The 72,089-nt window shown below is 35.5% G+C and overlaps 2 protein-coding genes across 3 annotated transcripts; both read left to right on the top strand.

Moving 5' to 3' along the window:
• The first annotated feature begins 26,973 nt into the window (after positions 1-26,973).
• LOC129282500 (uncharacterized) lies at positions 26,974-42,345 on the top strand. 2 transcript variants are annotated; one of them, XM_064115264.1, is made up of 6 exons: positions 26,974-27,551; positions 31,947-32,008; positions 32,936-33,222; positions 34,524-34,599; positions 35,457-35,740; positions 40,314-42,345. In XM_064115264.1, the coding sequence occupies exons 2-6, from the start codon at positions 31,977-31,979 to the stop codon at positions 42,089-42,091; spliced, it is 2,457 nt and encodes an 818-aa protein (XP_063971334.1). In that variant the 5' UTR covers positions 26,974-27,551; positions 31,947-31,976; the 3' UTR covers positions 42,092-42,345. The 2 variants fall into 2 exon arrangements, with proteins under 2 accessions (XP_063971334.1, XP_063971335.1); XM_064115265.1 differs by having other exon boundaries at positions 27,191-27,551; positions 34,524-34,584; positions 40,314-42,140.
• An 11,159-nt stretch (positions 42,346-53,504) lies between these two features.
• On the top strand, positions 53,505-71,538 carry LOC135158024 (uncharacterized). The gene is made up of 6 exons (XM_064115263.1): positions 53,505-53,718; positions 57,622-57,789; positions 58,515-58,679; positions 59,627-59,794; positions 60,707-60,856; positions 65,942-71,538. Exons 1-6 carry the CDS (start codon positions 53,560-53,562, stop codon positions 66,047-66,049), a joined length of 918 nt encoding a protein of 305 aa, XP_063971333.1. The 5' UTR covers positions 53,505-53,559; the 3' UTR covers positions 66,050-71,538.
• The last annotated feature ends 551 nt before the right edge of the window (positions 71,539-72,089 follow it).

Below are 72,089 nucleotides of genomic sequence, written 5' to 3'. Positions count from 1 at the left end.
ATAAAGGAGAAAGTCACTCATTTAATTCTATTATGTTTATCATAAAGAAGAAAGTCACTCTTTCAATTCTATTATGTTTATCATAAAGGAGAAAGTCACTCCTTCAATTCTATTATGTTTATCATAAAGGAGAAAGTCACTCCTTCAATTCTATTATGTTTATCATAAAAGAGAAAGTCACTCCTTTAATTCTTTAATGTTTAACATAAAGGAGAAAGTTGCTCTTTGAAATAGTAAGAGGGAATGATTTGCTTTTAGTGTTCTTATCTAGTTTTAACAAATCTTGCCCATTCTTTCAAAATTAAAAGTGAAGCCTTTCTTTATGTTATTTTCATGAAATTGTATATGTTGTGATGATCATACATGTATATTTTCATGTTGAAACTGAATGAGGAATATTTGGTTTATGATTAATCACGGTTTTCAATTCACTTTTTTGTTTGATGATTTTAGAGACATGAAATCAATTTAATATGAACTTTGAAACCAAGTTGTAATCTTTCAGAATGAAAGGAAATTCTTTTCACACAAATATATGACCTTCCAATATATTATTTGATTATCTTCATAATAATATGCACATTCAATGACAACATACAATAGATTACTTGTTTTCTGATGCGTACATACACTGAGTTACTCATCCATTCTTAATTCAATGTTTATATCTAACTTGTAATAATGATAAAGCAAAATGAAAAGATACCATTTGATTATGATAAACATAAAAATTCTTCACCTATTAGAAGTGATCCAAATCAAATTGCTATTTTTTTAATTTTAGAAGAACAGAGGGGCGGGGCAATTTCAAAATCGTACAAAATTGATTATACAATATAGATACACAAGCTCACAATAGATTACATTGAGTATGATTACTCCTTGGATGAAAATAATCTTCATCATTTTTCATCTGTAGCCATGGTATCAGAATGATTTATCTTTTAAACAGAGACCAATAATCAGCTTCAAGTATTTTGTCACATTTCATCTTATTCTTTGCATTGTAAGAAAAAGCATTGTGGAATTATTATAAGCTACAAGTACATGTCCACAGTGTATGTGAAGTCTTCCAATTTTAATAATGTATAGAGTCATAAATAATACATGTTTATAAACAATGTAAATTAGTAGTGTAAAGTTTAGAAGACAGTATTGTCTATAATAAACCAATGGCAGCTGAATTTTGGTTAACTTCAGGAATTTTCTTGGGTGCATTATTAACTGTTTATATCTAACTATTTTCTATTCCTACATGTCATTTGCTTTAAAAGTTAAATGCCTTTTAGTGTTCATTTATTATCACATCTCCCATGAATTACTCATCCTTCAGATGTAAGACGTTTGATAATTTATTGTATCCATCCATCCTGTATAGGCCAGTATGGTTTAGGAGGATTTTAATGGTAATTTGAAATGTTGTGTATCAAATGACTAGGTATTGACTTTTATCAAATTTGTGAATCAGAAAATCCCCAATATGTTACGTCTTGAATATGAATCAAAATTTAAACTGTTTTGTCTTAGGATAATTGAGTAAAAGGATGGCTCCTGTCAGAATATTGTGAAGTGGTACACCTGTATTTTGGACACAGTGGTATTACTAATTATGTGTTGTTAATACATGTAGTAGAATTTGTGTATCAAATTAGTAGTTATTGACTTTTGTCAAATTGGTGTTTCAAAAATGCCAAAATCCCATTTTAATTGAGAAGTTGATTAATGAGTAGAAAGGATTACTTCTGTCTGATTATTGTGAAGTGGTACGTAATGGCGCTCTATGAAGGTATTTGGGCAAGGAAACAAGCTAAAAATGTAAAAGATATCTCCAAATCGATCTTCCTAGCTAAAGTCTGTGCGTTTTTCACGATTGAAGTCTACGTTTTATTCATATAACTATTTCCAAATCTGCGCAAATCATTTTTCACCAATTTTTCAAAAGTGAGTGGTGCTCACTCAAGCGGAACAATTGTTTGACAGTTACGGAGGCGCGATAGCTCAGTCAGTAGAGCGGGGGTTTCGGATTCCGGTGACCCGGGTTCGATTCCCAAGTGATGCGCTAGTGCCCTTTTGTAAGGCATTTATCCTCATTACCAGGTCCCTCGGAGAGGACCTTAAGCCGTCGGTCCCCTGGTTGCTTGCTCACAGGCATTCGTGCTTTCTTAGCAGTCCGGTAAAAACCTCGGTATGTATGTATGTATGTATATCATCATTGGCTTAAAGAGATCTGTATCAATGTTAAAATGTGGAAAAATCTTCAAGATATTACAAATGTATAATTTTACAGGATTTTTTCCGAGTGTAAACTTTTTTATATGAACTGTATACATGTATGTCATTTGCTTTAAAGCCAAGGCCTTCATGTTAATTTCTTATGACATTTCTCATGAATTACATATTCTCCCGATGTAAGATGTGTGATAATTTATTTTGCATCCACCTGTAGAGGCCATTGTGATGTCACTGGTTTTGAATTGTCATTTCTGCCTGAAATAGTTCTTGACTATTGTCAAATGTGTGTATCACACAATCCACTTCATTATGTATAAGAATTGATGGATAACTTGCTTAGATAGAAGTTGATTACTGAGTTGAAAGGCTGACTTCTGTAAAATTTATTGTGAAGTTGTACACCTGTACTTTTGACACAATGGAGTTACTTATAATGCATTCTAAATGCAAATAGAAGAGTTTATCGTTTTAATTGCATGAATCATTAAAACATTAAAACATGTAATATGTCATTCATATTGCTAAAGATATAAATTAATATTATACACAGTATCATGGTACAGTAAAACCTGTATATAGACATCAAACAATAGAGAGAAGCAGTCTTTGTAATAGGATAGTCTTTACGAGCATGTTTCAATGATATACAAGGATACACACTTATTATCAGGGATGGTGCCTCAAAGGGTAGATCCACCATATTTTTTCAAGCACTAGTAAACCAAGATAGAGAAAAGGATGGAGTAAAGAGAATAAAAGAAATAAGTGTATCACCAGCAGAGGTTTCAGCTATATAGCTCAATAATAAACCCTAAAATACAAATGATTAAAATATGCCATCTTTCAGTTTTTATGTCCATATTGTTACTTTTGGTGTAAATTTTTTACACGTATTGATTTGATATTTATTATGGATTCAATTTATAGAAGCAATCGTGCTCAATTTGACCCCTCCACAAGTATAATTCCTATTTAATGTAAATTATTTTGTATATTTATATATTTTTAAATTGTAGTAATGAAGTTGAATTTGAATTTCAATCATCTTCTTCTAGAGTCAATAAGATGTTGTAGACAGGTGGTCTCTAAAGCAGCTTTGACTGTAAATACAAATGTTCCAATAATAATGACTTGTGAATACTGAATGCAATTGATGTGGAACTTTTATACACATAGGAATGAATTTTAGAATAAATATTACTCTATTTTTTCATGTATATTGTGTCTGCTCTGAGTTTGTCATGGGATAAGTTTGTGTGGGCACGTCATGGTTTAGTGGTTCTGACTCGCCTTTCAAACAGAGGGTTGTGGGTTCGAATCCTATAGCCATGGCATTTTTTCCTTCAGCAAGAAATTTATCCACACTGCGCTGCACTCGACCCAGATGAGGAAAATGGGTATCGGCAAGAAGTAATTCCTCAAAAAACTGTGCACACCAGAATCGGTAGACTTGCTTAGCCGGGGTAATATAGGAGTGCCATGAGTACCTAGCAAGGTGTATACGTGCACTATACAAATCCTATATTTTTATTATAACATTATTGAATACATCTGATTTACAGTCTTGGCTACCTTGTTTTGACAAAATTGCAAGATGAATCATAGTGTGGTAAGAAATAAAAAGAGATGAAGATGTGGAATGAAGGAGAGGTGTGAGGGTGGGGTATGTAATAAGATAGAGATGAAGATGTGGAATGGAGGGAGAGGTATGAGGGTGGGGTATGTAATAAGATAGAGATGAAGATGTGGAATGAAGGGAGAGGTGTGAGGGTGGGGTATGTAATAAGATAGAGATGAAGATGTGGAATGGAGGGAGAGGTGTGAGGGTGGGGTATGTAATAAGATAGAGATGAAGATGTGGAATGGAGGGAGAGGTATGAGGGTGGGGTATGTAATAAGATAGAGATGAAGATGTGAAATGAAGGAGAGGGATGAGGGTGGGGTATGTAATAAGATAGAGATGAAGATGTGAAATGAAGGGAGAGGTGTGAGGGTGGGGTATGTAATAAGATAGAGATGAAGATGTGAAATGAAGGGAGAGGTGTGAGGGTGGGGTATGTAATAAGATAGAGATGAAGATGTGAAATGAAGGGAGAGGTGTGAGGGTGGGGTATGTAATAAGATAGAGATGAAGATGTGAAATGAAGGAGAGGTGTGAGGGTGGGGTATGTAATAAGATAGAGATGAAGATATGGAATGAAGGAGAGGTATGAGGGTGGGGTATGTAATAAGATAGATATGGAGATGTGGAATGAAGGAGAGGTGTGAGGGTGGGGTATGTAATAAGATAGAGATGAAGATGTGGAATGAAGGAGAGGTATGAGGGTGGGGTATGTAATAAGATAGAGATGAAGATGTGGAATGGAGGAGAGGTATGAGGGTGGGGTATGTAGTAAGATAGAGATGAAGATGTGGAATGAAGGGAGAGGTATGAGGGTGGGGTATGTAATAAGATAGAGATGAAGATATGGAATGAAGGAGAGGTGTGAGGGTGGGGTATGTAATAAGATAGAGATGAAGATGTTGAATGAAGGGAGAGGTATGAGGGTGGGGTATGTAAAAAGATAGAGATGAAGATGTGGAATGGAGGAAGAGGTAAGAGGGTTGGGTATGTAGTAAGATAGAGATGAAGATGTGGAATGAAGGGAGAGGTATGAGGGTGGGGTATGTAATAAGATAGAGATGAAGATGTGGAACAGAGGAGAGGTATGAGGGTGGGGTATGTAATAAGATAGAGATGAAGATGTGGAATGGAGGAGAGGTATGAGGGTGGGGTATGTAATAAGATAGAGATGAAGATGTGGAATGGAGGGAGAGGTATGAGGGTAGGGTATGTAATAAGATAGAGATGAAGATATGGAATGAAGGAGAGGTGTGAGGGTGGGGTATGTAATAAGATAGAGATGAAGATGTGGAATGAAGGAGAGGTATGAGGGTGGGGTATGTAATAAGATAGAGATGAAGATGTTGAATGAAGGGAGAGGTATGAGGGTGGGGTATGTAAAAAGATAGAGATGAAGATGTGGAATGGAGGAAGAGGTAAGAGGGTTGGGTATGTAGTAAGATAGAGATGAAGATGTGGAATGAAGGGAGAGGTATGAGGGTGGGGTATGTAATAAGATAGAGATGAAGATGTGGAACAGAGGAGAGGTATGAGGGTGGGGTATGTAATAAGATAGAGATGAAGATGTGGAATGGAGGAGAGGTATGAGGGTGGGGTATGTAATAAGATAGAGATGAAGATGTGGAATGAAGGAGAGGTATGAGGGTGGGGTATGTAATAAGATAGAGATGAAGATGTGGAATGGAGGAGAGGTGTGAGGGTGGGGTATGTAATAAGATAGAGATGAAGATGTGGAATGGAGGGAGAGGTGTGAGGGTGGGGTATGTAATAAGATAGAGATGAAGATGTGGAATGTAGGAGAGGTATGAGGGTGGGGTATGTAATAAGATAGAGATGAAGATGTGGAATGAAGGAGAGGTATGAGGGTGGGGTATGTAATAAGATAGAGATGAAGATGTGGAATGAAGGAGAGGTGTGAGGGTAGGGTATGTAATAAGATAGAGATGAAGATGTGGAATGAAGGAGAGGTGTGAGGGTGGGGTATGTAATAAGATAGAGATGAAGATGTGGAATGAAGGAGAGGTATGAGGGTGGGGTATGTAATAAGATAGAGATGAAGATGTGGAATGGAGGAGAGGGATGAGGGTGGGGTATGTAATAAGATAGAGATGAAGATGTGGAATGAAGGAGAGGTATGAGGGTGGGGTATGTAATAAGATAGAGATGAAGATGTGGAATGGAGGAGAGGTGTGAGGGTGGGGTATGTAATAAGATAGAGATGAAGATGTGGAATGAAGGAGAGGTATGAGGGTGGGGTATGTAATAAGATAGAGATGAAGATGTGGAATGGAGGAGAGGTATGAGAGTGGGGTATGTAATAAGATAGAGATGAAGATGTGGAATGAAGGAGAGGTGTGAGGGTAGGGTATGTAATAAGATAGAGATGAAGATGTGGAATGGAGGAGAGGTATGAGGGTGGGGTATGTAATAAGATAGAGATGAAGATGTGGAATGAAGGAGAGGTGTGAGGGTAGGGTATGTAATAAGATAGAGATGAAGATGTGGAATGGAGGAGAGGGATGAGGGTGGGGTATGTAATAAGATAGAGATGAAGATGTGGAATGAAGGAGAGGTATGAGGGTGGGGTATGTAATAAGATAGAGATGAAGATGTGGAATGGAGGAGAGGTATGAGAGTGGGGTATGTAATAAGATAGAGATGAAGATGTGGAATGAAGGAGAGGTGTGAGGGTGGGGTATGTAATAAGATAGAGATGAAGATGTGGAATGAAGGAGAGGTATGAGGGTGGGGTATGTAATAAGATAGAGATGAAGATGTGGAATGGAGGGAGAGGTGTGAGGGTGGGGTATGTAATAAGATAGAGATGAAGATGTGGAATGTAGGAGAGGTATGAGGGTGGGGTATGTAATAAGATAGAGATGAAGATGTGGAATGAAGGAGAGGTGTGAGGGTAGGGTATGTAATAAGATAGAGATGAAGATGTGGAATGGAGGAGAGGGATGAGGGTGGGGTATGTAATAAGATAGAGATGAAGATGTGGAATGAAGGAGAGGTATGAGGGTGGGGTATGTAATAAGATAGAGATGAAGATGTGGAATGGAGGAGAGGTATGAGAGTGGGGTATGTAATAAGATAGAGATGAAGATGTTGAATGGAGGAAGAGGTAAGAGGGTTGGGTATGTAATAAGATAGAGATGAAGATGTGGAATGGAGGAAGAGGTAAGAGGGTTGGGTATGTAATAAGATAGAGATGAAGATGTGGAATGGAGGAAGAGGTAAGAGGGTTGGGTATGTAATAAGATAGAGATGAAGATGTGGAATGGAGGGAGAGGTGTGAGGGTTGGGTATGTATATATAAGATAGAGATTTTTTTTCAATGATGTGGAATGGTTAGGGTAAGGGTCAGGGTAGGATTAGCGCCGGGTTAGTGTTAGGGTTAGGTTAGAGTTAGGGGGTAGTAGTCCAGGATAGCTAGAAGAGGCATAACCTTGTTTTTTATATATACAATATTTTTTTATGGTTTCCTGTCAATTCGAGGGTGCTGATTACGAATCTGGATGATGCCACTCGTGTAACCTTGAGCATTTTCCGCAAATTTGCAATATCCAATATTCAAATTACCCATGAAAGTCATAAAATTGTCCGTACATTGGCTATGAAATGCATGAAATTGTGTGACAGGAGTGAAATACTCTCTGAAAAAGTAATTTTTGACAAAATATTTATTTTCCTGATATTCAAAATGGCCGCAATAGGCCCTTGTATATACTCTAATATGTACAATATGAATAGGGAAAACTAATTTTCACAAAAATGAGCACTAAACTGCAAAAAATCGCGATGTATGAATGAAGAAATATTTGCAAATCATCATTACTAACGAGATATATCGTTTATTATGTCATATATGGGAACATTTCTGTATTTTGATATCTAAAATAGCCGCCACTGGCCCAAACAGTATTGCGTACAATAGCAATGGGGGCCAAAAAAAATCCCAAGAGTGATCACTGAAATGCATATTATTAAGATTAAACGAGTGGACTACTGACTAAGAATAAATTGTTAACGAAATATATTAGTAATATGCCATGTGTGTGATGAATGTTGTATTTTGATATTCAAAATGGCTGCCAAAGGCCCTATAAGTATTATGCACAATGAGAAAGAGGAGGAAAGAAATCACAAGAGTGAGCACTAAAATGCATATATATATATGTGATAAATTAATGGGATACTGTCTAAAAACCTATTTTCTAACGAAATATATCATGCAGGTTTCAAGTTTGTGTTAAATACTGTATTTTGACTTTCAAAATGGCCGCCATAGACATTAACAGTATTGTGTACAATGCAAAGTGGGAAACCAATATTGACAGAAGTGAGCACCATAAATGCACGTAACAGTGATCTATGAGTAAAATATTGTCTGAAAGCATAATTTCTATTAAGATATATCATTTATTCTGCCAGTTAGGTGATAAACACTGTTATTGAAAAGTCAAAATGGCCGCTACAGGCCCTTACGGTATTAATTATGCACAATGTGAATGGGAACAAATCATTTCAACAGAATTTGGCTTTGCTTGGCCAAATGGTGATGTATGAGTGAAATATTGTTTGAAAACATGATCTATAACAAAATATATCATATCTTATGTAATTCAGATGATAAATACTGTATTTCAACATTAAAAAATGCTGCCATATGCCCTTTTTGTGAACATTATTTGTCTCCTCTCAAATTGTATATTATACGATAAGGGCCTATGGTGGCCATTTTCAATTAAAAAATACAGCATTTATCAGCTTAATTACACAACATTATGATAAATCTAGTTAGAATCCAAGGTTTAGACAATATTTCACCCTTACATCACAATTCACAATTATATGCAATATTTAGAGTCAAGCAAAGCCAAATTCTGTCGAAATTACATGTCCCATGTTACAATGTACACAATACTTTTAGGACCTATGGCAGCCATTTTGAATTTCAAAGTACAGCATTTATTACCTCCACGACCAATATGTGATGCATTTAGTTAGAAATCATGTTTAAGACAATATTTTTACTCGTATATCACAGTTATATGCATTTTATGATTCTCACTCTTGTGAAAATTAGTTTCTCTATTCTCATGTTACATAATTTAGTTAGGGCTTGTAGAGGTTATATTGAATGTCAAAATACAGTATTTATCACCTATATGGCAGAAGAAATGCTACAATTCATATTTAAAAAAAATGTTTTCATATAACATTTTACTCATACAACAGGATTATATGGATGTCATAGTCGAGCAAATCCAAATTCTTACAAAATTATATGTCCCCATTCACATTGTAGATAATATTGTTAGGACCTATAGGGACCATTTTGAATTTCATAATACAGCATTTATCTCATGTCTGACAAAAGAAATGATATGTCTTGCTATAAAACATGGTGTCAGACAATATTTTACTCGTATATCACAATGACATGCATTTTATTTTTCTTACTCGTGTGAAAATTAGTTTCTCCATTCGCATTGTACATGATAAAATATAGGGCATATGGCGGCCATTTTGAATTTCAAAATGCAGCATTTATTACATAAATGGCCTATTAACAATGATGTTTTTTAGTCAGTATTCCACTCGTTTATCTTAATAATATGCATTTTAGTGCTCACTCTTGTCATTTTTTGCCCCCGGCCATTGCTATTGTACATAATACTCTTTGGGCCAGTGGCGGCTATTTAGATATCAAAATACAGCAATGTTCCCATATATGACATAATAAATTATATATCTCGTTAGTAATGATGATTTGCATATACTACTTCTTTCATACATCGCGATTTTAGCGGTTTAGTGCTCATTTTTGTGAAAATTAGTTTTCCCTATTCATATTGTACATAACAGAGTATACAATGGCATATGGCGGCCATTTTGAATATCAGGAAAATAAATATTGCGTCAAAAATTGTTTTTTTAGAGAGTATTTCACTCCTGCCGCACGATTTCATGCATTTCATATATAGCCAATGTGCGGACAATTTTATGATTTTCATGGGTAATTTGGGGTAATTTGCATATTTTGGCGGCCATATTGGATTTTGCCAATTTGCGGAAAATGCTCAATGTTACACGAGTGGCATTATCCAGATTCTGAATCAGCACCCTCGAATTGACAAGAAACCATCAAAAAATATTGTATATATATAAAAAATAAAAAAAAACAAGGTTTTGGTCAAGTTTCTATGGGGCCTATCCTGGACTAAAAGCGAAGCAGTGGAATCAAATGAAACTGAATGTCAAAGAAACAGAAACATCCTGTTACTTTAATACTAGTGTATATTTATTTAATACCAGTGTAAATGTATTTATTATTGAAAGGAAATTTCCCATGCAGAGGGATTAATCGCCTCCTGATTCGGGGGTTAAAACAAAAATGGTCAGGAAGAGGAATTAGCGGAGGGGGTGTTGATTGGTAGGCTCCCTATATAATTCTTATTCCTCTGGGGAGTCCCTATACAGTACGTATCAAAAAAAAGTTTACACTTTGAAAAAGCCCTGGGAATTAAAAATATACAACATGTGGGTAATTTTTTTTCAAATATAATCTTGGGTTTGGGTCTAATCTATCTAATGAAAGTAAAAGTTTTGACAGAATGTTACACTTGAGTGAGCACTGTCCATTTTTGTAAAGCTCGCAGAAATCTGTTTGTGCAGAAATGCTCGTTTTCACGCTATGTAAAGGAAAACGGGCGAAATCAAACTTACCCTGCGAAACATTTCTCATCCATTTCCCTTGCACTTTTAGTTAATTGAAAAAAAACGGATACATTCAAGCATTTTGTAACAATTTTGCCACCCAAATTAAAATTTCAACACTTAGTAAACACAACCTTTACCCTTTTTTGTGCCAGCTGGATCTAAGGACATAACATTTAAAGTGGGTTTACATTTCATTTTTCATTTAATACTTGTTTCTCCACACTTTTCGCAAGCTTGACGATGATTAACAAAATGAAAATGAAGCCTAAGCCATTTCATGTAAATCACAGCTCAGTGTAAAGCAAATATCGTCACGATGGCCTCGGTGTGTGGGGGAGAGGGGTGGGGCGCAACAGGCGGATCCATGGGGGGGGGGGCGAGGGGGCCTTGGCCCCCCCCCACCTTCGGCTAAAAAAAAGAGGGAAAGAAAGAGGAAAAAGAGGGGAGAGAAAAGAAGAAAAAGAAGAAAGGAAGAGGGGGAGAAGGGAAGACAAAAGAGAGGAAAAGGGGGAGAGAAAAGAGGAAAGGAGAGAGGGGAGAGGGGGGAAGAAAAAGGAGGAAAAAATAGAAAAGGAGGAAAGAAGAGAAGAAAGAGAAAGGGGAAAAGAAGAGGGGAAAAAGAGAGGAAAAGGGGGAAGGAAGAAGAGGAGAAAAAAGAGAGAGGAAAAGGGGAAAGAAAATAAGAAAAAAGGAAGAGGGGGAAGGAAGGGAAGGAAAAGGGAGAGGAAAAGGGGAAAGAAAGAGAAGGAAAAAGAGAGGGAAAGGAGGAAAAAAAAGAGAGAGGAAAAAGAGGAAAGAAAAGGAGCAAAAAGAGAGAGAGAAGAAAAGGGAGGGGGAGGGAGAGGGGGAAGAAAAAGAGGAAGGGGGGAAAAGAAAAGGAGAGAGGGGAAGAGGGAGGAAAGAAGAGAAAAAAAGACAGGGGAAAGAAAAGAAGAAAATAAAAGAGGGGAAAGAAAAAAGGAGAAGAAGAGGGGAAAGAAAGAGAAAAAAGAGGAAGAGGGGGAAGGAAGAGAAGAAAAGGGGAGGGGAGGGGGAAAGAAGAGGGGAAAAGGAAAAGGAGAGAGAGGAAGAGGGAAGAAAGAAGAGGAAAAAAGAGAAAAGGGGAAGAAAAGAAAAGGGGAAAGGAAGAGAAGAAAAGGGAGGGGAGAAAAAAGAGGAAGAGGGGAAAGAAAAGGAGAGAGAGGAAGGGGAGGAAAGAAGAGAAAAAAAGAGAGGGAAAAGAAAAGAAAAAAAGAAGACGGGGAAAGAAAAGAAGAAAAAGGAGAAGAAGAGGGGAAAGAAAGAGGAAGAGGGGAAGGAAGAGAACAAAAGGCAGGGGGAGGGGGAGAAAAAAGAGGAAGAAGGGAAAGAAGAGAGAGGAAGAGGGAAGAAAGAAGAGAAGAAAAAGAGAGAGAAAGAGGGAAAGAAAAGAAGAAAAGGGGAGAGGAAGAGGCGGAAGGACGAGAAGGAAAAAAAGAGGAAGAGGAGGAAAGAAAATTATGTTCGAACCAAAATGGCGCCGAAATGATGTTCGAAGGAATGTCAAAATGATGTTAGAACTGGGGGCCGAATTGATGTTCAAACTAGGGGGCGCCGAATTGATGTTCGAACTAGGGGGCGCCAAATTGATACTCGAGCTAGGGGGGGGGGGGGCGAAATGATATTCAAACAAGGGAAGGCAAATTGAGTTCGAAGGGATGCCAAAATGATGTTCGAACTGGGGGCTGAATTGATGTTCGAAAAGGAAAGGGGGGGGGGCCGAATTGATGATCGACCTACATATAGGGGCGCCGAATTGATATTCGAACTAGGGGCGCCAAATTGATGTTGGACCTACATGAAGGGGCGCCGAATTGATACTCAAACTAGTACGGGGGGCGCCGAATTGATGTTCGAACTAGGGGCGCCAAATTGATGTTGGACCTACATGTAGGGGCGCCGAATTGATACTCGAACTAGGGGGGTGGCGCCGAATTGATGTTCGAACTAGGGGCGCCAAATTGATGTTGCACCTACATGTAGGGGCGCCGAATTGATACTCGAACTAGGGGGGGGGCGCCGAATTGATGTTCGAACTAGGGGCACCACATTGATGTTTGAACTAGGGGGCGCCATGAGCGGAAATCCCAGGGGGACAAAAAAATACCAAAAATAGTAGGGGGACACAATATCAAATCTCCCCCTACTATTTTGGTCTTTTATGATGGAGAAAAATACATCATTCACATTCGAAATAATACATGTATTTAGAACTAATAAAATGACCTTACATTTTAAATGGGTGAAAACCTTCTTGGATGGGCATTACACATTATCACATGACATTACACCATTTCACATTACACATTTCACCTCGTAAATCGAACTTTCGTTATTTTGTTTGATTTAAAAACTGAATTTTAAAGAGTGCTCTCTAAAAATGACAGCTTGATGGCCTGAATATTAACATTTTCTGCTCGCGCTACGCGCTCGCATATTTCGATTTATCAAGTACCTATTATTTTCCTGTATTCCATTTTGTTTTAAAAATATCCCATTTCAAGTCTTGATTGTCAAAACGTATCAGATTTGATTGGCGAGTTATGTATGTCTCAACATTGATTTTCAGTTTATCAAGATTTTGGCTCGCGATTTGCGCTCGCATTAATGGTTAAAACATATTTTAACTGATGCATCCTATTCATAATTACAATAGTGCTTGAAATGTCCAGTTTTCAGGCCAAATTATCATCAGATTTTCTCGCCCTCATTAGGCATTAATAAATTAGATATCAATTTAATGATTAAATTGTCCCTTTTGTTTCATCTCGCACTTAGCAAGAGGAATATGAAGATAGTCATCATTTTCATATGATGACATGTCCTAAGGATGTCCCGCTCCTATGTAAAAACTCAAATAATAGTGAAAAATATCAGCTCTTTATGAAGTGCGATCTATATCCACCTCACTATTTTCCTACAAAGTGCTTGGAATATAGAGCTGAAATTGACTTTTTTTCAGATCGGAATATCAAATAGTTTAAGCTCGCACTTCGCGCTCGCTTTGATTTTTCATGATAAAAGATGTGTAGAATGCCTAGATTCTAGGTCTAAATCTGAAACACGTGTGCGCATGTTTGTTCAGATATTCAACGTGTTCTCTACTTAAATCATCCAGTTTTAGATCACAATATCAAAAAATTCTGCTCGCGCTTTGTGCTCGCATCATTAATGTAGAAATACCCCATATTACTCATCCTTTTCATGATTTACAAAACCTGAATAGAGTGTTCCGTTTTTAGGTCTAAATCTCGAATTTTTCCGCTCGCGCTTCGCTTGCATTAATTGCTAAGTTAAATAGCTACCCTGTTCACGATTACAAAAATTGATTAAGATTTTCGATTTTTTTTTGTAGAAATGTCAAAAATTTTCAGCTCGCGATTTGCGCTAGCATTATTTGATAATTGAAATATGTAACGTCTTCATGGCTAAGTGCAAGTAGTCCTTAACAAGTACCTTGTCGATCAGCCTTTGTAAAGCAGTTTTAAGAACTGAACAGGCCTACCCTGCAGTATAAAATAAATAAAACGAAATAAATAATAAATATATAATAGTTCAAATTAAACTGCACTTTGCACTCGCATTATTAATGTAAGGAAGACCCCCAGTTACTCATCCTTTTCATGATTTACAAAACATGAATAGAGTGTCTCGTTCTTAGGTCTAAATCTCAAAATTTTTCATTTTTCATCAATTGTTTAGTTTTATACCTATTCTGTTTAAGTTGCAAAAAGTGCTTAGAATTTCCATTCTTGAGGTAAAAATTTCCAAAAATTTCAGCTCGCGCTTTGCGCTCGTATTATTTGATTGTTGAAATATGTAACGTCTTCATGGCTAACTGCAAGCAGTCTTTAACAGGTATCTTTTCCATCAGTTCATTTCTGCTCGCACTTCGCGTTCAAAGTAATTATTTAGTTGCATACACATCTTTTTCAGGATAACAAACATTGCCCAGATTGTTCAGATTTTAGGAAAAATACATAAAATTTCCCCAAAAAAATTTAGCTCGCGCTTCGCGCTTGCATTATATAAATACGGATTATGATAAGAATAAGGCTTAGAAGTGACCATGAGGACTACCCCTTCAATGAAACAAACAAAAATCATCTTCTAGCGCCCGATCGGGAATTAAAATATGGCTGAATTTTTTTTGCCCCACCCCCCCCCCCTCCCTCCCATTGGCGAAGGCTGGATCCGCCCCTGTGGTCCCCCCTACCTTTGGGGACAGATTTCCGCGCATGGGTGAGACTGAATGGACTGGCAATGATGTTGCTACATAGAGACCTTGAAGTCGACAATGACAAAGTTGTCAAGGATTTCGCCACTCGAAATTTTCGCCCATCCTCGAAAGATGAGGCTTTTCTGTGTCATTGATGATCCTAACGATGTATAACAAGTGAAACGCGTAACGTACATGTATAGCAAGCGGATATTTGATTGCTTTTTTGTCTAAATTTCATGAATTACTAGTAGATCCATAACCTAATTTATGTCGACTTTTCAAAAAATTAATTTTGGTAAGATTTCGATGTTGATTCTCCCAACATTTTCTAAGTTCATTGACCCAGGCGGCCAGGCCTGCATTGACCCTACATTGTAAATTACCTTTGACCTTGGTCATGTTACCTTAAACAAACGTAGTCAGGATATTCCGCTATACTTTATTACCCTTGTTTCCAAGTTTCATGAAATATGACATTTCTTAAATTTGGTTATGATTTCAGTGTTGACGCCGTCCCCATCGTCAAAAAGAGGCGCCAATTATTGTCTCGCTCTGCTATGTAGGCGAGACAAAAATTATGTTCTGTCCTAGCGACTTTTGTAACATGTTTTAGTAGGGGGCACGTACACAATTCGTCAATATTTTAATGAGTAATTCGTGAGCTTCACGAGCTGAGCACTCCATAACTCTATTCCTAACAAAAGTGGCTCTTGTTTATTAAAGGCTAAGAAACAAAATATGAATAAGAGTTGTGAATTCTTCTTGCATGAAGGGAAGCAATCTACACTTTGACAAATGTATGAGAAGCGTGTGATTTTAACTGTTGTTTTTATATTGCTTGCAACACTTAAGCCACTAATCCCAAACGGATTGGAAAATATAATGTTAACAAGTGGAATATAATATTATATATATATGTCCTATGTTTCAATTGGACAGTGAATGGAGTACACGGCCAACAATTATATAACTTTAGCAGTAGTGAGAGTATTATTCTTAATAATAATAATAATAATAATAATAATAATAATAATAATAATAATAATAATAAAAATAGTAATAATAATAATGATAATAACGTTTTATTTACCCAGGGTAGCCACTTCAGTTAGGAAACTGCTCTACTAGCGGGCCCTGCATAACATTATATGTTATTATTTGCGTTTTTTTGTCAATTTATATGTCATATTTTTTACCTTGTACAAGCATTTGTAATTCAGCCTTTGGCTGCAACGAATGTTTTTTTAGTATCAATAAAGACCATTATTATTATATTTAAGTTACATTTTATACTGACACTGTTTACATTTTGTACTGATACTCTTGATATTTATCAGAACAAATGAGGATTTCTATTCTTAGGTGAATGTTCTCTTGTTATTTCTCTATTGGAAAGCCGTTTGAGTAAAAGTAGTATAGTCGGTCTAGTAGTATAGTCACTAGTTATACTAGTAAACATTTTGCATGTTCTAGGTGGGTAGACATTCATACCACAACGCATATCATATTCTGAAATAGGATGTGCAGTATACCACCATGTGAACGTAATTGTGTATAGATATATTAATATATATTATTTACAGAAATGTTGAAGTTTACTTGCAATATGTAAAGGAATAAATGAAACTTTCATTGTAATGGTGAAAGTTTCGGATGCGTTTTTGTTTGACGAATCGTCAAATACTCAAATAACTGAAATAACTCTATGGTTTACATGTTTATATCGTTCCTATATTTTTGTTTCATGTAGTAATGCGTAAAAGACAGCTAGATACAGTATGATACGACACCTTTTCGTTACCAACCTACAGTGGGTAATCATGTATCTTTTTAAAACGAATTCCACTGAAACTATTACGTGGATTTATTCAGGCCTAAACTGTATTGCTATTATTTACATTTATTGTTACATCTTGAAATAGTTGATGTCAGTGGCGTAACTACGGGGGGCATGGGGGGCACGTGCCCCCCCCCCCTCAATCGGCTGGAAAAAAAAAACGGGGAAAAGGAGAAAAAGAGGGAAAAGGAAGAGAAACGTAGTGGGGAAAGAAGAAATTATTGAAAGAAATAATGTTTTATTATATTATTTTATATTACATAAGAAGCATTTTTTCATAACTTTATGAAACACTATTTGCTTTATTGTGTTTTCATTGTTCCTGGGGAGCGTTTCATCAACATATCTGTCCGAAAAGTTGTCAGATCTGACATCTTTCCTTGATTTTGATTGGCTGAGAGGCAGTGTTACTATGGTAACTGTCGGATTAAACAGGACTTGTCGGATAAAACGTCCGACAAGTCCTTTCATGAAACGCTCCCCTGGTGCTCGCATAGACTGTTTAACGAGATATATAATAATGTTTTACTAAAACCTCCCGTTTTTAATCAATATACAACAAATATATTTCCTCGCAATTCGAGTTATTATTGTTTTATGTAGTGACATATACTTCTTTTTCATGACTACTTAAAGTGATTGCCCTATTTTAAGGTCTTAATATAAAACATTTCCTGTCCGTGCTAACGTTTGCATTAGTGGATTGGTGGGATTTCTGCTCTTCGTGAACTCCTAAAATCGGTCCCTAAAATGTCAATTTTTCAGATCTGAATATCAAAACTTTTCAGCTCGCGCTTCGCGCTCGCAGCATTTGATTAGTGAAATGCGTATGATAATCATGATTACAATTACTTCAAAAATTGCTTCACGTGTTTAGATGTAATTCTAACAAAATCAGCACGCGCTTGGCACTCGCATTAGATGACTATGGTGAGATATGTATACTCTTAATGGATTCCTAAAAAACATAGTCCTTAAAATATCCATGTTTGGGGTCAATATATAACAAAATTTCAACTCGCGTTTCGCGCCCGCATCATTTGGTTAGTGAAATACGTAAGGTCTTAGGGAATTCCTACAAACAAGCCTTAGAATGCCCCTCTTCAGGTCTGAATTTCCTAAATTTTCAGCTCGCGCTTCGCGCTCGCAGCATTTGATTAGTGAGATGCGTATGACAATCATAATTACAATAGTTACAAAAGGTACTTCATGACTGTGCTTAGATGTAATTCTAACAAAATCAGCAAAGGATGGCACTAGCATTAGATGACTATGGTGAGATATTCATACTCTTAATGGATTCTAAAATATAGTCCTTAAAATTTCCCAGTTTAGGGTCAATATATACAAAAATTTTAGCTCGCGCTTCGCGCTCGCATTGTTTGTTTAGCGAGACAGTTACGTATCATGATTACAAAAAAAATGCTAATAATGTCCCTTTTTAGCTCTCAATATCAAAAATGTTCAGCTCGCGCTTCGCGCTCGCATTATCTAATCAGTGAGGTACATATCCGTTTAATGGCACTGCATGTCCGTAAAATATCTCTATAAGGTCAGTATACCTGACAACTGAGCGCGCTTCGCGCGCTCCCTAAGTGACTCAAATTTTTTGCTGGTGCCCCCCCCCCCCCCAATGCCGTGACCCACGGTACGCCACTGGTTGATGTAAAACAAGATACATGGGACCTTGGAATTCATGTTTCACTTGTTTTGTATGAAAGAGAGAGATAAGAACTTATCGTCCAAAATGATGCGAACGTAAGAGCATTGTTTTCATATTTATATAGACATTGCCAATAAAGTATATTTTTACAGCATATTTATCTTTAGTATCTTATATTTGTTTTATTTACACCGTTTACACGCATTCTGTTTCTCTTTAAATTCTATTTGGAGTATATACAATTTGAGCAAGATTATAAGATACATAACGTTTTGATACTTGATATGATTGTTGCAAAAGCGGAAGAGCCAATGTTTGTTGAATAGGATTGACAAGACAACTCATTGTTTTGAATGGATTTCAAGCGAATAACAAAAAATTATATAATATATCAAAACTCTTACAGATCTAGGTAAGCAGTGTACTCCCAATTAGTAAATGCTGAGTGCTGACTAGTGAGTCTACCTCAACTCTATAGTAAAAAGCATGTATATCTTTTCAAGAATATATTACCCAAAATAAAACATTAATTTTCTTTCATGCAGAATATGCAATTTAGTTATTGCACAACCAGTGTTCATACGCGGCGATATAGGGGCGTCATCCCCGTAATATTTTTCGAGCCCTGAAACAAAAAGTAGAAAAGAAAAAAAATTGGAGTACCCAGAAGAACGAAGTAAGCCTATACAAAGCAAGAGATGTTTCTGTGTAAAGTAACTAGACATTACCCATTCGGTAATGGGAGTCAATATTTTGGCACGATTATTACTTAACTTGAAATTAGGGCCCCCTAAGAAATCCTGGATCCGCGCCTGGCTCCCGCTCACATAATTCTAGCAGGGCCTATATACTCTGATGAGAAGTTAAACGAGATTGAAAGCATCAAAAGATTACAATAGAAATCGCTTGCGCTTCGCGCTTCGCGCTCGCATTGATTTTTTTTAAAGTGATATTACATTTATTCATGAACACATCATTATAAAACCATTATTCAATTGCCTCTTCTTCATGTTCCTTTGAAATAAGATAATTTAACATGCATTTAAGGCACTTATGATTGCCTGGGGAGGGAGGGGCCGCCATTTTTTTCAGAAAAGTACACAGGGGCGCCAAAATCAGGTCGAATTTGGGCCCCCCTCCCTACGAAATCCTGGATCCGCGCCTGGGGCGCAATGCACTCTTCGAAGTGGATTGGGCAAGGAAACAACTTAAAACAGGTACAAGATATCATCTAATCAATTTTACTAGCTAAATTCCATGTGTTCTTCATGATTAAGGTCTACTTTTATTCGCATAACTCTTTCAAAGTCCTGCGGAAATCATTTTTCACTAACTTTTCAAAAGTAAGTGATGCTCACTCAAGCGGAAATGTTTTTTTCGACAGTTATATCGTCATTTGCTTAAATGGATCTGTACAAATGTTATAATGTGGAGAAATCTTCAGGATATTACAAATATATAATTCAAATTCAAAAGTTTATCGACAATTCTGACACTGAAGGTTTATCATCAAAACAAAGAAACATAAGAAAAAAATTAATATAACATAAGCATAACATAGTACCAACGAAGGGAAAAATTACCAATCTTGGATAAAGTGTTAGATGCGAGGATGCGAGATACATATCAATGCATAAATATACACACACATACATAATGTACCTAAATATAATACACATATACCTATATACAAATACATAAATATATATATATTATATTTTTATATATATTATCTATATAATGCTAATTTCTCTCGGGGTCAGTGGGCTCATATCATTCAAATTCCTCGGGGGGGGGGGGGCTCCCTACATAATTCTAATTTCTTGGGGGAGGGGGCTCCCTATACAATTCTAATTCCTCTCGGGGGTGGTGGGCTCCCTATATAATTCTAATTTCTTGGGCGAGGGGGCTCCCTGTATAATTCGAATTCCTCGGGGGGCTCCCTATTTAATTCTAATTCCTCAAGGGGGCTCCCTATATAATTCTAATTCCTCTGACCGTCAGCCTTGTTGATTTTTCTCTTCAACGTTTTCGTCAGATTATGGTGGTGGAGCCCTCTACGACATGGGTGTGTACATGGTTTATATGACCACACTGATCTTCAATGGAGTAGCACCGATATCATCTATAACAAGAGGGGTCCTCAATGATGACGGTAAACATATAAATCCATTGTTCTTCAAAAGATAAGGGACGTGTATGAGTGGATAAGTTCTTCCAACTTAGACTCTTATAGAGTTGTAAAGTTATACTACTTTGATATAACTTATAAAGAGAGTCTAAGTTGGAAGAGGTTATATTTTGAAACATTTCACTTGAGGATATCATTATGCATTTACTATATTTATAAGCATATTAACGTTATTAAGACCCCATGGGAAAACAGTGTAGTATTTTGTTAATATCGCTGAAATGGTAATGATTCGTACGATTTGTGAAATTCAAACATGTATATTTTATTCTTTTTTAGGAAGCTAGATAGAAAGAAATATATAAATGAACAAAAAGTGAACCAGAAGACCTTTTTATCTAAAATGTTGATGAACAGATGATAAATCGGGTAGATTTTGCATAAATCATATGGATATTTTATTTACTTTGATTGATTGGCCGACATGGCCTTTTATCTGCATCCAAGATAAAATCATACATTTAACAGGATAAAACAATATTTACAAAATATTATAAAGAGGCAAGGGATAAAAAAGCAAAATACAATTTTAGAGATAACAATTACAACAATTGAAAGCACAACATACAAATACTGGATGCAGGGGACCAGCAAAGGCCGAAGGCCTATCAAGGCTAGTCCCCGGACACCACATAACAATAAACAAAGTATACACTAATACAAAAAATTTCAACCATAAAGGATAACGAAACTCTTAAAACTAAGTGATTATAAAATCAAGAAGAAACGGATCAATAAAGTTTGATAGGAAAAAAAAGAATAGATTAAGATTTAAATTTATCTATTTCCGTTAAACAAAATAAACAAATACAATTGAAGTATTATTCAAAATAATATAGAATGTTCAATAAGAAAGGTATATTAATAAGAAAGGTATGAAAATGTTGGTGCTTATGTCTTTACTGCTATGTAGGTCATCCCTCTAGCAATTAGAAAATATATGTGATTGATATTACACGTTCCACATTACGTGCATATTTCAACGTTATTGCAAGATCAGGTTTTCAATTTTTATGAGAGGACGTGAAATATAGTTTTCATGACAGAAATAATTGTTCTATCGTTAGCATGAACAAAAGGTGATGTTTAGGTGTAGGGATTGTGTGACATTGCACATTTTCATTACCAATGTGAGGATCTCAATATTATTGTTTTTGTGTTCTCAGCATTCAAATGATCATTTATTTACTTATTGCTTGTCTAATTTTACTCAAACTTTCTTTGATCTTATTCTTTGATTTTGTTACTTTCACAACTTGTTCCAAATGTTTAATTCTCCTTTAATGATCGTTATTTATTTTCCCCTTTAGGAGTAGATGAGATGTACACAACTGTGATGACGTTCCGTAACAACACTATGGCAACGCTTTCATGTACAATCACAGCAGACTATCCAAATGAAGTCTTTATCAGCGGCACGAAAGGACATCTCAAGGTATTACTAACCAACGAACATAGAGGACAGCATCACACAGCAATACTGCTAAGGGCTCACAATACAGATCCCCATTCACTCACGTGTTATATCATAGCTCATTAAAAAAAAACATTAAAATCAAGCTCGATAGATTTTGCTTTAATTCACTGACATTAGTCACAATTAACAGTACATTAAGATTTGATATGTTAATCAGGTACTTGCCCAGCTCAATCAAAAGTTAAATGGCCTGAAATAAGACTAACCATAATTTCGGCCAGTTCATTGCCAGAAAAACCAGAACTGCATTGTGGGTAATAATAATTAAAATGAAATACAAAAATGCAGTCTAGCCTCCCCAAAGGCCTTAATTATGAAAGAGTATGAACATAGCACTATCTTTATCGTTTTTCTTTTGATACACAAACATTTGATCTATTTTCAATGAATTATTTTAATCAATATAGTCATGTGATCTTTACTTACGCCTGTCCGACATGCTTTGCGCGCAGATGAATTACTCTCATGTGCCCCTATATAAGTGTTGCTGCCTTCACAATCGTTAGTACTATAACTTTAAATCGTCAAATCCGATTTGACGATATGCCTATATTGTCACTCTGAAGATGTAATCATGATCGTTCCAAATTCGCGAACATGAATGATCAAAATATATAACAATGATCATCAACATTGGACATAATATGCTTATACAATGTTGTAGATTGATTAAACCTAGTGAAAATGATTGGGAAGAAAATAACAAAGAAGTGGATTAATATCATGGAACACTTTCATAATCCAATCGTACCAAAAAAAATTGTTTCTCGAAATTCATCAAAATTTCATCAAACGTTCATATACAGATGCCTACAAGAAAATAGATGTAAAAGTTTTGTTGAGATTAGTTGTCTTTGATGACCCCTCTTCTCACATCATAATGTTCTGCATGGCTACGTATAATATCGTATTACAGAACACGTACTCTGATGTGGGATCAGCTATTTCTACCAAACTTAGTATCTTTAGAAATTAAGAATTTAAGTTTGCTTTAATAAGGACTTTGCAAAGTTTAAGGCAGCGTATGAATTCTGAAGAACTAATGCGCGCGTTCGGTGATACAAAAGGTCGGTTAACCACTAGTGATGAATAGAGGAATGCTAAAGAGAATACATTCTGCAAACATCACTTCAGCCAGGACAATACGAGATTTGGAAGAGAGAAAGAGAGAGAGAGAAAAAAAAAACCTCGAAGGGGGGGGGGGTGTTACCCGTGAAAGATTTTTCTACCCGATAATGGTTTTCTTTAAATGATTCAAGAAAATCATTTTCAATGAAGCATTATACTTTCATTCGTCAGTTTCATGTAGGGGCGGATCCAAGATTTTCGTGGGGGGGGGGTACATTTTCCCGAGGAAAATTAGACAAGGAAAAAAAGTTTTCACCCATATTCAAGGTCATTTCGTGCACGAAAAAAGGTCCTCGCTATCAAACAATAGGTGGGGGCACATTACTGGGTTATATCAGTAAATATTACAAATTTGGATCGTGCCTCTCAGGCGGGGGGGGGGGGGGAAGGGCCGTGATTTCATGGTTTAATTTTATTTTTAAGAAAATAGTTATATGAACGAGCCAGTTACATCCAAATGAGAGAGTGATGATGTCACTCACTATTTCTTTTGTTTTTTTATTGTTTGAATTATACAATATTTCAATTTTTACGAATTTGGCGATTAGGACCTCCTTGCCTGAAGCACAAAATGTTAAAATAATGGAATGCCACGTGTTCAGGGAGGAATGAAACTTCATTTCACATGACAATGACGAGAAAATAAAAATATTTCATATTTCATATCACAACAAAAGAAACAGTGAGTGAGTGATGTCATCAGTTCCTCATTTGCATACCGACCGAGATGTGCATATAAATGTTTTGTGAAATGAAGCGAAACTTTAAAATGCCATAACTTTCTTATTTTACATCCGATTTTGATGAAATTTTCAGTGTTATGCTTGTTGAATTTTTCTCTTTTTATTCAAATCAAGTTTTTGTTGGGGGTGAACTTGTCCTATAAGACGGACAAGAAAAACATCATGCATTTAAGTTTTTAGACTGCAATGATTAATTTGGTTAAGTTTGAGTTTGCGTTTGAATGCAAATAAGCTTGGTGAGTTCTTAATAGACTCATCCAGAAAATTGAATAAATGAGGACCAGTATACATGTAAATGATATTTTTCTGTTTAAATGGAATGATGTTCTCAACATAGATTGCAACTCTTTCTGCAACGGGCCAGGAAAAAAGAGAACCATGGGTCCTGTAACACAAATGTTAACGATTGGTCGTACTCTTGATTTTTACGATTGATTGTACATTGTAGTCAATGGAATCAATCGTAGAAAAGTGTTCTACGATCATTGCTAAGCTTTGTGTTACGGGCCCCAGATAAGAAAAATAAATGAAAAGAGGGAATGAAAAAATATAATGGAGACGATACAAAAGAAGGACAGAGAAATGGAGAATCGAAAGAAATGAATGGAGGGGATAGAAGGAAGAAAGTGGGAATGGAAAGGAGAGGGAGAAGGGTGTTGTAAGCATGCAAGAGTCCTAGGGCCCGTTGCAGAAAGAGTTGCGTTTAAACGCAAGTCAAAAAATCAATCGCAAATCCAAAATGCGCGCTGTTGATTGGTTGAAAATCAAGTTGCGCGTGATTTTTTAGAGTTGCGATTGATTGCAACTCTTTCTGCAACGGGCCCCAGGGGGTCCATTTTATCTCAGATGAAACAAAAAAATATTTTAGAGATAAAATGACCTCAGAATACCACCCCTGAACTATTTATGTTTTACTTATTCTAATTTCGCCAATATTGTGGGTCATTTTGCTTCGTTGAAAATTCCATTTTGATCTTCATCTATAACATGTCTAAATTTTGAATTTTTGGATAATATCCAAAAATTCATATTATGCTTATGTCCTAAAACAAATAGAATACAAATTGATTATTCTTAGATCAGTCAATGTATTTTCATTGCTATGTTAACTACAAGAATCATTATTAGCTTTTGTCTTACATTTTTTTTTAATACAAAAATACTTATATAATATTATTTTACATATTTTTTGAGACTTTACCATCCATAATAAATAGCAAAATTGAACAAAATAAAGAAATCAACTCTACAATCTTCCAAAAGAGTGCTCTGGGAGAAAATGGTCACAAAATCTCAGCTAAGTGGACCTTCCTAATCGGCGTCACGCGCGTAAAACATTCCCCATAGACTTGTGTGTTGAAAATGGCACTTTTGAAAAATTCATAAAAAATAAACATGAAATTAGAGGGTCGAGTGTTTACTACCATTGGATAAGATATATATCTGCCATTCCCTAACTGACCAGAGAAGGGTATCGTAGCCAGCTCATTTTGAAAATAAATCGACATTTATGAAGACAACTATGATGGGATCAAATTTATCAACTGAAACTGTAAAATAGCCCTAATTCTTCCGCCAGTCAAAAAGCAGTTCCAAAGTCATTTTATATCTTCCCAATCATGGGCAAAGGAAGTTCAGTAGTTACCATTTCTAGAATCAGTGTTAGATTTTCAATTATATTCATACACTTTGGTCAGTCAGCAATATCAAATTGAAAAAAGTGAAATGTGAGAAATCAGGATTGTGCAATCACAAGCGAATTTGACGAAAGTTCCTTTAGACATTCAGAATCTTAGTTCTAATCAACCTATCAATGTGCGACTCTAAAAAACGACAAATAAACTTGAGTAGCGGTTCGATCTAATATGTGATTTTATTTTTTTTACACAGTGCCCGTAATCATTTAACGGAAATTTCACTTTTTTAATAAAATTGGAAGAAGATAACCAAAAAATATACAATATTCCGAAAGTGCTTCTTACGTCGGCTCGTTGTTCGTCAGGGCATCTCGTAATTACGGATAATTTTCGTTTCATAAGAGGAAAAAGATGACACCAACATGACAATTTCTTCATGCCTGAACTCGAACACCCCGATTTATCAATAGTTGCATTTTGTTATTAATTAATGATAGACTAGTCTTTTAATACCAAGCATTGATTATGATCTCTAATCTTTTTGATATCAATTTGTTTTTCTTTTATTTTTTGACCAAATGCTTTATTCTTGTGTGTTAATTTGCCCATTATATAATACACAAATTGACAGTAATTCACGATATTGAATGCAACTAATTTTCGTTTCATTATTTTTGGTTTTCCTTCCTCAATCTATTCTTTGTTTTCTCTCTTCCATTCTTCTCTGATCTATCAACTCTACTGTATTTGTGAAGCATCCATTTTTTATCTCATCTTCTCACACTTTGTGTATTTCTTCCTGTTTCTTCATCCTATTAATTCATTCAAGCCATCTCACTTTCCCACCTCTCCAATCCACGGTTCATCACATTCTCTTATCCTCTCAATCTCCCAGCCTCTGTCATTTCTCTTTTTCTTTCTTTCTTGCTCTCTTTTCTTAATGCTACTCTCCCAAACCTTAATTTTGTAAGTTATACCTGTCTTAACTCTTATTAAACTGTGGTACACCTCGTAATGAGCAAGATGGTTATAGGAATCATCAATAAAAAGCCCAGAGGGGGGGGGGGCACTTAAAATGGACGAGTCGATACCATGCGCGACCAAAAAAACACTTTAAAAAGGGAATTTTATAGATTGGGCGCGTTACGTACATAACGTAATAAGGGTATCAAAAAACTAAAATACTGGAAAAGGGTATGCATTTTTTTTATTCATGACGATGTGCACATAACTGTTTTCACAAAATATTGACAAAATTTAAAATTCAATAATTTTGTTATATGTTATCCGATTTTGGTGAAAGTTTTAGCATTTTGCTTTGTGAATTTCACTCTATTTATTTAGATATATAGACCTCTAAATATTTTAAGCCCGGACCACCCCCTAGGAATGCTTGTCAATGGTACCAGGTTTTTTTTATACTTGTTATAAGGGTAGGGTTTCACACGCCAATACTTGTTAAGGGGTGCATTTTCAGAACATGGAAAATATATGTTTAGGGTGCTTTTTCAAACCCAATGTTCACGCATGGTATCCACTGGTCAATGGAAGTGCCCCCCCCCGGATAAAAAGTTAGCTGAATAACAAAAGTAACATGCCCGGAAAAAAATTGGATTTTATCTTGGCACAGATTTTAAATAGCACTATCTGTATATGTCGATTAGGAAACAGTTTTTCTCGGGGATTCCCCGTGACGTGTTGCAGGAAGTGTCTGTCAACATCGGCCATTTTGGTAATTGGCCGCGTACTCTACAAACTCTTCTTCGTCATCTATTCCGAACTTTGACAGTTCATTGGTGGTCATTGCTATCATCATCATGGAGACATCCACTATTAAAATGCTGAGATGTTGATCAAGTGTTCAGAATCAGTCGTTAAACAACAAGATCTACTGGCATGTCTGGATTAATCGAGTTCTGAATTGGACTTGTGTTCACATCAGATCACGTTGTTGGCCAATTAGGCTGTATATATTGAATTGAATTGACGACCAGCATGGCATGCTGACTGGGAAGAATGATCAGATAATACTCTACAGCTGCAGGCCATGCAGGTGAGATGATCGAGATATTCTATTTCCATTGCTATTTAGTAATTGTCAACCTTTGTTTCATAGGGGGTCTTAATTCCCATGAGGCCGAGGGTCAACGGCCATGCATGCACAATACAGCTGGCAGCCGTCTGTTTCGAGGAGTTTTTAAACATTTTTTAATTTTTTTAATTTCTCCTTGTACACAGACGGCTTGCTATCGTGCAGCCACCATTAGGGGACTTACAATGCAAAATCCCCCCGTCGGGGCTCTTCAATTTTTGTCTTTAATGAATCAAACTTTTGAAAATTGACGCGACCGAAATGCAAATTAATATTCCCTCTTGCCTGTCTTGGCATTAATTGCCAAAAAACTGGGAAAAATCAAAGTAACAAAAATAGTGATTTACCTCGGCTGTCGCGCGACTTCACCTCCCTGTTTCATCTGAACTTAGTACATTTAACATATGGCCATTGAGTCCCCTGTACAGATCACGCTAGAACTTCGGTCTCTGTATTTGGTGAGTGAAGCCAACGGAGTTCAGCTGAACAACCAACATAACAGAGACTGAAGCTTTTGGTCTACGGCCACACAAGACCAATTTTTTTCAGGAGTAACGTTAATAACATAACAGGTAGAAGTGCTGATCCAAAAATTGGAATTGTTCCAGAAAACAAGGATCCATATCCTCATAAACCAGGACAAATCATTTCTTGAGAAACTGAGATTGTCTGTGTTAATGGGGACAGTTTTTTTGTCTCACCTGCATGACAGAGTGAGACTATAGGCGCCGCTTTTCCGACGGCGGCGGCGTCAACACCAAATCTTAACCTGAGGTTAAGTTTTTGAAATGACAGCATAACTTAGAAAGTATATTGACCTAGTTCATGAAACTTGGCCATAAGGTTAATCAAGTATTACTGAACATCCTGCCTGAGTTTCATGTCACATGATTAAGGTCAAAGGTCATTTAGGGTCAATGAACTTACACCATGTTGGGGGAATCAACATCAAAATCTTAACCTAAGGTTAAGTTGTTGAAATGTCATCATAACTTAGAAAATATATGGACCTAGTTCATGAAACTTATAAGCCTATAAGGTTAAGCAAGTATCACTGAACATCTTGCATGAGTTTCACGTCACATAACCAAGGTCAAAGGTCATTTAGGGTCAATGAACTTTGGCCGAATTGGGGGTATCTGTTGAATTACCATCATAACTTTGAAAGTTTATGGATCTGATTCATGAAACTTGGACATAATAATAATCAAGTATTACTGAGCATCCTGTGCAAGTTTCAGGTCACATGATCAAGGTCAAAGGTCATGTAAGGTCAATGAACTTGGCCAAATTGGGGTATTTGTTGAATTACCATCATAACTTTGAAAGTGTGTTGGTCAAATTCATAAAACTTGGACGTAAGAGTAATCAAGTATCACTGAACATCCTGTGCGCATTTTAGGTCACATGACCAAAGTCAAAGGTCAATGAACTTTGGCCATAATGGGGGTATCTGTTGAATTACCATCATAACTTTGAAAATTTTTGGATCTGACTCGTGAAACTTGGGACATAAGAGTAATAGGCCCCCATTCCACAGAACGGAGACCGTTGAAAGACCTCTGAAAGACTTAAAATTTGTGAAGTCTTACAGCGGTCTTCAAGATCACTAAAATTTGTCATCTCTGTGGAATGGCTCAGAAAGACCCCTCAAAGAACTTTGAAAGACTGATGGATATTTCTTGTCTTACTGGTCTTAGATTAGTCCTACAGAGATCTTTTAATGGTCTTTCAGAGATCTTGTATGAAACAATTGATCTTTCAGAATTCTTTCCATGGACTTTGCCTGGTCTTTCAATGGTCTTTGAATGATCTTTCAATGATCTCTCACGAGTCTTACAGTGATCTCCGCAAAAATCTTGAGAGACTGCCGAAAGATCGTTCAAAGACTATGAAGACCTTTGAAAGTTCATCGAAAGACCGCTGAAAGACTGCTGAAAGACCACTGAAAGACCATTTTGCTGTAAGACCGTTGTAAGACTGTTTTGAACCGTTTCAAAAAGTTTTGGAGCCCATGAAGACCACGAAGACCACTGAAAGATCAGTCAGGACTTGTGTAAGACCTCAAAGACCATTATAGGTTCATTGAGAGACCTCTGAAAGATCAACCAAAATTCATGGTCTTTCAAAGGTCTTTCAGTGGTCTTGTTCTCTGTGGAATGGGGGTTTTATCAAGTATTCACTGAACATGTGCGAGTTTCAGGTCACATGATCAAGGTCAAAGGTCATGTAAGGTCAATGAGCTTTGGCTACATTGGGGGTATTTGTTGAATTACCATCATATCTCTGTAAGTGTATTGGTCTAGTTCATAAAACGTTTAAATAAGAGTAACCAAGTATCACTGAACATCCTGTGCGAGTTTCAGGTCACATGATCAAGGTCACAGATCATGTAAGGTCAATGAACTTTTGCCGAATTGGGGGTATCTGTTGAATTATCATCATAACTTTGAAAGTTTATGGATCTAATTCATGAAACTTGGACATAATAATAATAAAGTATTACTGAACATCCTGTGCAAGTTTCAGGTCACATGATCAAGGTCAAAGGTCATAGGGTCAATGAACTTGGCCAAAGTGGGGTATTTGTTGAATTACCATCATAACTTTGAAAGTGTGTTGGTCTAGTTCATAAAACTTGGACGTAAGAGTAATCAAGTATCACTGAACATCCTGTGCGCATTTTAGGTCACATGACCAAAGTCAAAGGTCAATGAACTTTGGCCATAATGGGGGTATCTGTTGAATTACCATCATAACTTTGAAAGTTTTTGGATCTGACTCGTGAAACTTGGACATAAGAGTAATCAAGTATTCACTGAACATGCTGTGCGAGTTTCAGGTCACATGATCAAGGTCAAAAGTCATGTAAGGTCAATGAGCTTTGGCCACATTGGGGGTATTTGTTGAATTACCATCATATCTCTGTAAGTGTATTGGTCTAGTTCATAGAACGTTTAAATAAGAGTGACCAAGTATCACTGAACATCTTGTGCAAGTTATAGTAGTTTTCAAAATCAGCACTGCTGCTATATGGAATCGCGTGATGCAGGTGAGACCGCCAGAGGCATTCCACTTGTTTCACTTTTGAATACCCCCCTGGCCCTGAGGAGATAGATCTAGATGGCAATTATGGGATTCAGAATCTTGTTATGAAACCTGATATGTTTTTTTGACTAGCGCACTCAATTGATGTCAGCACTTGACAGATGAATGAACTTTCATAGATTTCTTGTGTTGAGAAATCTTTGAAAACTGAGACAGCCCCTTTTAAACTGGGACGATCCCAATTTTCTGATCAGCGCCTCTACTGGTCTCAGCTGATAGTACTTTCTCACTACTGAACTTTCTGAAGTTACCGGTAGGGCTGTAGACTGCGAATCGCCAGCCTGCTGCTTTCATGTAGGTCAGAGTGCTGCTCTGAAACTTTCTACAGATATTTTGTTCTTTAGAGTAGGATCCAATAAATTCCAAGCTCTGGTTGTTCTTAGAAAGAATTTTTTTTCTTCTAATTTTCTAATAACATACATGTAGGCAATTAGTGTGTTGAATAAGTTGCTGGCTTACTGCATGTATGAAGAATTTTTAAGTTAAAAGTTCATTAGTTTTAATGACAAATCCAGATCAAAACATTCAATTTGTTTTTAAATCTTTTTCATATCAACAATGTTTGTAAAACTGTTGCAAGAAATATCGGTGACATCAAGAAACTTAAAAAGGTTCTTCCAGCACAGGCGCTATATCCATGTTGTATTGTGCATTAATTTTACCTTATCTTAATTATCAGATTCTTGCATGGGGACAGGATGGGGAAATGCCTCTCAAACGAAACTCATCAAAGTATTTCTACTTCCGAAAAAAGTACTAAGGATAATATGTAATGTTCCCTTTAGATATATGGATTCTGTTTTGTCAGATAGGTATCCTTAAAGTCATTGATTTCGACTGTTTACAGTTATTCCAATTCATTTATCAGCTAGATAGAAATAGTGTACCTAATATCCTACAAAAGAAATTTATGAGAAATAATACCTTGCATTCATATAATACCAGACAGTCAAATGACTATCACTTAGTAATTTCGAGCAAAACTATATTTTTCACAGTACCCAAATTCTGGAATTCTCTGAACAGAATAATAAAAAAGGCATCTACCTTGAATCGATTTAAATTACTCATCAAAAAATCTTCTGAATTCTTAATGATTTAAGGAAATATCTTCAGTAGTGTTGATTATTTTTAAGTTAGTATGTAATTCGTGTTAGCAAAAATGTGTCTATACGTCTACTGCTCGGTCTTGTGTAATATACATAACAGCACAAGTATTTTAATACACTCTCCTCTTATTTCTTCCAGACTTTGTGTGGGTAGACCTACATGTATTGAATGAGAATGGAAATGGAAAAGAATAATAGAAGGTAAGGATGAGTTAAGGTAAAAAGAACGCAGAGAGCTAGAGCGTAAGAAGAAGGCACATCACCATATTCTTACACTATAATATAATATTATAATTACTACCCATTAATTCCAAACTGCATGGATCCAAGTTTAACTTACCAGATCGACCATGGTCAGGGACCGACCGAACTCTGGACCTACTTTCAAATCAAAACCAAAAAAGATTCAAATCGAAGAGAAAGAAAAAAATGAAAATTCCTAATGAATCCCAAAATGAATCCCAAACCCGGAACAATTTTCACCAGAGACAACGTCATGGAACCTTATGAACATCAAGGTCTACATGTGGGACTAGCATTGTAAATGCTATATTCTGGCAAAGGAAAGTACAGTTTTATTATCATAGTCTTTAAAAGAAAATACATTAGTTTTCTTACTTGGAGCGCCATGGCCCAGTGGATTAGTCTCCAGACTTTGAAACAGAGGGTCGTGGGTTCAAATCCCAGCCATGGCGTAATTTCCTTCAGCAAGGAATTCATCCACAGTGTGCTGCACTCGACCCAGGTGAGGTAAATGGGTACATGTAGGAATTAATTCCTCAAAAAGCTGTGTGCACCTGAATAGGTAGCCTAGCTTAGACAGGTAATAATAATAGCAGTGCCCGCTGGGAGAACAGTTTTTGGAACTGAAGTGGCTACCCTGGGTAAATATACCGTTATTATTATTAATATTATGTTGTAGTGAACGCCAGTAATTGTTTTTATTGTTGACTATATTTACATGAATGTACTGCTCTGGTGACAAACATGGGATGTGGATTTAATGGGCTGGTTTTTTTTTTTGTCTCATCGACTAGAGGTGAAGGCGAGACTAGAAAGGGATACGAATGGCGTCTGCATGTTGTCTGTCTGTCTGTCATTCGTCTCTTGCAACATATTTTTTTTCAGTTCTGTCACCGAAGAAGAATTTTTGAGATTGGCCCAGCTCATCCCACCGAGGTACTATTCAGATTTAGGGATACATTTGGGAATCTCATCTGCTGAACTTGATCATATCATTGTCCAACATTCATTGGATTACAAGGATGCATTGATGACAATGTTCACACGGTGGAGAGATGGACAGCATCCAGATGAAGACATCAGAGCTCTTCTTGCAGAAGGATTAGAAAAGAGTGACTTAGGGGGATTGTCCAAAGAACTTCTAGCTGGGAATCTAATCCAGAAAACAACAGGTACATGTAAGATAATAATCATATCTAATAGACAGCATGAATATACATTGGTAAATTATATTTGTTCATGTCTTTAGTTTTAAAAATGAAAACTATTTGAATTATCAGGGATCAGTATGGTAATTGGTTTGCTTGCAAAATGTGCATAAAATGCCTTCTTGAATGAAGGACATTCATAAGGATTTCCAATACTATTACCATTGGTCATCTTCAAATGTGAGTGACACAGCAATCGGAGAGGGTTAAGGGCTTATATCTTTAAACTTGAAGGTTATGAATCAATCATGACTACTATATTATATACTATGTAGGACTGGCATGGGCCACTACCAGTTTACTTTGAAATTTACAATTCGTTAAGTAGATATGATTAAAAAATGATGCGTTAGTGACATGACAAATTTTGGACATGGGTTTCTGACCATTTTCACTTATGATTGGATTCGTGCCCAAGTAGTTGTCCAGGAGTACTGTGAGTACCAGTAAAATGGACATAAATAGTGTACCTATGTAACACATATAGTCAAAATCAATAAAACCTTCTCTATGGAAAATGGTGCCCTCCTATATACCGTGAGTGACGCGACATCCAAAACGTGAGTGACACACGACAAGTGCAAAAATACAACATTTATGTATCTCAACAAAAGTATGTTTGGCATGATGTTCAAGAGTAAAATACCATCAACCAAAAAACAAGATTAATTACACAACAACTGTCCTCTTCAAAGTTGATAATATGTCATCCTGATAGTTTATTCTTGGTTTATGGTCATATTTGCCTATCAACTCACATTCCCTATACCATACTTCATCATTGTCACACTCGGGCTTCTACCACTCTCCTCTTTAAAGGAGGAGGAGGCACTTGTAGGAGGTGTTATGTGATCTTGGTATTGATTGAAATCAACTTCAACATTATTTTTGTGGCTTGATGTCATTCGTAATTCTCTCCCTTTCTGTGTATGACAGTTTAAAGGTTTGTAACTCAACATCCACAATTGATGAAATAATTTTTTCATGTAAGAAAGGGGTATTCTCCATAGTCACATCATCTGGCATGGTCTGGTAGCCAATGATGTCATGTATAACATGTCATAATCCAAATTTTAATGTAAATAAATTATGCATTTTTTACCCAAGGTGTGCCTCCCCTCCAATTTTGAAAGTGAGGACCTTTTTTCTTGTTTTTTTGCTTGTCCAATATTCATCTGGAAAGTGTATTGTAAAATCCTGGCCCAGCCCCTTTTTGATATATTACCATCTTTATGTCTTGTGTTTCTTTCTTTTAAATGCTAAAGATGTCAGACAAACAACCGCAACAACTTCAAGAGCATCAACTTCAACAGGAGCAGCAGACATGTCAGTACCACCACAGTATGTAAACAAATCAATACTTAGTTTGTTTACAAATTGGGGATGTGACCAAATCGTTTGTATCTTTAAAGATCTCTCTTTCTTTAGTCTGCTAGAAAATAATGGATTAAGAAAATATAAACCTATATTGATCATCGGATATCATACTCTTGAATATTAAGAGAAAGAAATTAGGGTTGTATGTATTTTTGATATAAAAAAATCAGTGGTTTTCTCTGGAAAAGGTCATTTACTATAAAAAGAATTAAAGACACACTCTAAAGTATTATAGAATATTAGTTTTCATTTGTGTTTTGCTACTTTGGTTAACAATTTATGCAGCACCTACCAAAAATTCTCTTCCACCTGTTCTAGTCTATTAATCCTGCCATGTAGGCCCTCTTTGTTCCCCATTTGTTTTGATAAACTGTGAAGATAGTGATGAACGATGCATGTCATGCATGAAAAATGTTTTTCTGTCCTTTGGTCAGGTGCTATATGCATACATGTATTGCCAGTAGTTAAACTAATGTGATTATTATAAACATTTTTAGAAGGGATTTTGTTAGACTTTGTGTCACTTAAGAGGGGATGAAACGATTTCTTCCATAAAGTTGTTAAATGATAATTAGAAAATTATGGGATGGGGACTCGTCCCCCTACCCATGGTATCACCACCCAGAGGAAGAAAAAAAAACTACATTTCTACTGTTTTTGTATGTAGATTTAAAGATTCTTTGCAAATTCTGCCTGACAGTTTACCTCCAAGTGAAGTAAACTGGACATTATTTTGGAATAGGTCATCATTTTCATACTTGGTGCTGAATAATGCTATACAATAATTTAAGCTCTCTTACTATTTTTCATTCATTTTACAGTACCGTCAGTGAGGAAGAACTTTTGATGTTGTCAATGGAAATTGGATCTACTTACTACAAGAGGGTTGGCGTTAAACTGAATATCTCGTTTGTGACTCTTGATAAAATAAAGAAAGACACACAAGATACTACTGATGCTTTGATGACAGTATTCACAAGATGGAGGGATAAACAGCTTCCAGACACAAACATCAGGGCTCATCTTGCAGAGGCTTTACAAAAGAGTGGTCTAGTGTGTCTGTCTCAGAAACTGATTACTGGAAATCTATTGACAGAGTCGACAGGTAAGGGTAAGAAGGATGTTAAGATGGCTGCCTTCAATAAATCAGTTAAAATAGTTATTCCTAAAACAAAATAATACGTACCTTTTCAACTAGTGGCACTATTTCATTGACCTACTTGACCGGGTTCACATTTATTTATTTTATTAATCAAATATTGACAATAATACTTGCTTCTTTATAGAGGTAGGCTATAAATGGTGATGTTTCAGTTTGCTTGAACATTTTGATACCTCATCAAAATCACTCCTATATGTAAATTGAGTTGGTGCCGCGCAGAAAACAATTTTTGTCCCATGGGACCGCGCCCGATTGAAATCGCATGCATTATACAAATAAACTGACATAAATTGACCATGAATTTTTTTTAAAATTTATGACTGAAATAGTATCACCTACGATTTAAAAAAAAAACACAAGATAACCAAATGTGGTCCCCAGAACTCTTTGTAAGATGGGGCCCTGGTGATCTCTCACAGCTACTCTTTCATGCTGAGGGGATGGGCTCTGATTTGACCAGGGTGAAGCCTTAGCTGTTATGGATCACATTTGACGGGCTCTCATTTACAACTATGCTCTACAACAATGAGCTGTTTAAGTTTCGAGCTCACACGACCTGTTGGCCCAATAAATGACATAAGTTGATAAAAAGTGTACAATTTTCCTCAAAAGATCAAATCTGGCATTGATTTTATTGAATTACTTGTATACAGTCAGTCCGCAGCCCGTCCGAAAGTGCTCTATTTTATTCAGCGGTATGCATAGCCGTCCGTGGTTATGCATACGTAATGAGCTGTGAAGACGAACTTTCCGATCGGTGTTTTTTACTCTTAGAATCGTTTATTCCTCACAAACTTGGTCTCATTTTATAGATAAGGCTTTGAAATTCCTGATCAGTTAAATAAAATGCACATTTAACGTATTTTGAAGACCGATATTTAGCTTAGAAAAAATGATTTTTTTCAAGAAATATATGTGAATAAACGGAGCGTATTTTTGCATAGAAATCACACTTGCGTCAAATTGATATTATAATCAATGTAAAGCGTAGACATTCTTCTTTACGATTGAAAAAGAATTATGAAATTTTATGATGTAGCAAAGTCAGGAACCACAAAAAACCACGGCAATGTCCAACGCAAAATGATTGGAATTGCAGTAGAATTGCCGACGCGTTCTGATTGGTCAACAGCAGCGCACAGACTTACAACATTTCATATAGCATTAAAAACCCGGAAGTAGTGCGAAAGCGATCTCTGGCGACATGCGTAAGCGCATTGTTTTGACCAAGGTTTTGACGTGTGCAGGGACCCTGGTTCGAACCCGCCGATATATTTTTTTTTGGGGGGGGGGTGGTGGGGATATATTTTGGCTTTTTCTCTAAATCATATTTCTTCCCCGTTCCTACCCAACTTTATTCTCTTTTTACTTTCATGTGAATTTCTATTTAGGCCTGTATTATTAAATCGTGGAGCTATTAATAACTCTATGATTAAATCTTACTTCTTCTTAATCACTTTTGATTTTCAATTTCTTGACTACACTTATTTGGGCAGAGGTGGGAAGGGAAGTGAGTTAAAGGTCAAGTGCACATCAACAAAAAATTCTTTGAATAAATAGAGAAATTTCCCTTTTTTAACACAAAACAGTTATATACACAAAACAATGGTATGCAAATAGAGTTGATTATATCACTTGCATCACATTACTTTCTAAATTTTGGTTGCATTTTATTATATCAATTTTAGCAAATTTGATATAAAAACTCTTCATCGAATCACAAAAGGTTACATTCATGGAAACTACGAACGTTAATTGAGGAATTAAAATCCCTCTCAAAATTTGTCAAAGAAAATGAGAAAATCAAAATAAAATATACATGTCATGAACAAAAAAATACAAACAAAAAATACACAAGAAATTAGAGTGCGTGTGACATAATCAGTTCTGTAATTTGCACATTGACCATGATGAGCATATAATTGTTTAATAAAATCAGGCAAATTTCTCAATGTCAAAATAGTAATTTTTTTTAATTTTGAATCATAGTTTTTATTAAATTTTCTGCAATACTTTATTTTTCTTTAAATTCAAATTAATTTTTTTGGTGGGGTGGACTTCTCCTTTACTCTTTGCATGGAATGTAGGGAATGCACATTAATATTTATCCACAAACAAAATTGTCTAAACATATGCAAATCAGTAATTGGACACATGTTCACTTTCCTTTCATCCAGGCCACTCCCTCACATCCACCAGGTTTACAGTCTTATAACAAAAATGATGAATTAATTATAATACCATCACACCATAGCTCCATGATCACAAAACATTCACACAGTGCTTCACAACAAATATTTCACTTCTGTTCATACATGCAATAATTACTGTGAAAACAAAAACAAAGCGTAACCACATTCAAATACCGATTAAAAGGACAAATATATTATACCTTTCGAGAAAACAAAATTGTGAACATACATAAACACTTAACCTTCAGCACATTAGATAACATTTAACAGAGTTGCTTGAGAACAAAATATAATTATGGGGCATTGCAAGAAATTATGTTCAATTGCAAATCAACTACATATTTGTGTTTAATCAAATGACTTACCCTTGATTTTGGAATGTGTGAATGAGTAGAAAGTTTCTTGCAATGCACCATTAGTAACATTAAAAATGTTCATTGGTTTTAAATTGTGTATTCTTATTTTTGTCAAGCTGTATTCCTATCCTAGTCAGTATTCTTAGTCCTCCCCAAAACTGTGCTGTAATTTTTTTGTTTCCAATATCGATAAAGATCAATTTTCTGTTTAATTATCGGTTCAAAATTTGCAAACGAAAAATGGCTTTGTCCAAATCAGTCCGACCGTCATGCCGACCGTTATAGTACATGATGGAATCTCCCAGAATGAAGTAGCGAGTAGAGACCAGAGTCAGCAAGTGTGCAGATCTGTGTGTAGAAGAGACAAAAAAAAAAAGTCTAAATTACTAAATAATCATTCAAAGTACATGTATGAATTATTTTAAATGCAAGTCAAGAGACTAATACTGTCTGTCTGCGACAGCCACAATTTTTTTATTTGAACAAAATGGTTTATAAATAATACTGAGTACATTAGTACCAGACTTTTAAGTTGACTTTAAACTGTTTATAGTCTATAGAGTAGACTGTCTGAGCTAATCATCATTTAATTCTTAACCGCAGCCTGGGGCAAAAATCATCATGATGGGACTCAACTTCGACTAATTAAGAAAAAAGGTTAACTTTTTTCAACATAAATCAAGAAATATCTCAATCTATAAAAACTTGATGGAATTCGGAAACCTGATAATCATTAAATAAAACTTTAGAAGAGATCTACTTATTGAGCTTCGTTTATATTAAGTCTTAATTACAAAAAAAAAAACAGGTCCACCGTCCACACTCACATAATTTTATAAATAATGCGAGCCATCTGTCATCAATACAAAAGTTTCAACGTATGGGACCAAAGGCGAAATCCTACCAACCCGCGACGAACGTAATTTTAGCATTATTTCGCGCCATCGTAGAGTGAACGAGAAGGTTACTTCCGGGTAAAACGTGAATTTCTTGATTTTTAGGGTATAAATTTCTCTAAATTAAAAATATAAGGCGAGTTTGCGTCAAATTGGTTCTGACATATTTTGAACAGTGACTTTTCTTCTTCATAAAAAAACCTGATCGAAACAATTTGGTTATGTAGCAAAGTCAGGAACCAAAAGTGAAATTCCGACTACAAAATCGCAGTTAAAATATTACTAAAATAAGCATCAATTAAAGAGGAAAAAATGGTAGGTTGAAAATGTCGAAATATGAAAAATTATATATCAAAATGTAGATGAAGGCCTTGACAATAACTTACCACAATTCGTTTCGACGTAAACTGAAGTTAGCGACCAGTACAGAGCTATAACTTCAGCCCCTCCAATTCACTTGGAAAATCAAGCCAAATTGATCGCACGTTTTCCTTCGTAGACCGCTAGAGGGCTGCTGAATAAATCTTCGTGAATATGCTCATTATCGCGCGAGCTGCGGTCTGACTGTATACAAAAGTATGCATAAGGCACATTAACTAAAAAATCACCCAAATTTGTTACAAAATAGTAAATTACTAAAATGCACTCAGACACGCTCTTGTATGGTCTATATTTAGGGCCACAGCCATTCAAATAACATTTTAGGGAGGCACAGTCTTGTTTTGGGTCAAATCTCAATAAAAACTGGTATGAAAATGCTATGGAGAAGATCGACACTGCTTCAAATTTCCTGAGGTCACTTCATGATTTTGACAAGAAACTGAATTACATGTATTGTTTACAGGTTCATGTTAATGTGTTGTTTTGCAATATCAGCACCGAATTAAAAAAAGGGGTGATGATTGTCGCTGAATTTCCATGTACTTCAATTTATGCTTTGAAGCATACTTTTCTATTGAAAAGTTAAAGAGAATGAAATTCATATTGGACGATAGAACCTTGTGCTTACAGAAATATGTCTATAATTGTTTCATGTGACTTTAAAGTTAAAAGATGTGACCTTTTTTTCCAGGTACACCTGTGACAATTCCAGTATCAGAGACCAAACCACTTACCCCTGACCTGATCAAGAGATGTAAAGATGAGCTCCAAGACAAGTACAGGACTGATTTCTGTATGATAAGAGCTGATCCACTAGATCCTGATTCTGTTGTGCCATTCGAAGATATATACACAAGCCTTTTCTTGGAAGAAGAAAAACGAAGTAAAAGGAGTCAACTTGAGTACAAGGATCTCTTTAATCTCAGAATCAATGGAGTGTTCCCCAAACGGATAATGATCCAAGGAGAGGCAGGGGCTGGAAAGACCACATTCTTGGCTAAGATTGCATGGGACTGGATAAACGATAGTCCAGATCTGTCAAAGTTTGTGTGGGTACTCATTATCCCTCTGCGTGAAGCCAAGCGATACACAATTGGTCAGATTGTTAAGTCATATCTCTCAAAGGACAACCCAGCAACAGCCTGTCAGATCACAGAGTACATCCGTTCAAATCCAGAAAAGGTATTCATTGCCTGTGATGGATTAGATGAGTTTAGTGGCAAGGTTGTACAGCATACTGAAAGCAAGCAAGGTTCAGAAGGTGCTCAGTCAGAGTTCAAAGTTGGATCAGAAACAAGTCCAGCAAGTATATCTATGCACACAAGAACTAACACCGAACTAAATGTACGTTCTTTGGAGAGAGGTGATATCACAGTTGAAGATATTCTTGGCTCAGATGAACTTCGTACTTGCCCTGTAATGGTGACAAGCCGTCCATGGAAGGCCACTGAAATAAGATGGAATGAGAGTTTAAGAAGACTATACACCTTCATCCACGTGGAAGGCTTTAGCAGGGAGAATGCAATGGTTTACATTCGCAATTACTTCAAAGACACTGAGGCTACAGCAGATGAATTCATCCAATTGTTTGAAAGCAATGATATCATGTCAGAGAATATGGCACCATATCCTATCTACATATCTATACTTTGTCACATGTGGAGAGAACTTGATGACAACAAGAAAGAAGAGTTGAAGTCTTTTCAAACATTCTCTGAAATATTCCGTGAAGTGTTTGAATTCCTTAAGGTGCGTTATGTCCAGAAAGAGATCCCAGATTTAAGAAGCACATTATTCAATACCTATCGCTCTGAAATTGAAAAACTCATGGAACCTGTTGCCAAATTGGCATTTACTGGTCTGCAATCTAACAACCTTATTTTCAATGAGGAAGATCTTGAACAGTTCTCAGACTCTGTGGAAACAGCATGCAAAGTAGGGGTGTTGTCACAGGAGAATAAGCTCTCATCCATTCATGATAAGAGCAGTCCGTACCTGCAGTCAACATTCTTCTTTCCACATAAACTATTCCAGGAGTACATGGCTGCAGTCTATCTTGCTTCTCTCTATGATTTAGATCGCACTGAATTTAACAGGCTGATTGAGGAAGTAGTGATCCCTAGGAAGGAAGAGTTTAGGTATCTTCTGTACTTCACTGTGTCACAGGACAAAAACATTGCCAAGTATATCACCACGTGTCTGCTACAACAGTACACACAAAGCCAAGATGAGGAGGAGATGGATTTCTTGGTTGATGTAACCTTTGAGAGTCGGGATGAAGATACCAACGCCATGCTCAGGAATTCAGTATCATCTCTGTCCATCAGTGTTGAAGACGCACACACTATAGCTGGTTATGCATCCACTGGGATATATTCAAAGGCGGTAAGTTGGATACAAAGGAAAAGTACCCTGAGTTCATGCATGTTTCTATTTTTTCATTACAGTAGCACACCTTCAGGAGTATAGCTGAAACTCATCAGAAAAATCTTATTAGTCTTGAAATTGACTTATACATAAAAAAAAAAAAAAAAAGCTGAACCATTCAAACATCCATCTTTCAGTTTGTTTTTCATTTACTGAGTAAAATATCAGTAGTACATACATGTATGAAGATATTGGAATCTTGAATTGAACTGAAATATTGTCCATCTTAGCATGTTATATTATTATTATACCGGGTGAGTTCAATAAAAACTTAACATCTCGAATCCCCAATTTACAGAAAAATACATCACGAACACGTAATTATTAAAAATGGCATGAAAGAGTATGTTTTTCCAAATAATTTGATACCATATCTATGGGGTATGTGTTAATGCTTGGATGATCAGTAGGTATTCTTTGCAGTGATGTAAATTTTTATTTGTGCCAAAGTAAAGCATGACTGCAATGAATGAATCCAGATGTCAATGATGTCATAATCCTACAAGGATTGCATTAAATTCAAATTCAAAACATGTTTTCGATAATTTATATTATACATGTAATTGTTTAATTGTTTAAACACTTTTTATTATCAGTTCTCAATTTAACTTTATTGACAAGGGATGTGCATATATGTTTACTAACTCATGTAGGATTATGGCATCATGAAAATCTGGATTCATTCATTGCAGTCATGCCTTACTTTTGTGCAAATCAAAATTTACATCACTGCAAAGAATTATTAAAGTGTGAAGACATACCACATAAATATGGTATCAAATTATTTGAGAGAAGATACTCTTTCCAGCCGCATATAATGATTATGCCTCCATGCACGGCCGTATGCAGGAGGGTGGCAGTTACCCCCCCCCCCACAAATTTTGAAAACTTACATTTTTTACTGAAATTGTTCACAAAATTCACCAAAAGTACACACAGAATCCTTCTATTTCTCTTGACAAAATCTAAAACGCCCAAATGACAAGCTTGGTTGTTTTACTCCCAAGCTTTTTTTTTTTTTTTAAAGTTTACGCATGCTTCCCCCCCCCCTTCACCACCTAGTGAAAAATCTCTGCATTCGGCCATGTGTTCTTTTTTTTCTAATACTCGTTGAAATATTCTTTGACTGTTTGAAAACAAGCTTTTATCAATAGGGATATATCAATATACAGTGCGTATCAAAAAAAAGTTTACACTTTGAAAAATCCCTGGGAATTAAAAAATATACAACATGTGGGTAATTTTTTCACATATACTCTTAGGTTTGGGTCTCATCTATCCAATGAAAGTAAGTTTTGACAGAATGTTACACTTGAGCGAGCCCTGTCCATTTTTGTAAAGCTCGCAGAAAACTGTTTGCGCAGAAATGCTTGTTTTCACGCTGTGTCAGGGGAAAGGGCGAAATCAAACTTACCCTGCGAAACATTTCTCATATGTTTCCCTTGCACTTTTAGTCAATTGAAATAAAACGGATACATTCAAGCATTTTGAAACAATTTTGCCACCCAAATTGAAATTTTAACACTTAGTAAGCACAACGTTTACCCTTTTTGTGCAGCTTGATCTGAGGACAAAACTGAATCTGAACAAAAGTTTATATCAGACATCTCCAGCATTTTTCACTAAGTTTTTATCATTTAAAGTGGGTTTCCATTTCATTTTCATGTAATACTTGTTTCTCCACACTTTTCCCAAGCTTGAGAATGATTAACAAAATGAAAATCAAGCCTAAGCCATTTCATGTAAATCACAGTTCAGTGTAAAGCAAATATCGTCACCATGGCCTCGGTGTGTGGGGGGAGTGGGGTGGGGCACAATGCACTCTTCGAAGGGTTTTGGGCAAGGAAACAAGATAAAAAAGGTAAAAGATATCTTCAAATCAATTTGCTAGCTAAATTCTATATGTTCTTCATGATTAAGGTCTACTTTTATTCACATAACTATTTCAAAGTTCTGTGCAAATCATTTTTCACTAACTTTTCAAAAGTAAGTGGTACTCACTCAAGCGGAAATATTTTTTGACCGTTATATCGTCATTTGTTTAAATGGATCTGTACCAATGTTAAAATGTGGAAAAATTATCAGGATATTACAAATATATTATTTTATAGGATTTTTTCTAAGTGTAAACTTTTTTTTGATACGCACTGTATATATCAATAGGGACAGCGGCATTGAGATCCCTGATGAATGGTTACCGGCCATCCGACGGCATACTGCATCCACCGTTCTCAGCGCACGGCGCCCGCACCAGCGGGTGCCTGACACCAGCGCAGATGCTGATTGGCTGGCCGCATCGGCCAATCACAGCGCGCGGTGCACGCTCCAGCGGGCACCAAGCACCAGCGCGGACCCTGATTGGCCAGCGGCTTCGGCCAATCACAGCGCGGATCAAGCCCGAGTGGAGCCAGACAATAGCTTCCGACGCTATATAACCCGTGCGCAGCAGCGTCTTTGCTCATTGCCTGACGAAGTCTAGCAGCTTGCAGACGAAACGTCGCTTTCACACTACTACGTTTGCAACATCGTGAGACAACTGGTTAATTCTTCTACTCAATCCTTCACCACGATGAACCTCTTCCACATCATCAAGCTTTTCAATACTTAGGCATTTGATACTTTGTAAACACATTATTATGTAAGGGTGGTCCTTTTTCAGCCCATTCCAAGTTTGCATACATGCAGCACTGCTACCATTTCTATTCTGCACTGCCTAGCATATCAACCCCTTTGATCATTCAGATTCTGATCAGGGAATTCCCTGAGCTGACCAGAAAATCTCTAAGATCTAACCAAGCTCATCAAATCGTAACATCGTGCATGTTCGGAAGGGCAAAAACAGTATTAGACAGTACCAATTCATTTCAAGTTTGATAATGGAATATGCCCAAAGAGACAACAAGTATGTTTCATTCATGCTCAATTCTAACTATATTGCATTCTTGATGTCATTCTTTTTTATTAACTTTGGATAGTACAGAACAAGCCGAGATGTGAACCATGGAATTGAGCTATTTCTACAGTATTGATTTGTAGATTTTATTCAATCTGAAATAATAAAACAAAACAGCATATTTTGAGTCATCTCAACCTGAATGAAAAAATGAATATCTTGTGTAATCTGGTCTTGATGCATTTACATTTGTCCATCAAAGTATTACTAAATATTCTGACCAAAATTTACTTTCATTGTTTAAATAGTAAAAGCATGGATTAAGACTAATATAAATCAACTGAAAGTCTGAATGTAGCAGACAATATTATTTTCTATCAAAATCACTCCTTATACAAAAGGCAGAAAAAAAAATCATTGCCCAATTTTGGCAGGGCGCCATCAACGCATAGTTGAGTCCAACTATGCCGAAACAAATCCCTAATAGCTTTTAAAACTGCTTTTCTCTATTTATGCAATTATTCATGAACCAAACTAGTTTTGTCAGAAACTTATTTCTACTTTTTTTAAATACACTTCATGAGTTCACCAAACGTTCATGTATCAGACTCATGACCATGTTTTTGTAGATTTCCTTTTGTGTAGATCTATATGAATTTATGCACTTTCACCTTACAATGAGCAGCTTGTCTTAAGCATAGATATGCTTTAAAATACATCAATCCAAACTTTGTAATATGAAATTAAACCCACATATTTTGTCTCTTCATTCTCACTAAAAGAAGTCTTATATTTTCATGCTCTTGCTAAGATTATAAATCCAAACCGAACTGAACTTCCTGGAAATGTTCACATTTTCCAACATCACTAATCACTACCAAAAAAAACTAAACAAAGCTTTCAACTGAAGCTTTTCATTAATTAAATATTCAGATTTTAGACATCTTGTATCTTTTACTTCATAACACAAATTTCAGTTATGTGCATTTAAGACAATTGTGATCAGATTTAACACGAGCCTTTCGAGCCAAAAATTGTCTACTAACTTCAACCTCTTTTCACGTGTACATTTATAATGAATTTTTACTTCTGTTTTTCGTCAATAACTCTCTTTGACTTTCTTGACATAATTATATAATCAACACATTATCTCCCCTATTATCTGATTAATCTACGAAACTTACTTCTATGACAAGACACAAATGAACATTGCTGAATTTTGGACATAAAAGGTGACGAACTGCAACACCTCCGTTAATTCATGAACGTGAAAAATCTGATGCTGAAGATAGCGCACTGTTGACAAATTTGCTATGGTATCTTTGAGATAGATAATTAAAACAAACGTTATAATAATTGTTTGGAGTGTAATCCAAAACAAATCCCTTTTTTTTCCAAAGTTTAATCTTCTCTCCAATTTAGCCTTTCTGAAGGATTAAATTTTCTCATATATTCAGCTTCTTACCAAAACAAACTTAATAGGCTAAAGTTAATTCACCGGACCTTTTTGAATGAAAAAAAGAAAAATATTTTCACAAGTAATGTTCGCTTTTGCAAAGTATAATACACTCGTGGTTTTCCCTTCATTGTTCAGCTTATTGTACTTATCCATCATTCATATTTTCTATGAAGTTGATGCACTGATCCCCTATCAATCATGAAAAAAACTTCATTTTTGATGGTTTTTAGCTCATCCGGCCCGAAGGGCAAGATGAGCTTATGCCGTGGCGTGGCGTCCGTCGTCTGTCGTCCGTCCACAATTTCTAAATGCTACTTCTTCGCCATTTCAAGTCCGATTTCAATTCTGTTTGCTTTATATGATAGCACTAGGTGGGGGATTCATAACTTCTACACAGAATTTTGAAATTCATTAAATATTCTAATTTATGCACATTTTTCAAAATTCACCAAAAATGCTTCTTCTTTATTTGTTGACCGATTTTGAATTTTTTGCTTCCATCTGGTAGAGTTTCATTTAGGTTCACCAAACTTCTACACAGAATTTTGAAATTTTGACCAAAACAATTTTTATGCTAATTTATGTGAAATTAATTAATGCAAATTTTTAAAAAATCACATAAAATGCTTCTTCTTTATTTGTTGACCAATTTTGATTTTTTTTCTTCCATCTGTTAGAGCTACATGAGGTTCACCAAACTTCTACACAGAATTTTGAAATTTTGACTAGAACAATTTTTGTCTCACCTGCATAGCAGAGTGAGACTATAGGTGCCGCTATTCCGACGGCGGCGGCGGCGTCAACAACAAATCTTAACCTGAGGTTAAGTTTTTTAAATGACAGCATAACTTAGAAAGTATATGGACCTAGTTCATAAAACTTGGCCATAAGGTATCAAGTATTACTGAACATCCTGTCTGAGTTTCATGTCACATGACCAAGGTCAAAGGTCATTTAGGGTCAATGAACTTAGACCATGTTGGGGGAATCAACATCAAAATCTTAACCTGAGGTTAAGTTTTTGAATTACCATCATAACTTTGAAAGTTTATGGATCTGATTCATGAAACTTGGACATAATAGTAATCAAGTATTACTGAACATCCTGTGCAAGTTTCAGGTCACATGATCAAGGTCAAAGGTCATTTAGGGTCAATGAACTTTGGCCAAATTGGGGTATTTGTTGAATTACAGTCATAACTTTGAAAGTGTGTTGGTCTAGTTCATAAAACTTGGACATAAGAGTAATCAAGTATCACTGAACATCCTGTGAATATTTTAGGTCACATGACCAAGGTCAAAGGTCAATGAACTTTGGCCGAATGGGGGTATCTGTTGAATTACCATCATAACTTTGAAAGTTGATGGATCTGACTCTTGAAACTTGGACATAAGACTAATCAAGTATCACTGAACATCCTGTGCGAGTTTCAGGTCACATGATCAAGGTCAAAGGTCATGTAAGGTCAAAGAACTTTGGCCACGTTGGTGGTATTTGTTGAATGGCCATCATATCTCTATAAGTGTATTGGTCTAGTTCATAAAACGTGGAAATAAGAGTAACCAAGTATCACTGAACATCTTGTGCGAGTTATAGTAGTTTTCAAAATCAGCACTGCTGCTTTATTGAATTGCGTGATGCAGGTGAGACGGCCAGAGGCATTCCACTTGTTACGCTAATTTATGCGAAATTAGTTAATTCATACTTTAAAAAATTCACATAAAATGCTTTTTCTTCTTTACTTGTTGACCGATTTTGATTTTTTTTCTTCCATCTGGTAGAACTTCATGAGGTTCACCATACATGTACTTTTACACAGGATTTTGAAATTTTCAGTAGAAAATTATTTATGCTAATTTATGCAAAATTTATTCAGAAATCACAGAAAATGCCTCTTTTTTATTTGTTGACCGAATTTGATTTTTTTCTTCCATCTGGTAGAACTTCATGAGGTTCATCAAACTTCTACACAGAATTTTGAAGTTTTCAGTAGAAAATTGTGTCACGAATTAACTTTGAAAATGGATTTTTACCCTAAATAAATTCAGGTCAAAAACTTAAGTTCAAAGGCAATTGTGTCGACTCATTAAAAATCTAAATACCGGGTTGCTTGACCACCCGCAATTCACAAATGACTCAAGAACTAGAGAGCAGCCATCAAATAAAGTTTAAATTAACTTTATTTTTTAAAAATCACTGAATCCTTTCATAACAAAATTAGCAAAGTCTTTACAAAACAGAGCCTTGTACAAAGTGTAAATCAATAGAAAATCACATAGACTAATGGCAAATGCCAAATTACAAAAAAAACAAGCTCCCTCTCTTAACCCAAAATTAATATTACGTCGCGAGTGTTCTTTATATTATAAGGATACCGTTGAAGCTGTAAAGTGTTCTAAATGTCTCTTCAAAACAGTCACTAAATCTTCGGAGGTTTGGAGAATCTTGAAGTTGAACTTGAAGGACTAGCTCCCCGAGAGCTACCGCAGAACAATAGTCAATGTTAACGTTGATACAGTTCTTCTCCGTAGATAGATGCGGCGACGAACTGAAGACGTCTATGGAATGCTAGATGTACCTTGTTTGGAATATATGAAGTGCTGTATACTTCTGTTTGTAGAAATATCTGGATCAGTATTACAGTAACAGTAGTTACGCAGTATCCCGGAGGGCAAAAAAACCCGTAGTAAGAACAGAAACTTCGTAGTAACACTGTAATGTAGTAACCTGGAAGACCAAAAATGTGGTAGGAAGCACCGTAACGTGGCGTAATGTAATGTAACGTAACGGCCGCCTGAAAAAAAGGAGACACCCAATATTTATAAAAATACATAGGGTCTATATTAAAGTATCAACTTAGCAGTGGCATAAGTTTAAAGGCCACGCCCTAATCTAATGTTGTAAATCGGATCAAAAATCAGATCGAAAATCGGATCGGCAGTTAAGCTTCTAAAATCGAAATCGAATCGAAAATCGAATCGGCGATGTTTAAAAACAAAGGAATACATCAAAATGTTGTTCGCGGTCGCGCGCATCTTCCTGACAAAGTCACAAAGACGAATGCATTGGAATGGAAGTCGCCAACATGCGCGATCGTTTGGAACATGTTTTAAAGCCAGGGGTTTTGAGGTGTTATTGCTTTAAAATAAACCGAGTGATTTTTATTAGAAAGATAAACGAAAGACGCATCTTCCGAGCAAAGGCGCAAAGGAAAATAAAATGAAAATATTTCTCATAGATCACAGGTTAATGAACGATCGGCGGGACATCTTTTAGAAGTATTTTTAGGTGCTAGCGATTTAGAATTATTGGAATGATCTCTTACGACGCATCATCTTAAAGTCGCAAGTGCAATTAAAATGAAGTAGAAGACGCAAGCACGCACGATGATTTGAAATATGTTATTAAAATGTTTTGGGTAGCTAGCGTTTTCAAATCAATTTGAAGTTCACGGCGGGGTCCGCTATCACCACGAGGTTGAAGAGAAGATGTCTATCATCATGATCATAAAGGGGGTAAGAGAGTAGCGCAGTGAGCTCCGTCGGTAATACGACCTTTCAAAGTTCACGGCGGCATCCGCTATCACCATGAGTTGGAAGAGAAGATATCTATCCCCTTAAACATTGCCATAGATAATACCGCGACTTTCTCCCTGAATAATGCGACCTCTAAATAGCTAGCACCTCAAAAACAATCTTGAAATATGTTCTGAGCGATCACGCACTGTAACCAGATCTACGCCGATTTTTTATTTTCGATTTTTTCCTTCAAGGGGCATGATCGAAGATCGGCAAGTGATTGCCGATTGTGGTGAAATCGAATGGAATCGGTTGCCGATTGCAAAATCGGTTACAAGCTTACCCTAATCTATATAAAACTCCTATATGACTCTTAATCAATCAATTCAATAATGCATGAGTTAGAGGCATAACACTATCATATATCTGCAAGCACTTGTTCTATTATAAATGTAGGACATATGCCAATGCTCTTAAAACATTTAACAAAATTACACTTCCTACTCTTAAAGGACAAGTCCACCCCAACAAAAACTTGATTTGAATAAAAAGAGAAAAATTCAACAAGTATATTACTGAAAAATTCATTAAAATCGGATGTAAAATAAAAAAGTTATGACATTTTAAAGTTTCGCTTCATTTAAAAAAACAGTTATATGCACATCTCGGTCAGTATGCAAATGAGGGAACTGATGACATCACTCACTCACTATTTCTTTTGTATTTTATTTTCTCGTCATTGTCATTTGAAATGAAGTTTCATTCCTCCCTGAACACGTGGAATTCCATTATTTTAACATTCTGTGCTTCAGGCAAGGAGGTCCTAATCGTCAAATTCGTAAAAATTGAAATATTGTTTAATTCAAACAATAAGAAACGAAAGAAATAGTGAGTGAGTGACATCATCAACTCTCTCATTTGGATGTAACTGGCTCGTTCATATAAATATTTTGTTAAAAATAAGTGAAACTTTGAAATATCATAACTTTCTTATTTTACATCCGATTTTGATGAAATTTTCAGCATTGTGCTTGTCTGATTTTTCTCTATTGATTAAAATCAACATTTTACTGAGGTGGACTTGACCTTTAAGGAGTAAATGTCCTTTCAAAAGCAAAAGCTCACAAGCTAAATAAGAGGTTAAATATCTTTGATATTTTATATCAAGAGAAATGCCTCTTATATTGTGGCAATAAAGTCAAACTGGTTCTCTATATTCATTCTATTAACTTGTCAAAAATAAAAGTAACTTAGTGTTAGCAAATCTTGTTAGCACCTAAAGGGGTATAACCGGTGTGGCTACCTGGAGCTACACCAGCTCGTAAAACAGGTCCTCTCAGGAGGAGAGCTGGCTGCAGACTGGTTGAATCACACTGAATTACAACATAGCAGAATCAGTCAAGCCAAGAATACAAAAGAAAACACCTGAAGTGCATGCCTAGCATTGCAATATACAGGAGGTCTACATACACGTAGTACCTCAGAAAGGAATCTAATTATCATTATAAAGGCTGCCCAACTAGACTACCAAATCAGACTCTGTTGGCAAAGGATAGGGAAAATAATCAAGATTGTCACAAATTGTTTATGCTAATTTATGCGAAATTTATTCATAAATCACAGAAAATGCCTCTTCTTTATTTGCTGACAGATTTTGATTTTTTTTCTTCCATCTTGTAGAGCTGCATGAGGTTCACCAAAATTGTACACAAAATTTTGAAATTTTGTCTGGAAAATTATTTATGCTAATTTATGCAAAATTTATTCATAAAGCACAAAATTTTTTACATAAATTCACCCCTATGTCAGAGGGACTTTTGGGGGGGATACGCTGTATATTGCCTGAGTTTCAGGTCACATGATTAATGTCGAAGGTCACATAGGGTCAACATACTTTGGCCATGTTGTCTCTTTTTTTGAGGAATTGTCATCATAACTTTAAAAGTTTATGGATCTAGTTCATGAAACTTAAACATAAGAGCAATGGTGTATCCTTGAACCTCCTGTGCGAGTTTCAGGTCACATGACCAAAGGTCAAAGGTCATTTAGGGTCAACAAACTTTGGTAATGTTGGGGGTATTTGTGGAATTGTCATAAACTTTAGCAGTTTATGTATCTAGTTCATGAAACTTGGACATTATACAAATAATGCATGTAAGCGCTTGCATGCAGGGCCAAATAATAAACAATGTGCGAGAAGAGCCAATGGATATACCGCACCGAGGTCTGCAGGACCGAGTGCGGTATATCCATTTGGCGAGTTGAGCCCGGGGGGGCCACTTCCATTCACGAGTGGATACCATACGCGACCATGGGGTCTCGAAAAGCACCCTAAACATGTAATTTTCATATTCTGAAAATGCACCCCTTAACAAGTATTGGCGTGTGAAACCCTACCCTTAACAAGTATTGGAAACAAAACGATACTCTTGGCAAGTATTCCGTGAAATGAACCCCTAAACATGTACAGGAATGTTTTATTGTTACGGGTCCTTCGGTCGTCAGCTTTACCTTATTTGGTTAAGTACGACCCCACCTTCTACACCTCGCGCAAATCGGACTCTAAACACGAAGTGTTGGGGCAAAATGGACATCCTTTATAAAACATTTTAATTTTGTTTTAACATTCCTGCAAATTCGACCCTAAACACGTAATTTTCCTAGTGAAATAGACACCCTTTTAAAATTATTTTTGTGTTTTTGACAACCTTATCACGTTACGTACGTAACATGCCATATCGTGAAAAGGACATCCGTTTTACGTGTTTTTTTGGTCGCGCATGGTATCCACTCGTCAATGTAAGTGGCCCCCCGGGGAGTTGAGTACAGAGTTCATTATTTACATCCTCTATGCACAAGAATGCGTGCGTTGTTTGTTTTATACAACCCCCACCCCCCCCCCTCACCCATGTTACTGATTTGCCCTGAATGCTATATTTGATCAAAATTCTAGACTATTCTATATAATTCCCAGAACTCGTACTATCCTGCACTCTGTCATCAGAGTGCAGGATAGTGCATTTTGGATGCAATAGTGCAATTCGCTGAATATCATTTGATCCGATTTGGACCAAACAGATTACAGGACATTCTTGGGATTTCTATAAAAGTGCAGCAATGTATCCCTAAATACCCTGTATGCATTTCAGGAACATGGCCAAGATTAAAGGTCATTTAAAGGTTAATTACCTCTGGCCGTGTTGGGAGTATAATTGCGTGGTATCATAACTTAGAATTATTTTGGATCAAGCTCATGAAACATCCGGTAATCAAGTACATGTATGAATGATTGTTTTGCACGTCTTCGGTCACATGATCATTGTCAAAGGTCATTTTGAGTCAATCGACATAATATTTTATCATAATAAGTGTTTTCTTCTGTGAATAATTATTCATTAGCTGTTTTCAAAGGCAGCACTGCTGCTATATCGAATTGCGTCATGCAGGCGAGACTGCCAGAGGTGTTCCACGTGTTTAAAACTTAATATTGATATTGAAAATGAAATATAATTTTTCATTTTAAATAAAAACAATAATTCTGAACCCAATGACAATAATAAATAAATAAATACATGTAAATACCAAATAATGCAATCAAAATAATGTAATTGTGATGTATTGCTCTACTTTCAGATCAAAATGCATATTGGTAGATTTTTAACTTCCTATGGACCAGGTATATCAAATGAGGTTGCATTGATGTTATGCTCAGCACCATTACTAAGGGATGTTATACTGAATGCAAGCTTTCACCCTACCTTCTATGAAACTCTTGCCAGAGAAGAAAGGAAAGCCACAGTAAGTAGAAATTCATCTTAAAGAATAAGATGGTCATGTTGATGTTAGAATTTATAAGGAGGAAGAAGATGATGAGTGATGATAGTAATAATGAGAATGACAGTGCTAAAAACAATACTGATAGTGATCTATAATTTTAGTCTATGTATCGTAATCTTTATATAATGCTGATGACTTTATATGATCACAATTTAAGTTACCTACATTATAGTGATTTGTTATGCCAGTCTTTTATAGTGACATTCCTAGATGCATGTAAGACAAATTAATGATTTAACAACCAATTTGGAAAAAAAAAATGATTTTTTAAAATATAAACTACCTTTTATCGATAAAAAGGGCAACACTTACAATAAGCCCAGTTTATCTGTTTTAGACGAACAGTATACAGGGCAACATAAAATGAATATACATGGACATAAACATAAAGCAAGCGATAATATGCACATGGATTATAACGAGTCAATTTTATTCATAACGAAATTCATAGTAAAGTAAGGAGAAGGGGGAGGAGGAGATGCTAACATGTGGTTTAACTTATTTTGTTCCGATTTTTTTTTACATGAATTCATAATTGTACTAACATATTGGTATGCCAAAAATATATAAATAATGCAAATACAAGTATATGAAGAAACAAGAATGGTTAGAATTTAGTATTCATATCTTAGAGAAGAAACTTGAAGGGCAAATGGGAGCTTGAAAAGAGATCAAGATGGGGAGAATGAGGAACAATGACTGATGGGAAGAAAGGGTATCGAACATAGTAAGATAGAAAATAGGTTGAGGGGAATAAAGAGAAAGAAGAGAGAGAGAGACAAAGAGAGAAAGAGAGAGAGAGAGAGGGGAGAGGGCAAAGAGAAGGGAAAAGAAATCAGTCCTTATGCCGTAATAACCTTAACAGCGTAATAATGCCAGGCATATTAACGATCTATTATTTCTATATTAGGAAGCTAAAACAAAGCAAATGTAGCATATAATCACATTGATGGTTTGTGATGGAGCTTTGCTCGGACCAGACATATCAAATGAGGTACAGTGTAGTAGTACTAATGTGATTAGCACCAATCTGTAAATAATGTTACTGGGGCCAATCTTTCAACCTACATGTAGAGCTCTGCTTTTATGAAGCTCTTGGTAAAAAGAGAAAGAAAGAAACGTTTAAATAGATTACAATGGATAGTTGATGGACAAAGACATTGTACATGTACATTTACAAGCAGTAGTGTAGCGGTTCTGACCGTGTTCGAATCCCAACATGACCTAGCGTCCTTTGGCAAGGTGTCAATCTACAATTTGCCACTCTCCACCCAGGCATTAAATGGGTACCCGGTAGGATGCGAAAGCCTATAAATAGTATGCCTAGCAATTGAGTCTTAGAACTCTTGTTGGAGTGCTTTTCAGGGAGTGGAGAAGGTGCATACATTGTATGCGGGCATGCAAGGATCCGTTGACCGGGGTAATGATATTTCTGTAAAGCTCTTAGTGACATTGTTCCGTTGTGTTAAGTGCTGTATAAATGCAAAATATTATTATTATCAAATATGTATTATAACATACCCTCTAGATTGTTTTAAATAACAAACAAAAGGTGAATTAATATCCTTGATATTTTTTTGTTTTACATGTACTGCACAGGTTTAGTGTCCAGCTAATTCTGTTATGAAGTTCTGGTTATAATCGCTACACAGGTTTACATAATTATGTAGGCCTGTATATTAAGTAACTGACTAATACCGATTCATGATTCTTTTCATACATCTTTGATTAATACTGATGTATGTACAAGGAAGAACATAACAAATATCATGTTTAAAGGGGAAGTTCACCCAGACAAAAAGTTGAATAAAATAACAGAAAATATAAAAAAAAATATTGAAGGTTCAAGAAAAATCCATCATAATGAATAAATGAAGTTATTATTAAATATTTGATTGATGTTATACCTGTATGCTAGTAAATTCTTTTCATATCGTTTGGTGAAAATAAATCATCACAAACCGTTAAGATATTTGAAATGTATGCATTTTATATTATGTATTATTTTGGGCAGCTGCCCTTTTTATGACGTTACCAATATGGAAAAATGTAATTGTATAGGGATAAAATATACATTTAAGAATAAATTTTTGTACTACATGTATGTAGACAATATTATCTGAGAGTGCTTATAAATAAAGGAGACTAAATGAGATTAAAAAAAAAATCTGTTTCTAATGCACAGGTATGCTGTCATTTAAAATGTGTTATACTTTCAAGTGTTTTGACGCAAAAACATGGAATCGTTTTTAACTTTATAAAATCCATATCTTCCTAGACATCTTTTAATTGATAATACTTCATAATCATGGAGGTTATAAAGGGAAATATTAGCTTTAAAAGTTACATGTAGGAGAGAAAGTAGATCATTGAATTTCAGAGGTGCATGTGGTATTTGTATGAGAGTGATATTGAATGACAATGTCCATGATACATGTGTGTATTACAGTATAGGGAATATATACACATAGAGTGAAGGTAATTAAAAATGACCAGGTGGGTTGGATTGAGATGGTTTGCAGGGTGAAGGCTTCTGAAAATGGAATACATCTATGTAGACATGCAGTAGCAGCACATGTTGTTCTTGAAAGAATGTTTGAAATTATTAAGTTCTTTGCATCGAAAAGTAATTATAGGTCACATCAATTACAGGCTTTTGTAAACTTGTAAATCATCCAAATTTGTTTTGAGAATAATAATAATTGGCATATAGCGCTTTATCAATCTAGACTTCTCAAAGCACTTCATAATTATTATTACCCATTCACTTAATCAATCTTTAAGCAGCCTGTTTTTATAGGTGCACACCTGCTAAACCAACCACAATGATGGTTGTTTCCTACCGGTACTCAATCAATTAGTACCTGGGTAAGAGTGGCAAAGTGTTGATTTATGCCTTGCCAAAGGACGCTACGCCATGGTGGGATTCGAAAACATGACCCTCTGATTACAAGGCGAGAGTCAGAACCGCTACACCACTGCGCTTCCACAAGAATAAGGCAGTTAATATTATATAATGCCAACAGTACATAACCAAGATAAACGATTTTGAAAAATTTAATTCTTTCAATATTCAGAGGTTTTAGTATTAACATAATACATGCACTTAAACAGAAAAGCTATATAATGAAAATAAAGTGTTTGGATATGGTTGATGTAGAAACATGGAATCTTTTTAACTTTATCCATATGTGATTCTTCCTAGTCATCTCTTATGATAATACACATGGAAGATATAAAGAGAAATATCAGCTTCAAAAAGTTGAAGAGAAAGTAGATCATTGAATATCAGAGGTACATGTGGTATGTGTATGAGAGTGATATTGACCATGATACATACAATGTATACAGTACAATGAGAGCTACATTGAGTGTATACATGGAACATAACAATAGGATGAAATGAACAATGACCAGGTAGTTTAGATTGAGATGGTATGCAGGGTAAAAGGTTACTGAAAATAGAATACAAATATGAAGTAACAAACATATCACAGAGTATCTGGGATTATTATTGTCTTCACATGTATGATCTTAAATTGATCATTTTTGTGATATCTCAGAAATTGTTGAAAGTGATGCTATAATGTTGAATCAGGGTACAGAGATAACCTGTAATGATTCCTTCTTTCACGATTTATAGGTATTAAAAATGTTTAGTCCTTTAACAAAATACACCTCAACAGAAAAGCTGTAAAACCTAAACAGGTATGGATGCTAAAATGTTATGTTGTGAAATACATCTATGCAAACATTAGCCTTATCAACACATTTTTGAACCAGTTAAACTTGAAGCATTACAGCATGATCATACCATCTGATATGTACATGTATGTTTAATGATCAATGTTTGTACACATGTAGGTCCATACTCTTAAGATTTGGAATAATGAGCCTCTATCATCAGCCTCTTCACATCACCTAGTTGAAGCTTTATGCTCCCTACCTAACCTGACTAACCTGATGCTGAGAGGAGTTTGTGACCAGGAGGAGTTCTGTTCTTATATGAATGAGAAGGCTTCAACCTTGAAGGTATATCCGCCTCTACTTTATACCCACACCATGCTTGAAAACGTGGAATAATAAAAAAAAATGTTTATCTAATTTTATTGTTAAATACATTAAAGAACATATTTTTATACTATTTAGGAGTGATTATTAATAAAGGAGACTAGATGAGTAAATGTTTTGGAAATTTGGCTCTAATGCACAGGTATGCTGTAATTGAAACAATTTGTCATGTCCTCAAGTGTTTGGTTATGACTGATGTAGAAATAAAGAATTGTTTACAACTTTGTCCGTCAGTCAGTTTTACAAGATATTTCTTCATAAAATAGGTATACGTGGAAGATAAAAAGAGAAATATCAGCTTTAACAAGTTAAGAGAGAAATTAGATAATTGAATATCAGAGGTGCATGTGGTATGTGTATGAGAGTGATATTGACCATGATACATACAATGTATACAGTACAGTGAGAGCTACATTGAGTGTATACATGGAACATAACAATAGGATGAAATGAACAATGACTAGGTGGTTTAGATTGAGATGGTATGCAGGGTAAAAGGTTACTGAAAATATACTTCAACAGAAAAGCTGTGAAGCCTTATCAGGTATGGATGCTAAAATGTTATGTTGTGAAATACATATCCAAACATTAGCCTTATCAACACATTTTTGAACCAGTTTTACCACATGATCATACCGTCTGATATGTACATGTATGTTTAATGATCAATGTTTGTACACATGTAGGTCCATACTCTTGTGATTAGGAATAATAAGCCTCTATCATCAGCCTCTTCACATCACCTAGTAGAAGCTTTATGCTCCCTACCTAACCTGACTAACCTGATGCTGAGTGGAGTTTGTGAAGAGGAGATCTATTCTCATCTGAATGAGAAGGCTTCAACCTTGAAGGTATGCTTGCTTCTACTTTATACGTATAACATGTTTGAAAACATGGAATAATGAAGAAAAAAAAGTCTAATTTTATTGTGTTAAATACATTTAAGAACATATTTTTATACTATTTAGGAGTGTTTATTAATAAAGGAGACTAGATGAGTAAATGTTTGGGAAATTTGGCTCTAATGCACAGGTATGCTGTAATTGAAAAATTGTCATATCATCAAGTGTTTGGTTATCGTTGATGCAGAGATAAGGAATTGTTTACAACTATGTCCGTCTGTGATTTTGACTAGACATCTCTTAATAAAATTGGTATACATGGACGATATAAAGAGAAATATCAGCTTCAAAAAGGTGGGAGAGAAAGTAGATCATTGAATATCAGAGGTACATGTGGTATGTGTATGAGAGTGATATTGACCATGATACATACAATGTATACAGTACAATGAGAGCTACATTGAGTGTATACATGGAACATAACAATAGGATGAAATGAACAATGACCAGGTGGTTTAGATTGAGATAGTATGCAGGGTAAAAGGTTACTAAAAATAGAATACAAATATGGAGTAACAAACATATCACAGAGTATCTGAGATTATTATGGTCTTCACATGTATGATCTTAAATTAATCATTTCATGATATCTCAGAAATTGTTCAAAGTGATGATATAATGTAGAATAAGGGTACAGAGATTACCTGTAACAATTCCTTATTTCAAGATTCAGAGATATTCAAAATATGCAGTCCTTTAACAAAATACACCTCAACAGAAAAGCTATAAAGCCTAAACATGTATGGATGCTAAAATGTTATGTTGTGAAATACATCTATGAATACATTAGCCTTATCAACACATTTTTGAACCAGTTCAACTTGAAGGATTACAGCATGATCATACCATCTGATATGTATATGTATGTTTAATGATCAATGTTTGTACACATGTAGGTCCATACTCTTCAGATTGTGAATTACCAGCCTCTATCATCAGCCTCTTCACATCACCTAGTAGAAGCTTTATGCTCCCTACCTAACCTGACTAACCTGATACTGAGTGGAGTTTGTGACAAGGAGGAGTTCTATTCTCATCTGAATGAGAAGGCTTCAACCTTGAAGGTATGCTTGCTTCTACTTTATACTCATAACATGTTTGAAAATATGGAATAATCAAAAAGTGTTTATTCGATTTTATAGTGTTAAATATGTTAGAGAACATAATTTTTTATACTATTTAGATGTATTGTATGGGAGTGTTTATTAATAAAGGATACTAGATGAGTAAATGTTTTGGAAATTTGACTCTAATGCACAGATATGCTGTAATTGAGAAATTGTCAATTCATTATCGTCAAGTGTTTGGTTATGATGTCGAAACATGGAATCCTTTTGAACTTTATCCATATGTGATTCTTCCTAGTCATCTCTAATATGATAATACGCATGGAAGATATAAAGAGAAATATCAGCTTCAAAAAGGTGGGAGAGAAAGTAGATCATTGAATATCAGAGGTGCATGTGGTATGTGTATGAGAGTGATATTGACCATGATACATACAATGTATACAGTACAATGAGAGCTACATTGAGTGTATACATGGAACATAACAATAGGATGAAATGAACAATGACCAGGTGGTTTAGATTGAGATGGTATGCAGGGTAAAAGCTGGAATGGAAAATGGTATATACATGTACAAACATGATATGAATATATATACTGTTTCCTTGCTGATTCACATATATATACCTGCCTCACAACTTGGCATCAGTTCCAAATTAATGTTTTTCAATCAACATTACATATACATGTGTCTTTTGGCAAGACAATAAATATGTTTTTGTTCTACTCTACCTATGTTTAGTGAGTTGGTGTCTGATGACATATTTCTTTAGAATACATCTCAATTGCTAAGGAATATAGTACTCATAATTAATAGATTTACATTAAAAATGAATAGTTTTAATGTTATTTTAAATCTTGTGTGTGTGTGTTATGAAAGATATATTTTTGTGTGTTCATTGCCATAGGTTAGAAAGCTTACTCTGAATGCATTGTCAATCTCATCCAGCAACCTAGCAGAAGCACTGTGTATTATGCCCAATCTTACTGACTTAACATTGAGTTCTTTGAACAGAAAGATCTACCTTACGTTGAAAACGAAAGCATCATCTATACAGGTTTGTGTTACAAAGAGTTTTTTTTTTTTGGTCATCATTATATCAGATTGTCATTTAATTTGATTTATATTTGTAATTATTTTTTTTTTCGGTTGAAGGTCAGTACACCTCAGAAAATGTTGATTTGAATCAATAGGGAAAAATCAGACAAGCACAATGCTGAAAATTTCATCAAAATCGGATGTAAAATAAGAAAGTTATGATATTTCAAAGTTTCGCTTATTTTTAACAAAATAGTTATATGAACGAGCCAGTTACATCCAAATGAGAGAGTCGATGATGTCACTCACTCACTATTTCTTTTGTTTTTTGTTTGAATTATACAATATTTCAATTTTTACGAATTTGACGATTAGGACCTCCTTGCCTGAAGCACAAAATGTTAAAATAATGGAGTTCCACGTGTTCAGGGAGGAGTGAAACTTCATTTCACATGACAATGACGCGAAAATAAAAACATTTCATATTTCATATATTAAAGTACAAAAGAAATAGTGAGTGAGTGATGTCATCAGTTCTACATTTGCATACCGACCGAGATGTGCATATAACTGTTTTGTGAAATGAAGCGAAAATTTAAAATGCCATAACTTTCTTATTTTACATCCAATTTTGATGAAATTTTCAGTGTTATGCTTGTTGAATTTTTCTCTTTTTATTCAAATCAAGTTTTTGTTGGAGTGGACTTGTCCTTTAATTTATCATCGTAACATTGATTTTACGATTATGAACTCAATGTGAAGCCTTGATCGGCTATTAAAATTAAAAGAGTTGTTATTATACTATGTTATGTATTGGTTATGGGTGTGTGTGTGTGTGTGTGTGTGTGTGTGTGTTTGCTTTGTTTATTTTGCTTTATAGGATATAATGATTTATGAATGGTCATTCAATAAAGTTTGTTTGAAATAGGATTGAAATAGGATAGTGGATATTGACAGGCTGCTAATTGGATTGAAGTGTTAGTACGGGATAGTTTACTACCCTGGAATTTGAATATCAATTTCAAATTTATTAATTCTGTTTGGTAAATACTAGGAGCAAAATTTGTAGGTCTAGCAAAGAAATGGAAATTTACCCAGTATCAAAACTACATGTAGTGCTTGTCTTCGACGGTTATTAAGGTTAACCATGATTAGATATTGTATTCTAGATTAATTTAGTGCCCTAATTAAAGGAGACTAGATGAGATTTCTTTTTCAAATTTGGTTCTAATGCACAGGTACATGTATGCTGTAATTGAGAAATTGTCATATCTTCAAGTGTTTGGTTATGATGTAGAAACATGGAATCCTTTTTAACTTTATCCATATGTGATTCTTCCTAGTCATCTCTAATATGATAATACACATGGAAGATATAAAGAGAAATATCAGCTTCAAAAAGGTGGGAGAGAAAGTAGATCATTGAATATCAGAGGTACAAGTGGTATGTGTATGAGAGTGATATTGACCATGATACATACAATGTATACAGTACAATGAGAGCTACATTAAGTGTATACATGAAACATAACAATAGGATGAAATGAACAATGACCAGGTAGTTTAGATTGAGATGGTATGCAGGGTAAAAGCTGGAATGGAAAATTGATATGAATATATATACTGTTTCCTTGCTGACTCACATATATATATACCTGCCTTTCAACTTGGCATCAGTTTCAAATTAATGTTTTTCAACCAACTTTACATATATCTTTTGGCAAGACAATAAATATGTTTTTGTCCTGCTCAACCTATGTTTAGTGAGTTGGTGTCTGATGACATATATCTGTAGAATATACATCTCAATGGCTCTATAGTACACATAATTAATAGATTTATAATTAAAAATGAATAATTGTAATGTTGTTTTGATTTTTTGTTTTTAAATCTTATGTGTGTAATGAAAGATATATGTTTGTGTGTTGAATACATTAGACTTGTCAACAATCTCATCCAGTGACCTAGCAGAAGCACTGTGTATTATGCCAAATATTACTGACATTAATAACATTGAGTTATTATACTATGTTATGCATTGGTTATGGGTGTTTGTGTGTTTTGCTTGTTTGCTTTATTTATTTTGCTTTATAGGATATAATAATTTATGAATGGTCATTCAATAAATTTTGTTTGAAATAGAATAGTGGATATTGACAGGCTGCTAATTGGATTGAAGTGTTAGTACGGGATAGTTTACTACCCTTGTATTTAAATATCAATTTCAAATAGTTTATTAATTCTGTTTGGTAAATACTAGGAGCAAAATTTGTAGGTCTAGCAAAGAAATGGATATTTACCCTTTAGGTGGTTTCAAACCGCCTCGATCACAAGAATCCCCGTTAAATTACGAGAACTTTTTTAGGCTGAAAAATACCCATTAATTATTCCTGCATTCACACCGCCCTGAAACATACCCTTCGGGATAAGTTCCTGAAGTTACGAGCATGCGCAGTATGGTCTGATAAGCAGCAAGGCGCGAAATTCAAAATCACTAGCCCAGCAGCAACCCATGCACGGCGCCGCACCCAACGACACGCTGGGCTAAAAGTTCCCGTAATTTGCTTTCAGACCGCCAAAATACCCACGACCTTGGAAAAATCCCCGCGAAAGTTCTCGTAATTTCGCCAAGTACCTACTATTTATCGGGTATTTTCTTTCGGGGATATTACGCGTAGTTTGCTTTCACACCGCCAAAATACCTGGTATTTTCTGATCGGGGTAAATTTCCCGATCAGAGAATACCTGGAACTGGCAAACTTCGAGGCGGTCTGAAACCACCTAGTATCAAATGTTGCAATGAACAGTCTGCAAAATTACATGTAGTGCTTGTCTTCGATGGTTATTAAGGTTAACCATGATTAGATATTGTATTCTAGATTAATTTAGTGCCCTAAATGAATCACAGTCCTACTTCCTGGATGTTATGCACTATAGACTTTAATTAATAATGCTGAATAGAAATTAGAATGAAATCCAATATTTTTTAGAGAAAGGAACTGTTTGTAGAATTTTCAAAATTGTGAACTTTGTAAAAGAAAAATATTCATGATTTTTCTACAAAGACAATCACTATACATGCACATGATCTGTTTTAATGCATGGAGCTATTCATGTTGAACTAATGGTGCAATCCATTATGCTATACCAACCAGTAAACTCCAGAAAGTAATTTACATTCCATTTGTCTAGATGTTTACAATTATTGCGTACTTGACCTTGTAGTCTACCAAAGTCAGAAATAGTCAAATGAAGGGGATCATGTACATGAATGTAATTAACATGATAACAAATGTGAATGGCTTGTACACATTTTAGGGAATCTCCCTGACACTTTTACATAGTGTATATAAACAATTGGGATGAAAAATAAAACTTAAGAAAGTAAGTGAGACTCTATCCTGTGGATAATGACATGTGAACTCTGAATTTTATACATCTCTGTTAAATGTTAGGAATTACTGTGTACATTTACTAAACATCTAGATGGGCATCATCTTGTTTATTTTCAAAAGATAAATTTAACATTCTATCAAATAAACCATCTAACCTTTAGAGAACAATGTGAGCTCTTTTTACATTGCTTCAAGGTATCAGGAATGTTTATTATTAATTACTATTGCCTTCACTGACATCTAGGTGTCTATTTCAGATATTAATGCTTATTCTTAAAGTGCATTTTGGGTCATTATTTAGTGAGTCTCAGAAAGGGAAACATTTTTTAAGAGACCCATATCACAGTCAACTTTAAATTTAGATTTTATAACAGTTTACGATGGAAAAAGGATTGATGATGCAAAGTTTGTCTAACAATATAGAATGATAGATGTAAAGATAAAAAGGGGGCATAGTATACTGTTTTGGGAGACTATTAGATATTGAGAAAAAGAAAGATGGAGGAGTAAGGATAGGAAAGAGTGGTGGAATTTTTAAATTACATGTATCCTGTTTGATGAAATGATGAGAACCCGGGGGGGGGGGGGGACTTCCATTGGCGAGTGGAAGCATTGGTATGTTTAATTTATTGAGAAAACAGAAAGTTCTATTTTAATGTAATTGCTAGATGTTGGAAACAATTTCAAAATGATTATAACTTGCAAAAGCTGTAATTCCATCAGAACAATGGAGTATTAAAGAAAGAAAATGATTGTAAAAAACAATGTGTCAAATAACATAGAAGGTCAATTCTTTTAATGATAAAGGATGTGAAAATAAAAAGAAAATAGATACATGTATTGATGTATATATTTATCAATTTCAAAATGATTATAACTTACAAAAGCTGAACATTTAATTCCATCAGAACTATGGAGTATTAAAGCAAGAAAAATATTAATACAGTAAAAACAATGTGTGTCAAATAACACAGAAGGTCAATTCTTTTAATGATAAAAGATCTGAATTGTAAGTGGCAAGTTCAATTCTTGAAAGTAGGTCGTAGGTGATACATGAAAATTGTATTTGTTTTCTACATGTACAATGTAAGCAAAGGTTATTTGTGTTGAAAACTCAAAATAATGCAAGGAAATATTGAAGTTCTTTGATATGGTTTTCCATGAATTTCAGATGGTCAATTTTTAGACAATAACAATCGAGAAATTTAAGAGGATACATAACAGTATAAAAAGGACACAAAACACCAGATAATCATATTGAGTAATTTTATTGTGATAAACACTATATTCATGTTGCATTGTCTGTCTCTTCTCTTTCTCTCTCTCTCTATTTTCTTTTTGTCCTCAGATCTTCCTCCTGTTCTCTTCCTCATCACTATTTTCAAAATTTGCCTCGTTTAAATTTTCTTCTAGAGACGCAAGAGACGTCTTCTTTTGATGTGAAGTTGAGGAGATATAAAAAACTTTGTGCTCTGCACCCCTATGGAGCATGCTTTGCACTCTCTGTAAGTGTTGGCAACCTCCGCATGCATTAATCATCCCCCTTTAAAAGTCCAAATCAGAATCCGCGCCTGATATGACCTATATAAAATTTATATAAAAGAAGAAAGGTATATTCTATGCATGATACAATTTTGAGCATTATGAAAATGAGAATAAAGAAATGATTTGGTGAATTATTATTTCCAATGATGCTTCTATTCTTTCAGGGTTCTTTCCCTCAGATCAGCAAAGGAAATTTCATGTTCAATGGAATGCCTCAGAAGGATCTTCAATCATTCTTACAAACACTAACTGACATTGACATTCTACGGTAGGTGAACTAATAAACTTATTAAGGTAAAGGTGACCTCTTCACTCAGACTGATACAACCTAGATACATGTATGATCAATGTATAAACAGTTCTTATACTGCTCATTAATTTGATCATTACAATGGGCCAACTCATTTATAAATGTATGACAAATAAAATAATAACCTAAACTGGTCATGAAATGGCTTTTGTAGTTATGCTCCAGGCATACGATAATTGTACCTAAACTGGTCATGTAAATGAAATAACTATTTACAGTACTAATTCATAATTATGAGAAACATAATGATTGTACTTAAACTGATCGCGTCGTGGTCTAGTGGTTCTGACTCTCGCCTTTCAAACAGGGTCGTGGGTTCGAATCCTAGCCATGGCGTGTTTTCCTTCAGCAAGAAATTTATCCACACTGTGCTGCACTCGACCCAGGTGAGGTAAATGGGTACTGGCAGGAAGAAATTCATCAAAAAGCTGTGTGCATCACAATCGGTAGACTAGCTTAGCTGGGGTAATATAGGAGTGCCTTGAGCACCTAGCAAGGTGGATACATGCGTTATACAAATCCTATGTTATTTTTATTTTATCATGAATCTGCTTCATCCAATAGTAATTAATTAATATAAGGTATACAATATGTACTTGAAAAGGTCTTGAACAGCTTTTTTACAATACTAAATTCATTTGAGGAATGCAATAGTTGTACCTAAATTGTTCATAAAACAGCTTTTTAAGATACTAGTTTAAATGTACAAGGAATACAATAGTTGTATTTAAATTGGTCATAAAACAGCTTTTTGTGCAATACTAATTTATATGTATTAGTCAGGGGCCTTATAGGCCCATAATTTGAAGTTTTGGGGACAAAAGCACCAAACTTTCCCTATGTCACTATTACGTCAATAGCTTCATTTTTTCCCACATAACATGGTGTTGAAAATTGCATCTTCATGCAAAGATATGCTAATTTATGTAAATTAGCAGTAATTTATGCATGAAGCCATATGCCAATAGAAATTAATTAATAAAAGTTAATAAAAAGATACCAAACTATAGAAAAGTCTCTATCAGGTCAATAGCTTTAATGTTTCCCACAGAACAAATTGAAAATTTTGTCTTCATGCAAAAGTATGTTAATTTATGTAAATTAGCAGTTAATTTATGCATGAATAGTAAAAATTAGTAAAAAGGAATAAAAAGAAACCAAACTTAAAGAAAATCTCTTTCAGATCGATAGCTTTAATTTTCCCTATCAAACGTGCTATTGAAAATCCCGTCTTCATGCAAAATATGCTAATTTATGTAAATTAGCAATTATTTAAAAACATATGCTATTTTGCTAATTATTTCTGCTAATGGAAATAATTCTGTATAAATAATAAGTGCTGCTTATTGAAGCAAATTTGATGCAAATTTATCTTAAGAGAAACAGAACCCTCTTTGAACGGGTGTCCATTTTAAATCCTGTCCCCCATTCTCACTCCCTACACACTGGCGTAAATATAATCCAGTCGGAGCAAGGGGGGGTGAGCAATATATTGACAGGAAAATTCAAAACTTTGGAGACACCCCATGTATACGGAGATATATAGCCATGTACTATCTGTCAGTTAAAGTCTGATTTTCTCAATAGCTATAAAGTATATATGGATCACAGTTAAGCAAATTTTCAGTCGTTTGGGAAACAAAATGGTGTCCAAAAATCTCTTTCAAGTTGTGTAATAATCACATCATGGGCAATGTATTCAGACTGATTCTGCCCGATTATGGCCTGATTCAGATGGATTAGAGGAGTTCCCCCAAATAGAGAAGAATGGGTCCGGAATATGTCCAGATTCAGCGCAGAATCGCCAAGAATTGACCAAATCAATTTTGGTCATCCCCCAAAAAGCAGAATGCCAACACGAATAGTGGCAAGAATCGACCCAAGCATGTCCAAAATCCACCCAAAATAATATGACCCGATATCTCTGATTACAGCCAAACGATGGCCTGAATGTGGACCCGAATCAGAACAAATGCGCCGAGCTCGGACGGTTCGGGACAGTTGTGCCCAGAATGATACAAATAGGTCCAAAACTACCCAGAAAACTCCAAATGCCTCCCCTAATCAAACTGAATGTCGCCCGATTACATCCCAAATGTGGCCCGAATGAAATTTGTTGTGGTCACATTCGGGAATATTCTGGAGGGTATTCGGCTGGTTTTGAACATTTCAAAATGAGCTGAATTTCTCAGCGAATGTTCCCGAATTTTCTCGCATTTATGAAGGCAATACAGAATATTCCTGAAACCACCCGAATACGTGTATATGGATGGATTCGCAGCTGATTCGGTTCCGTTCTAACCCTAGCTTTAGGCAAGGGTTACACCAAAACCAAATTCTCCCAAACAAATTCGGACCACTTCTGCCCAAAATGGCCTGGATTCGGTACTTATTCGTCTCCGATACGGGGAGCTCCTGGAATCAATTCGGAAGGATCCGGGACTATTCTGTTCTCCCTCGCCATATACAAGAACACTCGTGGAGAGATTCTGCTTGTCTTGAAATGTTCAAAACCAGCCGAATATCCTCCAAAATGTGGCCATGACAAATTTTATTCGAGCCACATTCGGGATGTATTCGGATAATGGAATTCGGTTGAATTTGGGGAGGCATTTGGACAATTATTTTGGGAAGTCAATAGCTCCGATTCGGGACCTGTTCCAGACCGATTCGACTCTGATTCGGTCTGAAATTGATTGGGAGAATTCGGTTTTGGTGTTACCCTAGTTTTAGTGATAGAGATCAATTCATAAGCCAATTAAGAAATATCACTAAATTATTCAGGTCACCGTCAACCTAGGGACGACAGAAAAAGAAGGATCAGGGGGGCGTTTCATGAAAGGACTTGTCTGACGTTTTATCCGACAAGTCCCATTTTATCCGACAGTTACCATAGTAACAGTACCTCTCAGCCAATCAACATCAGAGAAAGATGTCAGATCTGACAACTTGTCGGATGAAAATGTTGATGAAACACTCCCCAGGTCTCTTTGCTCAAATCTGAAAAATGTACATAGTTGTCAGAGGGGCAGACATGGACAGCTTTTTCTGACATGAGAACCATCCATATACCCTACTTTTTCTGACAGGGGAACACTCTACTTGGGAAAGAAATCTGACCTCTTGAATTGCTTTGAAAAAAAGATGAAATACTGGTTTAACTTTTCCATATGATTTGGGTTTTTTAATTGTGAAAGGGGTATACACAGGATTTATAATTTGCATAAATTTGCATTTTAAACATGATACCCTCCTCTGGTCGCATGGAAAGTCACCATAATGAATGAATTGTGTAACAGTGCCTCATATATAGTGTTGTGCTCGTCCCTCTGTTTAAAACCTCGAAATATGATAGTTGATGTGTTTAACACATATTTGCAGAAATTTTGCATAAATTTGCATTAATTAACATTGAAAATTGATTCCTTTTCGGGAACTGTACAGAAATCAATCTAGATTTGATGCCCCATCATAATAAATCCCAAATACCCCCCCCCCCCCCAAAAAAAAAAAAAGGCTTCTAGAAAAGTTTAGGTCTGTACTATACATATACAGTAATTTACGGTGAATAGTGTGATTTTGCATAATTTGGCATAAATTAGCACTATGAAATTGAACTCCAGTCATTGATCCTATCAAGAATTAATGCTTATGGTACCAGTGACACACGTGGAAAAGTAATTGTGATTTTGACAATTCTATATGTGGAGATATGATAAAATATGTGTTTTTACATATAATTTGCATAAATTAACCTTAAGAATTGATTCATACTCACCAATTTTATAAAAGTTGACCTGCAGTTGAATATTTAGCAAAAGAAGACCCAAATGCACAAAAATTGTGCATTTGAAAATTATTTTTAGTGAGATATGGTGAATTATGAGTTTTTTGCATAAAATTTGCATAAATTAGCATTTTAAAATAGGGTGCCCCTCACCGATTTCGAGGCACACTATCTAGAATTAATGCTTTTGATACCAGGGACCCACATGCAAAAAATGGTGCTTTTGTAAATTCTGTCCCCAAAATTTTGCTAAGGCCCCTGACTATATATGGAATACAGTAATTGTACCTAAATTGGTTGTGAAACTGCTTCGTACAATACTATACAAATTATACAATGATGGTCAAAGATTTGGCTTAAACTAGTCACATCGAAGGAACATCAATCGGACCCTTCCCCTGAGGGCCATCGGCCTAAAGGCCCCCTCACACTGAATTGCCTGAAATATGCCTTGCGATGGCTGGGGGAAGGCATTCTTAAAATCGTCTTCAATGGTAACTGATAGTATAATCATATTTACCCTTCGTGTTTGGGTTCGTACACCTTCTGAACTAACAGCTGCAATTATTCAAATTCGCGCAGAAATTTTGAACATGTTTGAAATTCCCTGACGAATTAAGAAATCGTTGGTCATCTTTTGAATTCGCATCTCTTATTTAGTCTGTGGTATTAAATCGTTTGTTTATCATGTGTATCGTTCGTTTGTTATTGTCGCGCATAGTCCCTCATCGCGCTTTTGCCAAAGTGGACTTCTCGAAAGAAGCCTTAACCATAGAGCTATTAGCTCTATGCCTTAACGAAGCAACACGATGACACAAATGTACAATATTGCCCGATCTATTCCCTCGTCTTCGTTTCTAATCGCACGCCATATCAAAACATTGCTCCCTGTTCGTTTGTCTTACTGGGTTATATAAATCCTTCACTCGCCTTCGGCTGCAATTTACTCAAAGAGGTGAACCGAAAAATCTATATCCTTCGCATGTCATATTTATCCTTAGCTAACCGTTTGTTGATAAAATTTGACAATAGTTACTGATCGCATGATTTGACGGAAATTTTATTTTAATTCGTTGAATTTGCGTGCATTTCGTGCATTTTTCCCATTAGTCCGCCTACATTCGGTCAGGTGTGAGGGGGCTTTAAGGGAAAATTGTACTATTGATGTTTCTGAATGTGAACAGATTTAGTCTGTTCAGAGAATGAGTCTTTGTATACATGTATATGTTGTATATCCCTTCCAGCTATATCATTCCTCATCATATGTAAAAAAAAATTAAGAAAAAAGTTGATAACTTTCCTAAGGAGAAAAATGGACTATGCGTGACATTGACAATATAGGTCTATAGACTATGCCATCGTCACTGGGTGATGTTAACAACCTGTTTATGCAATCATAAATATCAATTTAAAGTATTTTGACCATGGTATTCCATATTTTCTGAACCAAAATCAATGTTTAATCTGTCAAAGTTTTCTATGCATTATCACGCCAAACTCTTCTAACAATACTTTATACAACCTGGAATTCTGTTATGCTATAGTTACCTTCAATTCTTTTATCTTTATCATACAGAAGAAAGTCACTCCTTTAATTCTATTTTTTGTAACCACAGTAGGAATTACAATTCATAATGATTTAAAGTGAAATGCTCATGTAACCGAAATAATGAAAAAAACAATAAAAAGTTATATATGTTAAGAAAATTGAAAGCTTACAATGTACCTGAATGTGATTTGTTAACAGTGTAATTAGGGTATGTAAGACCAGTCCTAGAGTATTGTGTACCTCTATTCGCTGCTTCTCTTACTTTGAAACAGATAAAAGTTATTGAAACTGTTCAGAAAAGAGCATATTATTAGGAACCAAGTATCTATCATATATATGACATGGTTTCAAATACCTCAAATTTGACATCACTTGAAAGTCGAAGAGTAAAACTTACCACAGATTTCGCTTTAAAGTTAGAAATGAATCAATTGTACAAAAACTGGTTACCTCCACTGAAAACAAATGCTTTCAATTTACGACATACGAATAAATATAAGGAGATTCCATGTAAAACAAAAAGATTTCAGAACAGTGCTTTTCCAAGTCTGATAAGATTATTAAATAGTACCACATGTGGTAAATAAGTTTGCAAATTGTGTAATGAATGTGCAATATTGTATTATTTATAATTTTATTTTTATCCATTTTATCTCCATTTTTAAC

This window comes from Lytechinus pictus, unplaced genomic scaffold (genome assembly GCF_037042905.1).
Source record: "Lytechinus pictus isolate F3 Inbred unplaced genomic scaffold, Lp3.0 scaffold_26, whole genome shotgun sequence".
Lineage (NCBI taxonomy): Eukaryota > Metazoa > Echinodermata > Echinoidea > Temnopleuroida > Toxopneustidae > Lytechinus > Lytechinus pictus.
This window is presented reverse-complemented; position numbering and strand designations above follow the sequence as displayed.

Bases quoted from the DNA above. Each gene is read 5' to 3' on its own strand.
- LOC129282500 (XM_064115264.1), top strand. From the start codon at position 31,977: ATGAGAATGGAAATGGAAAAGAATAATAGAAG. The intron at 32,009-32,935 runs GTAAGGATGAGT...ATTTTTTTTCAG, and splicing joins ATGGAAAAGAATAATAGAAG to TTCTGTCACCGAAGAAGAAT. The intron at 35,741-40,313 runs GTAAGGGTAAGA...CTTTTTTTCCAG, and splicing joins TCTATTGACAGAGTCGACAG to GTACACCTGTGACAATTCCA.
- LOC135158024 (XM_064115263.1), top strand. From the start codon at position 53,560: ATGCATATTGGTAGATTTTTAACTTCCTATGGACCAGGTATATCAAAT. The intron at 57,790-58,514 runs GTATATCCGCCT...GTACACATGTAG, and splicing joins AGAAGGCTTCAACCTTGAAG to GTCCATACTCTTGTGATTAG. The intron at 59,795-60,706 runs GTATGCTTGCTT...TCATTGCCATAG, and splicing joins AGAAGGCTTCAACCTTGAAG to GTTAGAAAGCTTACTCTGAA.